Source organism: Pinus tabuliformis, chromosome J (assembly GCF_031772625.1).
Source record: "Pinus tabuliformis cultivar Carrire ecotype Pingquan chromosome J, CPIR1, whole genome shotgun sequence".
Classification (NCBI taxonomy): Eukaryota; Viridiplantae; Streptophyta; class Pinopsida; order Pinales; family Pinaceae; genus Pinus; species Pinus tabuliformis.
The window spans coordinates 1,502,590,517-1,502,662,605 of record NC_142295.1 but is presented as its reverse complement, the minus strand read 5'-3'; the positions used below and the strand labels follow the sequence as shown (position 1 = coordinate 1,502,662,605).

Genomic DNA, 72,089 nt, shown 5'->3' with positions numbered 1-72,089 from the left:
TTTTAGGGACATATCTTGACACTCTTCTTCTTTTGAATTAGTACTTCTGAAGGCTTCTGTGTTGTTCGATGTTATGATCTTCTTTGTGAAGAATCCATCACTTCTATAACTCTAACCTCAACACTGGTAGCCCACTTGGCTCACACCATTCATTCTCCGAATCTGCGCTTCACTCTCTCTCAGTTGAGCACCACACACAACATCACACAGGAAAAAGAGAATTCAACAACAATCTCCACACTCACAACCCTTATCTCCGATATGAGTTGTTAGAGACAGATCACACATATCAGTTGAGGACACATGACACAATGGTTGAAGACATATAAATACATTATCAGTGGAGAACAGATTACATTATATATGAGAATGAAATCACACTTCCTCCACCTCACATTCTCTATGGGAGAAAATCGGCCTAAGCTCGGTCTTCATAATCTGTGGTTCTGCCAGTTCTGCATTTTTTTTATTTTTCTTTTTATTTTTCTCCGCAACAATGGCGCTTCTAGCCGAGAAAGCTCGGTTTTTAGGGACATATCTTGACACTCTTCTTCTTTTGAATTAGTCCTTCTGAAGGCTTCTGTGTTGTTCGATGTTATGATCTTTGCGAAGAATCCATCACTTCTATAACTCTATGCTCAACACTGGTAGCCCACTTGGCTCACACCATTCATTCTCCGAATCTGCGCTTCACTCTCTCTCAGTTGAGCACCACACACAAAAGAATTCAAGAACAATCTCCACACTCACAACCCTTATCTCCGATATGAGTTGTTAGAGACAGATCACAGGACACAGAACACAATGGTTGAAGACATATAAATCCATTATCAATGGAGAACATATTACATTATATATGAGAATGAAATCACACTTCTAATTATGTAGAGGCCTTGGCCCTTGGCTTGCATTCCTCATGTAGATAAAATACAAATTTATAAAACAAGATGAAACATCTAGAATTCTGCATGTGAAATTCATGTGGGCGGTGTGGTAGGTTCGGTTGCATTGGTCGTGGATGGCGATACCTTTTGGCGTAGGTGACGGTTGGTGACGGTGCCAGCGTTGGAGCAATATGCGTCGGTTTGGCTTCAAATTTAACACAAAAAAAAATCCATGACACACATACATGGATTAGAAAATACTTTATCTGTGAATTTTTGCCAAATATAGGTAAATGTATAATTCACATTCAAGTACAATTTTATAAGTGTAAGTCCCTTCCCCTTTCCATTAGCATTTTTTTTTCTTGAATGAATTATTTGGAAGAACATTCTCTTCTCTTACATCCACTTCATTTAAATTTCCTTTTTCTTAAGTACAGGTCATCTTACTTGAGATAGAAGCTACTATAGGGTTGTTTGTTGCAGTTTTCTTTGCCTATGAAACTATGGATAAGTCGAATAATATAATACTATTGAGGTAATCAATGAGAAGTAAGGTAGTTTGATTTCCCTGCTATGAAAACGTTTTTCTCTTATTTTTCCCCTGCTACTTGATAAAAAATAGCTTTTAATATACCAGGTTTTTCTCATATATTTTCCCCTACTAGTTATAAAAAAAAACTCCCTCACTCATTTTCCAGACTATAGGTTAGCAGGTACTCTAGTATCTAATAAACCAGAAGCAAAGGTAGCAGCCACTGCTCTAGCAGATCTGTATGCAAAACTACGTAAAGCTCTTCCAATGAAAACCTAGGCAAGAAAACTAATCGAAGAAAAGAATAAAAAATAAAACATTTAGTTTGCATTACACCTTTTAAAATAATTAAAAGTTTTCCATAAAATTGTGACCAGAAAAATGCTTCGTAGAACCAATTTTTTCATAATTACATGTAAAACCTATAATTTAATTCAATGTTTTTAGCATGTATTTATTTTATAAACAAATTTAAACAAGTTTAAACTTAAATTGCAATTTTAACATGCATGCCTGATTAGGAAGAAGGGAGGAGCATACCTGCCTCGCTACAATGTACGCTTATACTAAGGCTCCTCCTGTGCAAAGTGATTTGAGTGATTCTTCCGTTTAAATGAAGATTGTCCAAGGGGGCTCTAAAAAAATATTATGGCGACCAATCGTTTAGTGATGAGTTTCCCAACTTGACCAGTGATAGAATGTCCATCTTCCCTAGTTAAATGACAAGTTTCGTCTGGACCTTTTCTCCTTCCCAAAAACCTTCTTGCGTGATGAATTTTACGGAATATCTATGGGAAGCAGAAAACAACCCAAATTTAGTGAAGCCATCAAAAAATGCCCAATGTGCATCGAGGGCTTTGCGAGTTCATGACAATACTGCTACCCCACAAATTAATGCATTTTTTAATATGTCCACTTGAGCACCTATATTTCCAACTCACTCCATACTTAGGCTAAATTTCTAGCTAATATTTTTATTATGCATCACTTTATATTATTGTTGACTATTAATAAAGTGTGAAATGATGTATACTTTGCTCAGTTTAGCTATTCTTGATTTTCTTGAAATTCTGTACACGTCTTTGTATTTTAAGCATTGAAATCTGAGGAATAAAAGTCTAGCATTTTATGTCTTGCCACTTGACACTGTACTAATCAAAATGAGTTTCAAATTTTTACACGTCTTTGTATTTTAAGCATTGCAATCTAAGGAATAAAAGTCTGGTATTTTATGGCTTGCAACTTGATACAAAATGAGTTTCAATTTTTTACAGTCTTGTGCTTTGACTAAAATAATGCCGACTTTGATTTCTTGTTTTCTGTCACATTTGTGTTAGAAAAAATAAAATTTCATAGGGGCAGTGGAGAGGAGTCTCGCTCAGAATTCGACAAGGTAAGTCTTATGTTCCGGAAAGGATATCACAACTACACATAGGCTTTAATAATAACCACGAAATAACTCACGATAGAACATAGTAAAATTAAAAAGGTTATGGTAAATTTACTCATGAAGGTTTAATACCACATCGCAACATAACATACATTGTATTATAAGTCAAAACATATGAAAATACATTCACATGATAGAGCTGTCATTTATGCATCACTTGGGTTGTGGAGTAAATGTCTGTAAAACTCCATAAAACTGGTTTTCACGTGCCCATCAATAGTTCCTCCACGATTTTCTCTTCAGTACCTCAATTTCACCCTCTCTCACTCTCATTCACATGAAAATGACTTTACATTCATAGTTATCTCAACATACAAATTTGACATTAATACATGACAAAAAATAATTAATACACAGGATGGGCGATTATACAAAATAATTAGTTTTCTGAAATTGTAGATGTTGTGGAGTGTGGGAAACCATCACAGACTAAATGTTTGCCCATATCTATTTACCAAAATTTATTAAATGCCTTAAACTCTCTGTTGTGCTGCGGAATGGTCATCGTTGTACTTCTTCTATGACTTCAATCCTTTCACATGCAAACAAAATCGCAACCGTGCAGTAGTTGATTGGGCAAGCATGGTGTTTGTCAGTGTGTTTAAGGCGATGGTTGTGATTAATATTTCCAACACTCCCCCTTAATAACAACTGTTGCCATTGAGAATTCCCAAACAATCTCTGAGATAAACAAAATTTTCACGTGCCAATGGCTTTGTAAAAATGTTAGCAAATTGTTCTTGTGACCTACAGTGCTACAACACAATCTCACTGTTGTTGGTCCTCTTGTGAAAGACATAATTCTTTGACAATGCAATTGCGGAAGTGTTGTCGCAGAAAATAGTTGTCATTCCACTTTGAAAATCCCTCAACATCCTTCTCATCCAAACTACGTGACATGCTATAGTTGTTGCGGCGACATATTCAGCTTCTGCTGTTGACAATGAAACTATTAGCTGCTTCTTGGAGGCCCATGAAATGGCTCCAAAACCCAAATGAAAGACATATCCTCACATGCGTTTTCTATCATCGACACTTCCTCCCCAATCACTGTCAGTGTAACCAACCAGCTTGAAATCATATGTTGTGACATACTGAATATCATACTCCTTTGTCTGATTGACATACCTTAGAACCCTTTTCACTACTTGCCAATGTGTTTCTTTGCATGTCTCCATGAGACTCACTGCATACATTATATCTGGTCTAGTGACGGTAAAATACACCAAGCTACCTATCATACTTTTGTATAATGTCAGATTGACATTGCCACTGCAATATTCTTTGCTCAACTTCAAACCCCATGATAGTTGGAGTTGATGCGGCCTTACTGTTTTGCATATTAAACCATTCCAAAATGTCTGCCACATACTTTGCTTGAGAGATAAAAATACTATTTTTTGTTTGCTTCACTTTTATCCACAAAAAATACCTTAACAAAGCCAAGTGAGTCATTTCAAATTCACTCTTCATGACTTCTTTGAAATTAGCGATGAGGAAATCAACACTGCCTGTAAAAATCAAATCATTTACATATACGATGACAATAAGAATCTTACCATCACTTTCTTTGATGTAGAGAGTAGGCTCACCATCACATTTGTTGAAAACATTGTCCAACAAGTAGGCAAATATCGTGTTGTACCATGCACACAATGCTTGCTTAAGCCCATAAAGAGTTTTCCTGAACTGATACATTTTGTCTTCTTTTCCTTCTACCTCATAACCAGGTGGTTGCACAACATACACTTTCTCTTTCAACACTCCTTCAACAACGTTGATTTTACGTCCATTTGATACACTTTCCATTTCTGTTGCATGGAAACCACCACAATTGTACGCATTGTCTCCATCCTCGTGACTAGCATGAACGTCTCTGCATAATCTTTTCCATGTCTCTGCTTGTATCCTTTGACAACTAGCATTTATTTATGCCTTTCAAGCTTACCATCGACATTGCTCTTGATCTGCTCTTGGTCTTATAGTCCCACTTCACTCCAATGACTTACTTTCCTTGCGGAAGGTTCACTAACTCCCATGTGTCATTCTTTTCTATTTCTTCTATTCTTCCTCCATTGCCGCAACCCATTTTTCTTCTTCGAATGCATCCTCAAAATGGATTGGGTCATCTACATGGAAAAATAATGCAAATAAGGAATTTAGATCAAAGCTACTGTCAACTTCATCTTGCTCATAAATCTCATTTAAATTTCTGAATTTTGGTCTTCATGTGTGCCTTAATGAAGTTGGACTTAACATGTCACTTGGTATTACACTTTGCGGCATGCTTGGAGAAACACTTGCTTGACTGCACGACGTTGTCCTATTATTTGTTGATGGTGCTACTTTTTGCCTGCTTTGTTGTGCTTGAATAGGTGTAGAGGGAGTCACTATTGAGGAATTACTTGTCGTTGTCAATTCCTCTTTGACCTAATGTGGTATACATGCTTTAACATTGACTGTCTTCTCTAAACTTCCATCCCATGCTTCCTCTTCTATGAAATGCACATCTCTGTCGATTATGACCTTCTTGGTTAATGGATTGTAGAGTTTGTATGCCTTGGATTCATCACTGTATCCAACAAATATACATTCCCCCCCTTGCTGTCCAACTTCTTCCTGAACTCATCTGGGACATGTGCATATGTCACATAACCAAAGACTCTCATGTGAGTGACACTATGCTTTCTTCCACTCCATGCCTCTTCAGGAACTACGTTCTGGATGCTTTTGGTTGGACATCTATTCATGATATATGCTGCACAAGTGATAGCTCCATCCCAATAATCATTTGGAAAATTCTTTGCCTTCAATATACTCCTTGCCATTTCCATAATGGTCATATTCTTCGTTTCCGCTACACCAGTTTGCTAAGGTGTATACCTTGTTGTAAATTGCTTATGAATTCCATGTTTGCTACAAAATAGAAGGAAATCATTTGAGATGTATTCACCACCTCTGTCAGTCATAAGGATTTTGATGTAGTTTCCACTTTACTTCTCAACAAGAGCTTTGTATTGGCGAAAGCGGTCAAACATTTCACTTTTCTATTTTAGGAGATAGACCCATGTCTTCCTTGTGTAGTCATTTATGAAAGTAAATAAATAGTGGCTGCCACCAATTGATGGTGTCTGCATTGGTCCACATAAATCTGAGTGGACAATCTCCAAATGTGTCTTTTCCCTTATTGAATTTCGTGCTGGAAATGTCTCTCTACGTTGCTTGCCCAAGATACATCCTTCACATAGGCTGTCTGGTTTGCTATAAGTAGCAACCCCTTCACCATGTCTTTTCTATGTAGCAAATTCAAACCTCCAAAGTTGAGATGTCCAAATCTCAAATGCCATAACCAATTTTCATCTTTCACCTCTGCTTGATAGTTCACTTGTGTGACAACTTCCTCTTTCCTTCCATCTTCTTGTGAGTTCATTGATAGTTATGCATGTGCACCTTTTTCTTTCAAATATGATCTTATCTTTAGGGGAAAAATTCTATTGTTTATCATTTGAACCTTTGCAATCAGCAGTTTGCTTGGAGGCTTATCCAAAATTGTGCACACAACATCCTTGAAAAAGACATTGTGGCCCTTTTGCATGAGTTTGTTATGAAACCAACTCAAGAAAAAGATAGAAAAGATAGATCAACGCCTACAAATTCAGCCTCTTTGAGGGGGCAACCTCCTTTACAGTACATAAATGAAAAATTCTTGGATGATGCAAATGACAAAACCTCCTTTCTATATATAGGAGTCTAAAGAGTCACAATGTAACCCAGATGACCTAACAATAATAATATAAAGCCACAAAAAAAACAATAAAGGGATTCTATGGGGCACAGTAATAACAATATGGGGACAACATGGGCATAACAATATTAATAAGGGATACAACTACAACAGTAATGGGGTAATCATTAGTATTATAGGGACCCAACATGCCCCTCTCCATCAAAAAAGTGTTGTCCTCAATGCTTGAGTAGTTCTGGATGCTTTTGTATAAAATTTTCATCCTCCCATGTGGAATCTTCAGAGGATAAGTTCTTCCACTTGATAAGATACTCCAAAATTGATCGATTTCATAGCTGTCGAGTTCTTGTTTCTGTGACTGCTTCTGGTTCCAATATAATTTTTCCTTCCTTGTCAAGTTTTGGCAATATTGTTTGAACTGAGAGCTTGTCACCTATAACCTTCTTTAAACATGAAACATGGAACACTGGGTGCAATCGAGAAGCTGCAGGAAGCTCCAATTTGTATGCCATAGTATCAATCTTTTGCAACACCTTGTACAGACCATAATACTTTGGTGATAATTTATTATCCTTCTTAGCTTGCTTGAGGGACATTTGCTTATATGGTTGTAGCCATTGGAATACCCAATCACCTACATCAAAACTTCTTTCGCTGTGATGCTGATATGCCTGTTGTTTCATTCTATTTTGTGCCAACACGAGTTTATCCTTTAAGAGTTGGAGGACTTGTTGTTGATGTTCGATGTGATGTTCCACTGTTTGAACCTTAGAATTTTCTCTTAAATATGATTTGATGGATGGTGGCTGATATCCATAAAGTGCCATAAATGGGGTCATTTTTGTTGCTGTATGGAAGGAAGTGTTATAGCACCATTTAGCCAGAGGCAACTATTTGACCCATTGTGTTTGTTTATCAGATACAAAGAAACGAAGATATCCTTCCAAACATTTATTTACTATCTCAGTTTGCCCATCAAATTGAGGATGATAAGATGAACTATGAGCTAACTGAGTACCAAGACAAGAAAATAATTTTGTCCAAAAATTTCCAGTGAAAATTGGATCTCTGTCACTTACAATAATCTTTGGGTTTCCATGTAGCTTTTGAATTGTTTCCATAAATGCAGAAGAAACTGTACTGGCTTTAAATGGATGTGATAATGCACAAAAGTGTGGATACTTGGTAAGTCTGTCAACTACCACCATGATGACACTCCTTCCCTTAGACTTGGGTAAACATGTGATAAAATCCATTGAAACCTCCTCCTAACATTGGCTTGGAATGGATAAAGGTTGTAATAGATCTGGTGTCTTAATTGTTTCAACTTTATTTTGTTGGCAAACCAAACTTTTCGCCACAAACTTTTGAGTATCTGATTTAAGGCCATCCCCAAAAAATTCCTTCTTAACCCTGTGGTAAGTTTTTAAAAATCCTGAGTGCCCTCCTAAGGGAGAAGTGTGTAATTCCATAAGAATCTTTTGTTTTAGCTGGGAATTCTTACAGAGGTATAAGCGATCTTTGTACCATAACGAATCATTTTTCCAGCTAAATGTATCAGACGTACTGGAATCTTGTTGTAACTTTCGAATAAGTGCCCACACTTCTTCGTCATTCTTCCATTCCTCCCTTGCTTCATTTATCCAATCTGGTTGGTTAATAGAAATGGCGCACAACAATGCTTCCACATCCTCATCCTTTCTTGAGAGTGCATCTGCCACCACATTTTGCTTCCCTTTTTTGTAGATGATTTCAAAGTCATAACCCAACATCTTTGTGACCCACTTTTGTTGCTCTTCAGAGGATAATCTTTGTTCTAAAAAGTATTTAAGGCTATCATGATCCGTTTTTACCTTGAAGTGTCTTCCCATTAGGTAGGGTCACCATTTCTTAAGTGCATGGAGTATTGCCAACATTTCCTTCTCATAAATAGCTTTGTGTAAAAACTTTCCCTTGATTGGACGACTTTCAAAAGCAAAGGGTCTTTCATCTTGCATTAAAACAACACCAATTCCATTTCCTGAAGCATCACATTCCACAATAAAGGTTTTTGTGAAGTCCGGTGTAGCTAAGACCAGTGCTTGGCACATTGCCTCTTTAAGATGTTCGAAGGCCTTTGTTGCTGCTGGAGTCCATGAAAATGCATCTTTCTTCAATAATGTTGTTAGAGGCGCTGCTATTCTCCCATAATTCTTAACAAACTTGCAATAATACCCTGTCAACTCAAGAAATCCTTGCAGATGCTTTATGGATGTGGGGATTTTCCATTCCTTAATGGCTTTAATTTTGCTAGGGTCTACCTTAACTCCTTCATGAGATACAATATGACCCAGATATTCCACCTCTTGTACTCCAAAGAAACATTTGGATCTGTTTGCATATAATTGTTTCTCCTCCAATAGTTGTAGCACCCTGTCAACATGTTCAACATGATCCTTCCAAGACTTGTTGTAGATTAGTATATCATCAAAAAATACTAACACAAATTTTCTAAGGAATGGTTTGAAAATGGAATTCATCAAACCTTGAAATGTTGAAGGTGCATTGGTAAGGCCAAAAAGCATGACCAAAAATTCATAATGACCCTCATGAGTTCTAAATGTTGTTTTCAGAATGTCTTCAGTCTTCATTCCGATTTGATGATATCCTGAACGAAGATCCAACTTGGTGAAGTAAATTGATCCATGCAATTCATCCAATAATTCATCAATGATAAGAATGGGAAACTTATCTTTAATAGTGAGCTTGTTGAGCTCCCTATAATCTGGACACATGCGCCATGATCCATCCTTCTTGTGCACCAATACTACTGGAGCAGAGAAAGAACTTTGACTCGGTTGAATTATACCAGCCTCTAGCATTTCTGCAACCATACATTCAATTTCACTCTTTTGGGCATAGGGATATCTATATGGCTTGATGTTTGGAGGAACACTTCCTGGAATCAGATGAATAGCATGATCATGATCATGAATAGGTGGGAGACCTTTGGGAGTCTCAAATAGCTTGGAATGATTGTCCAAGACTTTTTGGAGATCTGGATAAATAGATGATTCCAATGTGGAAACATCTAGCGAACATAATTGTGCAATTACACCTCTTTGTTCCTTTTTTAGAAAGCTTGTCATACCGTTAGAGTTGATTATCTTTCCCGGTTTCCCTGCAATACCCCTTAATTCAACTTCCTTTCCTTCCACATAAAATTTCATGAAAAGTTCTTGAAAATTAAAAGCTATTGTACCCAAGGATTGTAGCCATTGGACTCCTAGTACAACATCAACACCTCCCATTGGAATGGAAAGCATTGGGCTAGTCAATACATATTCTCCCATGGATAGCTTGATATTATGGCACTTTCTCGAGCAATTTATTGTTCCTCCATTTGCAACCATCACTTGACACTCTGGTGCTGGATATAAGAAGCAATTCAATTCTTTTGCTACCTTACAATGAATAAAATTTTGGGTACTTCCTGAATCAATCAACACTATTACCTTTTCTTCTTGATTTGTCCTTCTATCTTGATGGTTTGAGGAGTGGTAATTCCTGCCAATGCATTACAAGATATGGTCGGATTCATTTCTTATTTATCTAGGCTTTGTTCCTGGAGTATATTCTCTTCTTTTGACCTTTCTTGCTCCTTTTCTTCTTCCTCTTCACAATCTATGTAGAATAATTTCTTCTCAACACACTTATGACCTTTAGAGTATTTTTTATCACAACTGTAACAAAGCACTTTTGCTATTTTTTCTTCCAATTGTTGTGGAATCAACCTTATAGGTTGTGGAAGACTAGGGGCAACAACACTTCCATCTTTATAGTGGTGAATGGTATGCTTCCTCGTTGCCATATTTTTGCTTTCCATTTTTCTTGCTAACATGAATGCCTTCTTTAATGAATCAGGTTCCCAAAGGCGAACATCATGTTGGATATTATCCTTTAAAGTCCCTATGAACACATCAATCCTATGCTCCTCTGGAATATTTTTTACCCTTATGTTCAATTTTTGGAACTCCTCAATGTACTCCATTATTGAACCCTTTTGTTTGAGACTTATCAATTGGCTAAAAAAGGTGTTGCTTTTTATATCCTCATAATGTGTTGTTAATTCTTCTGTAAAAATTTCCCAAGTGATAATTTGTTTACGAGAGAAAAGCCATTGATACCATACAAACTGATTTGGTTCCAAATATAAAGTTTCAATACGTACCTTTTGTGTGTTTTTCACATTATTGAGATCGAAAAATTACTCCATCTGTAATATCCATGTTGCGGGATCATTGCCATCAAACTTCCTCATATCGATTTTTCAAATATGGTGGGTCTTCGATCCCGGAATAGAGTCCATGAAATCATGATTAACATTTCTTTTGTTCACATCATGAGTTTCATTTACTACCTTTTCACCATTAGTAAGTATTTTTTGTAGAAAATTTGTCAAATCTGTCTTCAAATCTATCTTCAAATCATCAATCTCAGCTTCTGTTAGCTTTTGTGAGAATGAAATTTGTTGCACTTGGTCTTGTAATTTGATATTCATGTAGGCACAAAAATAACAATAGAGGGACTCTATGGGGCACAGTAATAACATTATGGGGATAACAGGGGCACAACAATATTAATAAGGGATACAACTACAATAGTAATGGGGTAATCACTAGTATTATAGGGACCCAACAGAGTTGTCCAATTCTTATGAGGTTATGCTTCAAACCAGGGACAAAGTGAACATCTGAGATGTATTTCTTCTCTCCCTTCTTTGTTAGGATATTAACTCTTCCTTTTCCCATGACAGAGACTTTGCTATTAGTCCCTAATGTCACTTTAGATTTCACACTTTCATCTAGATTGGAAAACATTTCTATGTTCCCTGACATGTGGTTGCTATACCTTGAATCTAGATACCTTATATCACTTTGTTTTTCTTGTGCTACATTACAAGCTAAAAACATGCTCTCATGGTTATGATTTTATTTTGTGAAATTTACACTTGGTTTGTTACTAATGTCATATTGTTTCTTTCTACATTCATTTGCATAATGACCATACTTCTTACAGTAATGACATTGAACTTAAGATTTATCATACCTCTGACTTTTTGCTTGATTTTGGCTTGGGCCTTGACTTGGATTTTGATTGTTGCCCCTTTCACTTGAGCTTAAAGGGCTGCTTCTTCCACATCTGTGTGGGCTTCTTCCTCTTCCTATAACATATGATCTTCCTCTGCATTGACCTTGACCAAATGAAACTTGTGTCTTGAAGGCATGCTCCAATGAAGAACTTGTTGCTCTATTCAGTCTATGTTCATGAGAAATTAGTGATGCATGAAGCGCATCCACTGAGAACTGTGAGAGATCATTTGTCTCTTCTATGGCCACAACCATGGTATCAAACCTTGCTGGAAAACTTCTCAAAAATTTCTCAACTATTCTCATTCCCTCAAGTGTCTCACCATGAGACCTGATTTGAGTAACCAACCCAATTACAAGTGTAAAAAATGAATCTACATTCTCAGACTCTTTCATACAAAATGTTTCAAAATCTTTCATGAGAATTTGTAGCTTTGATGTTTTTGCTTTTGCCATGCCTTGGTAGGCTATCTGGAGTGTGTCCCATGCTTGCTTGGACTTCTTGCTGTTGCAACCCTTGAGAAAATACTTTCATGAACTGCTTGAAAAATGTAGAAGAGGCCTTTTGCATCCTTCTTCCTGACGTCCCTCAACTAATCCCTTTCTACTTGACAAGGCATTGTATGTTGTTGTATCTGCTGGTTCTTGAAAAACATTCTCCACCAAATCTCAAATGTCTTGAGAAGAAAATAGGGCCTTCATTGTAATAACTCAATAATCATAATTTTTGTCATTAAACTGAGGTACGAGGATTAGTCGAGCTTGTGCTCGATGTTGCCATTTCTAGGTGAGAGAAAAAAAAACTTTCTACGTAAATATGATAAAAAAAAAATTACAACGAGAGAAGAGAGGAGGAATAGGATATCACAACTACACAGAAGCTTAAATAATACACAGGAAATAACTCACGACAAATTAGAAACAAAAGAGTAAATTTACCCATGAAGGTTTAAGACCACATCGCAACATAACATACTTTGTATTATAGTTCAAAACATAGGAAAATACATTCCCGTGATAAATGGAGGTTGCAGCTCCAAGTGAAAACAAAAAAGACCTAGTGTGATTTACTCATAGCTATGAAAACGCAAAAGACTTAGTGAGATTTAGGCATCACTGTGAAAACACAAAAGACTTAGTGCGCATCAGTGGGGTCTTTAAAACTCCGTAAAACTAGTTTTCACACCCCACCTATATTTCCTCCACGTTTTTCTCCTCATTACCTCTCAAAGTTTCACCCCCTCTCCCTCTTTCACATGGAAACTACTTTTACATTCATATTTATCTCAACATACAAATTTCACATTAATACATTACAGAGAAAATAATTAATACACAGGATGGGCGTTTATACAAAATAATTGGATTTCTGAACTTAGTGCTTTGGAGTGTGGGAAAAGTGGCGAAGTAAATGTTTGCCCATATCTATTTACCAAAATTTATTAAATGCCTTAAACTCTTTGTTGTGTCGCCAAATGGTCAGTGGAGTAAATGTTTGTCCATATCTATTTACCAAAATTTATTAAATGCCTTAAACTCTCTGTTGTCTCAGGTAATTGGTCAGCGGAGTAAATGTTTGCCAATATCTATATACCAAAATTTATTAAATGACTTAAACTCTGTAAATATTTGCCCATATCTATTTACCGAAATTTATTAAATGCATTAAACTCTATGCTGTGTTGCTTCTGCTCTAACTTCAATCCTTTCGCCTTCAAAGAAAATAGCAAGGGAGCAGTAGTTGACTGAGCAACCATAGTTTGTGAGTGTATTTAAAGCGGTGGTTACGATTAATATTTCCAACAATCAGATGTGGTACAGAAAATCACTCAGAATTTCTTTAGACACGTCTATTACTGTTTATTTACTGCACCTTTTGTCCATTTTACGACTTGCATCTTTATGATGAATATGTCGGACATGGGAACCTATTACATATTTGGCACCTTTGCTCTTTGGTCAAAAGAGCGTTGATATATTTGTTTTGTTGTTTTCTTTTACACTTTACGAGTCAGAATATATCAGAAAAAAAAAAACGACTCGGAATTCATACTTATGCTTTTCCATTTTTTTGGCCTGCAACTTCCAGAAAAACCTCGAGGGTTATCTTCAATTCTACGGTCGGCACTGTCAATTGAAAGCGATGTTGGATATGATGTTTTCTGTTTTATTTCACGGCTTGGATCTGGTAAAGTGAGCTCATTCGCTTTATGAATTTTAGGGCTGCGAAAGTGTAAGAAAATCTTTTACCGTTGCTGAAGAAACAATTACATGAAAAGTCCTTCCAGACAGTTACTTTGGACGTGTGTCGGTAATATGTCATTAGTCTTCGAATATTTGTGATGGATAATGCATATACTATCGGTTTATTCTCCAAATTTGTACACGTATCTCATTTGTTCGATAGCACTGCTATGTTTTGCCATATTACGTGATACTATTACCCACACCCAACATTGTTAGATTTTAGTGGGAAATACTTTTCGAGGTTTTCGCAATGTAATCAGCACATTTTTTTGACGTTCTCGCAATGTAATAAACACTGAAAACGTTGAGATAAGTCGTTATGTCCAACTTTGCTATCATGCATTCACAAGGGTTTAGGGTTTGGGTCACAAGGGGATAGTGGTTGGGTTGCATCGTTTCCAAGACTCCTCGTCGTAAATTATGATGATGAACATTTAAGAGAGAAGGACCTAGGGTACGTTTTCTAGATTTAGGTTTCGTTTGGATATTTTTCATTAGAATTCTGGTCAAAAGTGGTGGGCAAAAAAAATTCAAAAATTCTTGTAGAGGCAGTGTTTGTATAGTATTTTTGATGGTGGAAATAGATTAAGCACTATCAAAAATTTCTAAGACACCTAAAATTTTGAAATTTAACCACTATAACTTAGATTTACAAAAATCTTTGCGAAATTTTCTCTAAATAAACTAAAATTTCAATAATTTCCTGAACAACTTCTCCACCTCGTTAACCTCCTTAAGCTTTTCCCATTTGTTTGAAAATCCGTATTATTGATTATGGACTGGCAGGATGAACCGTCCTTAGGGTGGCCAGGCAACCCTATCCCGATTGCAGATTATGAAAACCTAATTACATGGCGTCTCGGGCCCACCTCTCCGTCTCCGTTTATATAGACGGCGTCGTTTTTAATTACCAAAATTAATTATTAAAAAAATGGGCGTGCATACATGGAACATGAAAACCGGATTGTACATACATGAAATATACATCTGCCACAGTTTTGCCGAATGACCGTTGCATACCATGGTATTACAATGACCATCACATAGTCATCCATCGAGCATTTCACAGTGAATTCAAGACGCAAACCCCGCCATTTGAAATTTAAAATTTGAATTTTGAAAACTATAAACAGGGCCTTCCGTGAATACTGGAGAACCGTCTTTTCTGCACCTTATTTCATCATAGGCATTTTACTAAGTGTTTTTTTGTTGATTTTTTTGGGTGATATTTTTTTTTTCAAAAGGTCAATCTTAAGTTCACTTCTCCACTTAAAAATATAGTATATCAATGTTTAAATTAAGTCAGTCTTGAGAAAGTAAGTGAATGAATACAGTAATTTTAACCCAAATGAATGAATACAATAAATGAATGAATACAATAATTTTGACTATTTAGTAAAGTCACTTTTATAGTTAAGATTAAAATATTTGAAGTATGAAAAGTTAGGATGGTAATGGCCCATATAACCCAATCTATTTTACTTTTGTATAATTCACCATTCAATCAATCATGGAAATACCTTGCTCCATTATTATTTTTTTAAAATTAATAAAGATATTGTATTATTTTTTATGGTATGCAATACTTTTCTAAAAAACATAATTTTATAATACTATTGATCAATATGTATGAAATAATAAGCTTAATAATTTATTATTATTACTACTTTATTGTTTTTGAGAAGATTTCTTTGGCGGAGATCACATTATAATATTTTTGTCCACGCGTTTTGAACCAACAAGTGTGGTTCATCCTCAAGTCAAGTTGAAAATTTTTATATTTTAGAGTTGTATATTAATTTCACATATTTTGCACAACAACCTATTATTTAAGAAAAAAATATTAATACTAACGATAAATAAATAAGTGTGATATGTTACATTTTATTTTAATGTGTTTAAAAATTAAGATTAAAATATATATTTTTAATTTAATTTATGAAGGCTTACTCTAAATTATAAAATAGACTTTTTCACTGTGTAAAATAATTTCAAAAAAGAATGTGATTTTTTGTTGTTGTTTAGAATGTATTTTTCAATGCTTAAATGCATTTAGCACCTTAAAAAACATAGGGACACTCCAATTAGTTTTTTAAAATACCTGTCTGAGTTTGATTAAAATTAACCATAAAACATATCCATTTCCTCTATAAGTTAGACTAAGCCATTTATTAATTTTATTTACCTATTCAATTTATTAATGTTAATTAAAATAAATAATTCAATTTTATATACTCATTTATTAATTTTAACTAAAATACATTATTCGGTGGTTCCAAATTTGTCCTTAGTAACCACAACTACCGCTCATGAGCACCAAATTGAGAAAGCTATCCCTGAGAAAGAAGTAAGTGACAAAGAAATTGTATTTTCCACTCCAAACTCTGGTGGGTTGGTGAAAAGTGGAGAAAAGGAAAGGTAGAGTTTTTCTTTTTAAAATATGAAATATGGTTGGTTTGCTTGCATGCTTACTAACATCTGCAACATGTAATTTTGTTCTTTTAAATAAATTTACCATTTTTCCTTTAGGAAAAATTTGAAATAAATAATTATAAAATAATAGCATAGTTTTGTGTATTTTAATTAAATTTAAAATTTGTATAATACTTTTTTTCTTTCTTCTTTTAATAAAATAAAAATATTTATTTTATTTTATTATTTTATAAATATTGAATTTGTAAATTATACATATATCTATACATTATAATTCACCTAAATCAATTCATATTTATTTCAAATTTTAAATTTTAAAATATTTATTAAAACTAAATAAAGTTTTAAAAATATGACATAAATATTTGATAAATTTGGACTAAATATTTAGATTTATATTTATCAAATTAATTTAGTGTGAATAACATAATTTAAATGATAAAATCAATATATTGTATTATAATTCATTTTAACTTTTAATTATCAAGTATTTATTGAGATGAAATAAATTAGCAATAATGAATCTATATAAATATTTGATAAATTTAAGTTAAATATATTTATGTGAGTTGATATATTTTCGTCAAACTAATTTAATGTAAGTAGTTAATTTTAAATGATAGAATAATTAAAATTAATGTCTTGAATTATTTTCATTTTATCGTTATAAAAATAAATGAAATGAATTATTTTATATTATACCAATTTGTTATTTTTTAGTTTGTGAAGTGAATTCTATTAACTTTGGAAATTAGAGATTACGTCAAGGATTACAATAACTCATATTGATCTATCACAAGGGAGATTAAACCATACCAAAAAAATTAATGTACTCTTCAAAGCGACAAGACACATAACTGGAAACAAAATTTTAAACATCATTAAATAAGCTTAAATAAGGATAGTAGCCTATTTTTCTTTGCAAAAGACCAACTACAAAAGTGGAACTATGAGGAAGAATCATTAAACAAAAATAAATCAAGATAGTAACGTATTTTTCCTTGCAAAAAACCAACTACAAAAGTAGAACCATAAGGTAGAATCATAAAAAAGTCAAGTAAGGGGATCATAACTAGAGCCCACCATCTGGATAGGAGTTATTGGATCTGTAGGAGGTATATCAATTATTGGTCAAATGTGGAGATGGTGTTCTATCCTTGCCAACCTATGGTCCATATTCATCATCCCGCTATCAGAATCTTTCAAGTGCCCATGCTTGTGATCCAAGGATTGTAGCAAATTCTTCTGAGACTCATGGCAATCCTATATAGCTAATACAAGTCTATTGTCTGCATATATTTCTACCAACACTTTAGTATCTGAGAGGGAAGTTTTGTGGGAAGAGGCTTCCCCTCTAGGCCAAGCCATTTCCTCTTACACATGAACATGTATCCACTCCCTATATTTGGTTGTGAAACTATTAGTTTAGTGATGTAGACATAGATTTACTTTACCGGAATGTTCCTCATAATAAGCATCCTATCAGCTTACTTGAGCTCTTTGTCTAGGAATGGCAAGGGAAACACCTGGAGCGTATGCTATGGAAAACAATCTACTATGATAAAAAAGAATCTTAGTTTTGATTATTTGAAAAATTTTATGAGGAAGACATAACATTTCATTCAAACATTCATCACAAGGTTAATGTCTCATAGGTTCTGTTCTTTTTCAGAATATAGAAAAATAGAAAATATATATAGATTTTCATGAAAACGAAACTTTAAGAACTGAAATAAAAAACTATGAGAAATGAAAATAGAACTGTAAGAAAATTGTGTTGTAATTGAAATAACTAACTTGGATATACTGTCAAATGTTATGTGATGGTTTGTCTTCAAGAGTGATGGATAGTTTGAATGCATAACATGCAACTTCAACAGTGTTTGAACTTCTTTTATAGTTTTTTTCACTTGAATTTAATTGGTGGTAAGGATGGACATGGATTGCAATGGCTTCATTTTGAATTTGTGATCTGGATTTACTTGGATGTGATCCAATGGTTGGTAATTTGTTATTTGTTGATCCATGTGCTTTGATCTATTTTAATGAGAAATAGAATGGGTTGGGTGTCATCTATTAAACATGTGCTTTGATATGTTTTAATGAGAAATAGAATGGTTTGGGTGTCATTTGTTGAAGTTATTGGGTTAGGTGTCATTTATTGAAGATAGTGGGTTTAAATGTTATTTGGTTGGGTGTCATTTATTGAACACAATGGGTTTAAATGTTGAACAACATAGCAGTTATGGATGACATACATTCACTTTTGTTATGTGCAGGTATGGATATTTATTTGGACTACATAACTCCATTTCTGATGAGTGGGGGTTCAAGTGATTGCTACTTTGTACTTTTGGAATAGACCATTTTCGAAGGATTTATGGTTTTATATATTTTCTAGTTGGGTCAATATGATTTGTACTCTTAAGTATTAAGATACTATTTCTGGACAATTGTGGGCTCAGTTAATGTACTGGGAAATTTTGGACATAAATTAAAACATATTTGCACTTAATGTTATTTATTTTTGTTTAAATATTTGTTGTATATCAATCTATTTTTGGTAGTTTAGTGGAACCAATACTATATCAATTACTGGTCCTTGCACAAAATTAGACATCTCTGCCCTAAGATTGCAACACAACAAAGCACATGCATGGACTACAGGAGATAATGGAGACTAATGGAGAATAGTGAGTTGGTTCACGAGACCTCAGGATAGGAATTAGTTTCTATTGTTTAGGTTATGTTTCTAACTTCCCTAAATCTGTGACTACTATATAATGTGTGATGTAGATGAACAATGTAGAGCGTTCTGCAGAGCCAGACTCTCCTAGTTCAGACTCTCTTTTGTAGAGCTGAGTAGTGGGTTTCATTTTATTTAATACAGAACATTGCATTTTTAACATGGTATCAGAGCGACAGGGCTAACAAAACATTTTCACTCAGTGAGGAACTTGCCAGTTGCGCCTAACATGAAATTGTCGCGTACCTTTGAGGAAAAGCTCTGAAGATCCCACTGTGAACCTTCTGCAAAGATTCATTTGCCAATTCAGCACAATCACGTGGTGGATAGGTGCAACGATCTCCGCAACTCCATGGTGGATAAGCGCGACGACCATTGTGAGAGATGTTGAGAGAAGGCTGCAGAGTCGAGCAAACAACAAATAACACAAAAAAAGAGGGGTTGTGTTTTGGTGGTGGACGCTGAGAGAAGGTTGTGTGGAGGCTGAGAGAATGCTGCGTGGAGGCCGAGGTCTGCTGAGAGAAGACCGGAAGGATGCCATTGAAAACAATAGAGATCAGACTAAGGGAGATAAACGATTTTTTGTCTTTGACACAGATCTATGGTAGATCTAACATTCAATTTTTTTTCCTGTCAAGGTCTTTTTTTATCGCCAAGATGAATAATCAAATGTTTGAAGCATGCTTGAATGAGCATAACAAGCTCGATGGCTCCAATTATGCAAATTGGAAATTCAAGATGCAGACTCTGCTAGAAGTGCAGAGTGCTTGGACGATTGCAAATGGGGATGAGAAGAAGCCAGCAACTGGATCAACATCAGTCCTAGATTGGGATAAGTGAGAAGGTAAAGGAAGGAAATTGCTGAAGATGTCAGTGAAAGATTGCATCATACCACACATTAGAGAATGTAAAACAACAAATGAAATCTAGGGAATTTTGAAGGATTTGTATGAGATCAAGAATACAAATCGTCTTTTGTTCCTGAGAAGCAAGATCTTGTCCCTGAAGATGGAAGAAAATGAAATAGTTGCTTCCTTCATAACAAGGATCAAAGATCTGAAGAACAAATTAGCAGACATTGGTAATACAGTTGAAGATACAGATCTAGTAGCCATTACCATGAATGGTGTGACTGATGACTACCAAATGTTCATCACTAGGATAAATTCGAGAGAGGAGATCCCAAAATTTGAAGAACTGACATGAATACTGATGCAGGAGGAAGAAAGAAGACTGACTCTGAAGCCCCATAGTGCAGATCTTGCGTTGATGGCAAAGTAGAACTTCTTCAAAGGGAAAGGAAATCCAAAACAGCAAAACGGAGGAAACTCACAGAAAAGACCAAATCAGACTCAAGGTATGCATATGAATATAAAAAACACTGAAATTAAATGTTTTTATTGCGGAAAACTTTGTCATATAGCTAAAGAGTGTAGAAAGAAGAAATATCATGAAGAACAATAGAAGCAGAAAAGACATGCAGGTCATCTCGCAAATAACAATCATGAGCAGAACTTCAAATTGTTTATGGCAGACTTATGAGAATGTTGATGCAAACATCTGGTATGTAGATTCATGAGCATCAACACATATGACAAGGAACAAGCAATGGTTTGAAAATTTTAAAGAAATCAACGACGGAGCACAAATCTACCTAGGTGATGATAGAAGTCATCAGATCAAAGGGTGTGGGAAAATTTCTATCATTTTACCTAATGGTACTGTAAGACAAATTCATAATGTCATGTATGTTCCCGATGTAACAAAGAACTTGATTTCTATATCCATGATTACAGATCAAGATATTAAAGTTGAATTTTTTAATTCTAGCTGTTATATTAAAGATATTCTAGATGACATGAAGACTATTGCTAGAGGAATTCGAACATGAGGTCTGTACAAATTGGATGTAAGAGCAAAACTAGTTTGAGCTTTAACAACAACAGGTTTGACTACAGAAGAGTTGTGGCATCAAATATTTTGTCATCTCAACTACAATGATTTGTTGTTACTTCAGAAAAAGGAAATGGTAAGAGATCTTCCTATGTTAAAACAAGTGCATAATTATTGTGATTCCTGTACATTAGGAAAGATGCATAGAGAATAATTCCATGTTCGAGTAGAGAAGAAACAGAGAGATATACTTGAATTAGTGCACACAGATCTTTGTGGACCCATGCAAACAAAGTCATTAGGAGGTGCACTATATTTTTTACTATTTATTGATGATTGCACAAAGTTTTTTTTGGGTATATTTCTTGAGTAAGAAGAGTCACACATTTGAATACTTTAAGTAGTTCAAAAACATGATTGAAAAACGAACAGGGAAGCATATAAAAATTCTTTGCTCTGATCAAGGGGGAGAATACAGGAAGGATGAGCTTATCAAGTATTGTGAAGACCATGGGATATTACAGCAATTCACAGTACCCCATACTCCTCAGTAGAATGGAGTAATAGAAAGAAAGAAGAAAACATTGGTGGAATGCGCTAGAAGCATGTTGAAAGGTAAGAATATTTCAAATGGTTTTTGGGCTGAAGCATTGAATACTGTAGTTTATTTGAAAAATAGAAGTCCTACAAAGAGTATTGAGTTTAAAACTCCTTATGAAGCATTATATGGATTTAAGCTTGCATTAAAATATTTAAGAGTATTTGTGTCTAAAGCATTTTCCCATATTCCAAAGGCAGACAAAAGAAAACTAGATTCAAAAGCCATCAGATGTACCTTTATAGGGTATTGTTCACAATATAAAGCTTATAGATTATTTAGTCCCTCTACTCACAAGATTTTTGTTAGTAGAGATGTCATATTCGATGAGTAGGATCATGAAGAATCTGATAAGCACAATGAGGAATGAGATATTTCGTTCTTGGTGGAAGAAGAAAGTGAAGAAACAGGAAACAATCAGGATCAGCAGTAGACAAAGGAAGAAGATGAACAACAGCAGATACAATAGTAATAGTAGCAGATACAATGCAACAACAGCATCGACAAGAAAAAGAAAATGATGATCAGACAAGGTTTGAAGCTACCCCACCATTAAGGAGATCAGGTAGGAAAGCTCAATTACCTGCAAGATATAGGGAAAATGCTTTTATAACTAGTATTATGAATGTTGTTGAACCCTCTAGTTATAAGGAAGAAAATGAATGAAGTGAATGGAAAATAGTTATGGAACAGGAATATGAATCTATGATCAGGAAAAACACTTGGGAACTAGTTGAACTTCTGAAAGGGAAACAAACCATAAGTTGCAAATGGTTGTATAAACCCAAGATTAATGCAGATGGAACCATAGATACAATAAAATCTAGATTGGTAGCAAAGGGATATTCACAAAAAGAAGGTATTTACTATGAAGAAACCTTTACCCCTGTAGCTAAACTAAATACCATCAGAATGTTGATTGCTTTAGTTACTAAGAAACATTGGATGATTCACCAACTAGATGTAAAGTCTGCATTTTTAAATGGAGAATTGAAAGAGGAGGTTTATTTAGAGCAACCTGGAGGGTTTGTCCAGAAAGGGAAAGAACATTTAGTCTATAGATTAAAGAAAGCTCTTAGTGGACTAAATCAAGCACCCAAGTCTTTGTATGAAAAGATTGATTCATTTTTTCTAGAATTTGACTACAACAGAAGTAAAAATGACCCTAATCTATATACCATGCAAGATGAAAAATGTTGCGTAGTGTTGATTTCTTTGTATGTAGATGATTTGATTATTATAGGTGATGCTACATATCTAATCAAAGATATCAAGGAATGGATGTCACAGGTGTTTTAAATGAAACACCTTGGTGAATTAAGATACTTTTTGGGTCTTGAGATCAGGAGAGATTCAGGAAAAACATTTTTGTCACAAGGAAAGTATGTCAAAGGACTACTAGAAATATTTAGGATGGACTAGTGTAAACCTACAGCAGTACCATTATAGTAGAACATCAAATTGTAGATTAAGGATGGCTCTAAAGAGGCGGACGCGACACTTTACAAACAGCTGGTTGGGAGCCTAATCTATCTAACCACTAGTAGACCAGATTTGGCATATGCAGTCAGTGTGCTAATTCAATACATGTCCAAGCCACTTGAAAGTCATTGGAATGCAACGAAAAATGTTTTGAGGTATGTACAAGGTACTATAGATTATGGTATTATTTATACTGATTCCTCTGATGTTAGATTGACAGGATTTATAGACTTGGATCCGTGGTGATTACATGGAGAAGTAAGAAACAAAACATAGTTTCCTTGTCTTCAGCGAAAGCAAAGTATCAAGCTATGTTTGCAGCAACATGTGAGGCATTTGGTTGCGAGGACTTCTCCAGGATGTTGGGGAAGAACAAAAAGATGCAACAATAATCAGATGCGATAATCAGAGTTCAATGAAACTTGCTAATAATCCATTTCTTCAGAAAAACACTAAACACAATGATACACAGTTCCACTTTGTCAGGGAGAAAGTGCAATCAAAAGAAATCCATTTGGTATATTGTAATACATGTGATAATGTTGCAGACACTTTCACTAAGCCTCTTGGAAAAATCAAGTTTGAAATTTTTAGGGAGATGTTAGGCATAATTGTGAACCCCTTCTCCATTAAGGGGGAGTGTTATAGATAATGGAGAATATATTAGAATAGTGAGTTAGTTCACGAGACCTTAGGATATGAATTAGTTTCTATTTTTTAGGTTATGGTTCTACCTTCCCTAAATCTATGAATACTATATAATGTGTGATGTACATGAACAATGTAGAGTGTTCTGCATAGCCAAACTCTCATAGTTCAGACTCGCTTTCGTAGAGCTGACCAATGGGTTTAATTTTATTTAATACAGAACATTGCATTTTTAACACTTCTAGAATAGACCATTTTGGAAGGATTTATGGTTTTATATGTTTTCTAGTTGGGTCAATATGATTTATACTCTTAAGTATTAAGATACTATTTATGGACAGCTGTGAGCTCAGTTAATGTACTAGGAAACTTTGGACATAAGTTAAAGCATATTTGCACTTAATGTTATTTATTTTTGTTTAAATATTTGTTGTATATCTCTCTATTTTTGGTAGTTTAGTGGAACGAGTACTATATCAATTACTGGTCCTTGCACAACATTAGACATCTTTTCGATAAGATTGCAACACAATAAAACACATGCATGGACTACAGGTGCCACTTGTCTCATTTTCCTCGTCGTTTTTCTTCCACATTGTTCTGCTCACTCATATTAAATCCCATTCCAGAACTGGTAGTTGGGATTTACGAACCAGGGCTGATGTATTCAGACTAGAAATCCCAAATGAGATTGATGGCGTCCCCTCTGATATTCTTCATCCAAAAAATGTAGTAAGATTCTTACCGACCATTTATGTTCCTAATTGATTGATTTGGTTTTTTCTGGTGTGTTTGTATTTTCACTCTTCATATTGTAATCCTTGGAGATGATTCGGTGTTGTACGGTGTGGTTGTAGTGCCCAGACTAGACCTCATATAGAGAAACGCTACTCAAATTGGTAGGCCTTTTTAGTAACAACTTTGAGAAGTTTGCAAATTATAAAATTAGAAAGGACAGAGACCTTACCGAGGAAATCCAGGCAACAGGTACTCAAATTTAGTCGTGTGGTAGGTTCTCAAGTTTTAGTCTTTAAATTATCCTTCTGTGAACTATGAGGGTTAAGTGGTGGTAATATATGGCTTTAATGCAGTAATAGAGCCACAAAGTTATCTTTTACAAATGATAAACCTTGAATAATACCTTTTACATGTAGAAAATACAATGAATATTGATTTCAAATGATAAGCATAACATTATCCAATACAATTAGGCAATTGCATTTCCTCTCCCCAAAAATCCGTGGTTTGCAAGGTTTCACTTCAATGACAGATTTGGTGCCCTTTGTCTATAGATTCAATATATCCTTTCTATTTGGTCCTTCTTCATTGTTGTTCTCTCAATTTTGGAATGTTAGCTTTGAACCTCTCACCCTCTTTAAAGAAAAAAGCAGTGGATCACACTTGATGTGTATTCTCTTAAAAGAGCCACAACTTTGTCCCTTGGTGGTTTCAATATGACAGTGATACCTACTCTTTCTTCACCCTTTCGATTTCTTGCTTGTAGCTTCTTTATGTGTCCCACAAATCTGCACAACACTCTAAAAATATTTAGATATTAAATACCACAATATAATAATTGAAATACATGCTTTGCACACAGAGTTTTGTTTATGAACAATCCTGAGGCAAGGTGTTGGGGTAAATTTTTATTGAAGGTTTGAGTGAGAGATTTTAGCAATAGGCTTTATGATAAAGTCTCCTTAGTAATTGCACATATATTTACGTAGGTTGGAATGATAGGAATACTTAAAAGAATGGGCAACCATGCCAAGGAGGCTAGCATTACGAGTGAAGGGACAAGAAAGCCCATACCTTCCTTCTATAGCCGTCATACCAGAGCAAAATAGAGATTGAGTTCCCATTCTATAAGCAATGAATTGACCAATTCTGGATTGATAGCTTGTTCAAGCGCTTTTTCATGCATCCTTTCTGGTTTTATAGTGATAACCAAGGTCATCACCCGTAGTTGCATTTGATACGGTGATGTAAAGGGAGCAGGATCGGGTCCAGAGCTACACTGGAATGGATTATTTCCAAGGAAATCACATTTTTGGATTACAAATAAACGGTGTATAACCCAAATTGCATGGAAAATTAAAAACAGAGAATAGATTATGGGAATTTAAAAGCATAGAAATAACACATGATCTTTAACGGAGCAATTAAAAAGAAGTTTAAAAAAGTTCTATCTCTATTTCTAAATATAAAAATTTCGAACAAATTTGATATATATCAATTGAACTGTTATATTATATCAACTAAATTGTTATACTAATCAAATTTGATATATATGAACTAAACTATTATACTAATTCATCTCAACTAGTTTTGATGCAGAGATGCAAGTGATATAATTCAACTAAATTTGCATTAATGCAAAAATGCAAGTGATATAATTCTCTTAGCAATAGTGTTGTTAATAGTTTTTATGAAACAAATCCCTCATCATAATTGATAATTGTTATGTCTCTTTTATTTGCAAGTAGCAGAAGACTTATCATACATGTTATAGCTCTTTTATTTGCAGGTCTGAGATAGCAAAGACTTTTGTCTTAATTCTAACATATTTGTATATGTATGAATTACATCTACAAGAAGCTATCCAATCCCTTGGGAACATGAGACCAAATTTTCCTTTGGTATTTTATAGAAGGTTTTTGATTTCCAGGAGTCATTGCCAAGAGTCTCATCATTAGGAGGCCTAGCCTGCCTCTTCTTGGCACACAAGCAACAACACTCCCTCAGCTCAATAAACTAAGGTGAAGTGGTAAACATTCAACCATATCAGCAAGTAAGACCGACCTTTTACAACATAAAATGCTATTTGAGAATCATGGGCATTCCCTTCTACAGCTGCTATCGGAGAAGGAGGAAATTCATAATGGATTTACTTCAAAAATAGCTTGAGCAACTTCTTATCAACTCCAGGAAATCAAGATAGGCAGTAGCCTAGGAGGCAACCCGTAATGGGGTGAGAAGGATCAGGGAAGGACAGGGACCCTAAATATGTATGAATTACATCTACATGCAGCTCTCCAGTCCCCTGAGAACATGAGACCAAAGTTACCAAAGGAAGACCATTAGAACAGAGAGAGTTAAGCACACAAAGAACAAAACATAGACAAACTACCCATTTTATCAAGGAGGATATGAATTATATCTGCTTCTATCAAGGGAGGATATGAATTTTATCTGTAGAACATAGAGAGTCAAGCACACAAAGAAAAAAAACATAGACATATTACCCATTTTAAGAAGTGAGGATATGAATTATATCTGCTTCTATCAAGGGAGGATATGAATTTTATATGTAGGAAGCAGCTATGTTTTATGTGATGATAAAGCAAAGGTTATCATATTCATATGTCATAAACACAAAGATGGAAAGAATGGAAAATCCATGTAGTTAAACATTATAGTGAAGCAATTCTAGCATTACTTCATTACTTCACTGGGAGAAAAACTAGTTAATAATGTATTATATATACTAGTTTTAGACTAATCTAAACTAAAACTAGTTAATAATGTATTATATATACTAGTTTTAAACTAATCTAAGCTAATATGGTTTGGTGTTGGTTTGGTGTTGCTTAGGTGCCTCAACCTATGGCCAAATAAGACCTCAAACTATGAGACTTTGGTTAGAATTTGGTTAAAACTAGGGGACTTTGGTTAGACTTTGATTAAAATCATCGGATAGTTTTGAGAATTATATGTTTTTTGAAATTTAGGCTTAAAATTTCTGAATTTCTGGAATAATTTTGAAAGATTATATGTTTTTTTGAAACTTTAGCTTAAAATTTCTGAAATAATTTTGATATCCGCATGAACTACATCACAGAAAAATCGAATACTATAGTCCCTTCATGAAGGGAACTAAAAATACAAAAATGTTTACACACTTTGAAACACCTCAATGCTTTATGAAAACTATAACATTTATTTACCTACATTCAATGCTTTACATATACTACATATAAAACAATAGAAAGCTTCTCATTAAAACTATCTTCTAGGTAATGTCCTCCTAATAACATCTACCTTTTTGAAAACTATAACATTTATTTACATACATTCAATGCTTTACATATACAACAATACAAAGTTTCTCATTAAAACTATCTTCTATGTAGTGTCCTCCTATTAACATCTAGAACGACAGGTTTCCCATTTTACTAGAGTTGGAAATCTCATATGCTTTTATTTGCGCTGGCTCTCCATATCTATTCTATTTGTATCCACATCTATCCTATTTGTATTAAAGTAATCAACTAGGAATACAAATATATCTATATTGTTACAATCACGGGAAGGCGAGGAGATGGAACAGCAAACAGTGCATGTGCTCTTGATACTGAAATTCCGTGATTCTTTTCAGACATGTCCAATTTATCTTTATTCATATCATCGGGGAGCCTCCAGTTGAAACAGTGCAACAGTTACGCCACAGCAAACTCTACAACAATCAGTCCCAATTGTTTTCCTGGGCATCATCTCCGGCCTACTCCAAACATAAACCATTCAAAATTTTCTACTTTTGTATCTAGGAAGTCGGATTCAATGAATTTTTCCAGCTCGAAACTTTCAGCATCCTCCCCCCATAACTTCGGGTCCCTTCCAATTGCCCAGATGTTCACCAGAAGGTGAGTCCCATTGGGGATTTCATAGCCCAACAGATTGCGCCTGTCCATTGATATGTGGGGAAGCGATAAAGGCCCCGGCGGGTGAATTCTAAGCGTTTCTTTGACCACAACTTATAAATAAACGAGACAAGGCAGATCAGATTCTTGTACCATGCACCCCATTCCAACTACGCGTTCGAGCTCGTCCTAAAGCTTCTTCATTGTTGAAATTATAATTCCAACTGCTGCATACTTTTCCAAAAAACCGCTAGTCCTCCATCGCACCGCTTTTCACAAGTTGGTGGTATTTTCTCAATCGGCAGTGATAACACCCAGCACTGACACGTGCACAACAGTTTTGCAAAAGTGGTTTTTTCCCGGAGCATAAAGTTCGTGTGGATTGAGCGAGCGATAGCCATCTGATTGAAATCAAGGTTGATGTCCGTCGATTGAAACCAAAGTTGCGTACAGGCCTGCACCACATTGCATGAAGTGAAATGAATTTTGTTTGACCGACAGTTTGGAAGTAAAATAATTAATGAATTTACTATGGTTGTAGATTGTAGGTAAAATTTTAATTTTATTGTTTTTTTTATTATGTAAGGGAGTATGGCAAAATTGAAAACGTATGGTCATTTTTGTTAAAAAATAGAATATGCAATGTAATACGAAATATGCAGTAGTGTAAATTTTTGTTTGTGTTGTTCGCTGAAAACAAAAGGAGAATGCGCAGCAGCGCAAGGGTAATTTTTGTTGAAACAAAAGGAATACACACAAATGTTCACACATCAGTGTGTTGATTTTTTCCAGCAGAGACATAATTTTCTTTTAATGAAATATGTAGTAGCGTGAATGAAATGAGAAGATTTTCTTTTACAGCAGTGAATGTAAAGAAATTTTTTACACACAGTAGTGTAAAATTTTCAGCTGAGACATAGTAAAGTTTGCAAGGAGACAGAGTAATTTTTTTTGTGGAACTGAAGTGTTCCTGGTGTAATCCCTCAGGAAGAGGAAGAAGTTTGGAACAAGCAGTATTTCTTAATGAATATAAAGTTTTTATGTGTGTGAAAGACTCTGTTCTTCTTCAGCGCACAAATTTTTGATCCTGTGGTTAAAACAGAGCATCATTCTCTATTCAGTTCATTTTTGTTCTGGAATTATCATAAATTCCCGACATGGCATCCGAGATTGTCCAGGCTCTTTGAAGGTGTCAAAGAAGCTGAAGGAAGGATTTCTTGTTGCAGCAGCTTCTCCAGCAGAGTGAAGACTCAGTCAAGGTATTTCTCAAGTTAGTTTATTGTGTTACTGTTGAGGACAGTCAGTCATTTTAAAATACACAGTCAAGTACTTTGAAGCATAGTTAAGAGTGAAAGAATGGTTGGAGCCAGAACTAGCATGGGTATCTTTAATACTCAGCTCCCACATTTTAATGGAAAAAACTATGAATATTGGGCAATAACCATGAAAGCTTTGCTTGCTTCCCAAGACTTATAGGAATTTGTTGAAGATGGTTTTGAAGAACCAGCAGATGAAAATGAGTTTAATAGGTTAACTCAGGCAGAGAAAGATCTGTTGAAGAGCTATAAGAAGAAGGATTCTAAAGCCCTCTATTTTTTGTATCAAGCAGTGCATGAGAGTGTGTTTCCAAGGATAGCAGCAACGAAGACATCCAAAGAAGCATGTCAAACTCTCAAGACAGCCTATCAAGGCATGGAAAAAGTGAAGACAACAAAACTACAGTTGCTGAGGAGAGATTTTGAGAATCTTTGCATGAAGGAGTCAGATAATATTGACTCATTCTTCACACATGTGATTGGTCTGGTCACACAGATAAGGTCTCATGGAGAGATTCTTGAAGAAAGGAGGATTGTGGAGAAACTATTGAGGATCCTACCCTCAATGTTTGATGTGATTGTCACCACCATAGAAGAGACAAAGGATCTCACAAACTTTTTAATTGATGAACTACATGCATCACTGATAACACATGAGCTGAGATTGAGTAGGAATGAAAAATCATCTCTAGAGCATGCCTTTAAGACCCAGATGTCCTTTGGAAGAGGAAGAGGTCAAGGCAGAGGAAACAAGAGAGGAAGAGGCAAAAGCCAAAACAGAGGTGGAAGAAACAGTCTAGCAAATGCTCCAGGAAGAGGCAGCAATCCAAATCAGAACCAAGGTCAAGGCAACAACCAACAAAGTGGAAAACATCATGCTCAAGGACAAAGGTATGAAAAACCCAATGTCCAATGTTAATACTGTAAAAAATATGGGCATTATGCAAATGGATGTAGGAAGAAGCAGCATGATATGAGTAATAGAACTAGTGCAAATTTCACTAGAGAAAATATCAGCGAAAATAATTTGTTTTTAGCTTGTAATATGGCTGAAGAAAAGAGTGAAGATGTATGGTTTCTAGACTCTGGTTGCAGCGACCATATGACAGGAAACATAGCCATTTTTTCTATGTTAGATTAGAATGTGAAGTCACAAGTCACACTAGGGACTGATAATAAAGTTTTTGTTATGGGAAAAGGAGAAGTAAAAGTTTTAACAAAGAAAGGTGAAAATAAAACCATAGCAGATGTTTATTATGTCCCTGGAATGAAATGTAACATCTTAAGTGTTGGACAGCTTGTGCAAAAGGGGTACAATGTTTTCTTTGCAAATGATGTATGCACCATCATGGATAAATTACCCAGCAAACAATGTATTGCTGAAGTGAAGATGACAAGGAACAGGATGTTCCCTCTCAGAATAAAGGCAGATTTGAAAAATAAAGAAGTAATAGCAGCAGTGACTCAAGAGGCTTTCCAAAGCGAACCAAATGATGAAAACTAGTTGTGGCACTTGAGATTTGGACATCTATTTTGGAGGTCTTAAATTGTTGAATAGAAAATGAATGGTAAGAGGATTGCCATTGATAGAGAAACCAGACAGCCTTTGTGAAGGTTGTATCCTGGGAAAAAAACACAGAGAAAGTTTTCCATTTGGGAAAAGCATAAGGGAAAAAGCACCCTTAGAGATTGTCCACTCAGATTTATGTGGACTGATGCAAACTCCATCACTTGCAGGCAGCCACTATATAATAACATTTATTGATGATTTTACTAGAAAAACTCGGCTTTATTTCCTGAAGAACAAAAGTGAAGTGTTTGAAAAATTCTGCAATTTCAAAGCACTTGTAGAAAACCAAAGTGGGCTGCATATCAAAGTTCTAAGAACTGATAGAGGAGGTGAGTATATCTCCAAACAATTTCTACATTTTTGTAGAGAAAATGGAATTCATAAGCAGTTTACCACTAGGTACACTCCGCAGCAAAATGGAGTTGCCGAAAGGAAAAATAGGACAATCATGGATATGGCGAGGAGTATGTTAAAGGCAAAGCATTTGCCAAATGATTATTGGGTTGGAGTTGTACACTGTGCAGCGTACATTTTGAATAGATGCCCTACAAAAGTAGTTATGAACAGAGTGTCGGAAGAAGCATGGAGTGGAACAAAGCAAGGAGTCATCCACATGAAAGTTTTTTGGATGTGTGGCTTATGCACACATTCCAGATCAGCTAAGGAAGAAGTTGGACAACAAAGGGGAGAAATGTATTTTCATTGGATACAATGAGGAATCCAAAGCTTATAGGTTGTATAACCCATCCACCAAGAAGCTTATTGTGAGTAGAGATGTTCAGTTCATTGAGGAGGAAGCTTGGGATGGAAGCATAGAGAAAACATTGAATGTTAAAAGCTCTTTGTCACATGATGAAGATGATGAGGAGATGGCTGAAATACATCCACATACAACAACGCCAACACAAAGACAGCAAGAGATACCCTTGAGGAGAAATGAAAGTGCTTCTCCAAGCACACCACAAGGAGGAAATTGAAGTGCTTCTTCAAGCACTTGTACACCAAATAAAAGAGGTAAGAAGTTCAGAAATTTAAGTGACATTTATGAACAAGAGGCAGCAAATGAAGGTATGAACTCTTTGTTTGCTTTATATTGTCCTATTGATGACCCTGTTCATTTCGAAGAAGCAATTAAGAATAGGAAATTGATAGAAGCTATGGATGAGGAGATCAATGTCATAGAAAGAAACAAGACATGGGATTTAGTTGAACTACCAAAAGGAAAGGAAGTCATTGGAGTTAAATGGGTCTACAAGACCAAGAGTAATGATGAAGGAAAAATAGAAAGACACAAGGCAAGACTGGTTGTCAAAGGATATAAGCAGCAGTATGGGAGAGACTATGAGGAAACTTTTGCACCGGTTGCTAGAATGGAAACCATGAGAGCAATGCTGTCCATAGTAGCACAAAACAAGTGGAAAGTTTACCAAATGGACGTGAAGTCAACGTTCCTAAATGGAGTGTTAATGGAACAGGTTTACATTGAACAACCTCTAGGCTATGAAAAGAAAGGCCAACAGCACAAAGTGTGCAGATTGAAGAAAGCTCTTTATGGGCTGAAGCAAGCACCAAAAGCGTGGTACAGTAAGATAGATTCCTATCTACTGGAAAATGGAATTGAAAAGTGTGAGGGAGAACCCACTCTCTACATCAAAGAAAAAGATGGTAAATTACTAATTGTTGTGTTATATATTGATGATGTTATTTTCAGAGGTAATGATGATCACCTTATTGAAAGTTTCAAAACAATCATGAAAGAAGAATTTGAAATGACTCACATGGGTTTGCTGAGATAATTCTTAAGAATAGAAGTAGAACAAAATGGAAATGGGATTTTTATCTCACAAGCAAAATATGTTAATGAAGTGTTGGAAAGATTTAATATGCAATAGAGCAAAGCAGTGATCACTCCCATAGTGATGGGATTAAAACTCAGCAAAGAGGACAGCAGCAAGGATTTTGATCCTAGTTTGTATAAGAGCATAGTTAGCAGCCTCATGTATTTGACTGCAACTAGGCCAGAAATAATGCACGCTGTTAGTTTAATTTCCATATTCATGGAGAGGCAAAAAGAAGCACATTGGCAGGCAGCAAAAAGGATTCTGAGGTATGTTAAAGGTACTAAAAGGTTTGACATTTTATATATTGTTTTAGAATGTTCAAATTTATTTGGATACACTAATAGTGATTGTGCTGGCAGTGTAGATGATCGGAAAAGCACATTCGGTTATGTTTTTCACATGGGTTCAGGAGCCATTTCATGGACTTCTAAAAAACAGCCTATTGTAGCATTGTCTACAGCAGAGGCAGAATATGTGGCAGCTACAGCAGCAACATGTCAATAAATTTGGATGAGAAGGATGTTAAGTAGCTTAGTCCAAGAACAAGCAAAAGGAACTGTGATTTTTTGTGACAATAGCTCAGCTATTGCATTAGCCAAGAATTCCGTGTTTCATAAGAGAACGAAACACTTTGACACAAAGTTTCATTACATCAGGGAATTGGTAAACAGTGGAGAAATTGTTTTACAACATTGCAGGACTCAGGAGCAGGTTGCAGAAATTCTAACCAAGCCTTTGGGGCATAAAAGTTTTGAATTTTTGAGGAATTGTTTGGGTATGACTGATAACCCATCAGTTGAAATTAAAGGGGAGTGTTGAAATTATAATTCCAGCTGCCGCGTACTTTTTCGGAAAACCGCCAGTCTTCCATCACACAACTTTTCACAAGTTGGTTGTATTTTCTCAATTGGCAGTGATAACACCCAGAGCTGACACGTGCGCAACAGTTTTGCAAAAGTGGTTTTTTCCCAGAGCATGAAGTTCATGTGGATTGAGCGAGCAATCACCATCCGATTGAAATCAAGGTTGATGTCCGTCGATTGAAACCAAAGTTGCATATAGGCCTGCACCACATTGCGTGAAGTGAAATGAATTTTGTTTGAACGACAGTTTGCCAGTAAAATAATTAATGAATTTACTATGGTCGTAGATTGTAGGTAAAATTTTAATTTTATTGTTTTTTTTATTATGTACGGGAGTATGGCAAAAATTAAAAACGTATGGTCATTTTTGTTAAAAAATAGAATATGCAATGTAATATGATATATGCAGCAGTGTGAATTTTTGTTTGTGTTGTTCATTGAAAACAAAAGGAGAATGCGCAGCAGCGTGAGGGTAATTTTTGTTGAAACAAAAGGAATACACATAGCAGTGCGAATGTAATGTGTAATGTTCACACAATAGTGTGTTGATTTTTTCCAGCAGAGACAAAAGTTTTTTTTTAATGAAATATGCAACAGTGTAAATGAAACGAGAAGATTTTCTTTTACAGTAGTGAATGTAAAGAAAATTTGTACACACAGCAGTGTAAAATTTTCAGCTGTGGCAGAGTAAATTTTGCAAGGAGACAAAGTAATTTCTTTTTGTGGAACATAAATGTTCCTAGTGTAATCCCTCAGGAAGAGGAAGAAGATTGTAACAGGCAGTATTTATTAATGAATATAAAGTTTTTATGTGTGTGAAAGACTCTGTTCTTCTTTAGCAAACAAATTTTTTATCCTGTGGTTAAAATAGAGCATCATTCTCTGTTCAGTTCATTTTTGTTCTGGAATTATCAGAAATTCCCAACATTCATCACTGATGGGTTTCTTAGCAATTCGGACATTGCCCACTCTATGCTTATAGACGAAGTATCCGAGCCAGCGAACAATATATCCTGCCAATCAAAGACACCCAAATAAATATCACGATTATCATATTTTATACAAAGCCCTTGAAATCTAAATAGGAAGAGAATCGATAAACGCTTGTGTGCGCCAATAAATAATATACATAGAGTACGGATTTTGTATTGTTTTTCCTTATTTGGAACCCTAATTTTTTTTTTTTTTTTCTGCTGAGGCTTCCAACAAAACATCCACAAGATCTGGCATGGCGTTGGGCTTATTCTGCGAAAAGTGATCCTCTAGTATCTTCTCTAACAAGTTGTCTTGTGCCTTGTGTATGTTCTTCAAATGACGGTTGAGACCTTGAAGATCCATCCACGCCAGGTATGGTATGTAATCTCCGATGTTGAAAGACCTTGCTAACATGAACATTTCCTTTATCATTGACTGGATCCCTCTACTACCCATTAACTGCTGGTCAGTATACTTTCTACTAAAGGCAATCCTGCAGATTATATCAATCCCAAGCGCTGACACAACCTTGCTAATGTTCACTCGCGAAAACCCTTCATGATATGAAATATTAATAGAGCGAATCATAGCATTGACTTCATCTTCTCTTATGAAGCGAAAGGAATCTATTCATCTTGAGCTGAGCAACTGTGAGACACAGAGTTTACGCATTTGCCTCCAGTAGCGGCCATACAGAGAAAATGTGATGTTAGAGGAATTGTACCACAAGTACTTAGTGGCGGTGGATGTAGGTCCGCTGGCGAAAAATAGATCATGAGTCTTGAGGAATTCCTTGGCCATATCTGGAGAGGAGACGACTAAGGTGAGGGTGGAACTGAGGCATAAAGACTTGAGTGGCCCGTATTTGAGACAAAGCTCTGCTAATGCTCTGTGTGGAAGCTGTCCCATCAAGTGAAGGTTTCCAATAATTGGAAATGGAAACGGTCCCGGAGGCAACGTCAATTTTCTCCTCCTAAAGAAGAAGGTCCATGTCGTCACCAATGCAAGGAGAAGAGCAGTACTGAAGAAGGTCCATGTCATCACCAATGCAAGGAGAAGAGCAGTATTGTTTCTCCTCCTGAAAAAGAAGGTCCATGTCGTCACCAACGCAAGGAGAAGAGCAGTATTGAAGAAGGTCCATGTCGTCACCAATGCAAGGAGAAGAGCAGTACTGAAGAAGGTCCATGTCGTCACCAATGCAAGGACAAGAACAGTACTGGGGAGTTTAACGAAGAACTCAAAGCATCTCTGAACTGCGGAGTCAGAACCCAACTGGATCGCCATTTTCACACTCCACAGGATTTCCTGGTATCTTGAATTTAGTGTCCGTGAGGGTACATGTTTGTGCAGAGAGGAGCTTCTTGAAGTTTTATAAAAATATATATAGAATTAGGGGGTAACTCCAGGGATGTAATTTGTCGGGTGATTTTTTAAGCTGATCTTATTAGAATTTCAGAAACAGGCAGGATGTTTCAAGGACGTGAAATAGAAAGGCCGTAGTCTAATTAGTTGGAGGAATTGCCTGGAAAGTTATGGAAATTCTGGTCATATTTAAAGAAAATCTGGTAAAGATTTTTGTAAATCTAAATTATAGTTGTTAAACTTCAAAATTTTAGGTGTCATAGACGTTTTTTGATGGTGCTCAATTCATTTCCATCATCAAAAACACTATTCAAACACTGTCTGTACAAGATTTTTTGAAATTTTTTTACCCGAATTCAGGCCACTTTTAGCCATCGTGCAAAAGACTCCAATAAGATATTGAGTATATCATTGTCCACCATATGCATATGTGTTGTCATGTAATTATTACAGAATAACAAACCACATGCATATGTGTTGTCATATGTGTTGTCATGTAATTATTACAAAATAACAAACCACCCTACCACGTCGTGTAATTATTACCAAATGACAAACCACCCCAACATTTCAAATAAACCACCAGGCCCACCACCAAAACAAGACTTCAAACGGAAACATTTTCTGTACAAGACTCAAACAAATACATTCGCTGTGAATCGGTGGATTGGTATCCGTGATAAAATAATATAGAATTAATACAGAAGTCAATTATATCTGAGTCGGTGGATTGGTATGCGTGATAAAATAATATAGAATTAATACAAAACTCAATTATTTGGCAAAGGTACAATTATGGACATTAAATTTTATTATATTATGTCTTTTTAGTAGCGGTGGCTACCAACAACGTCCCTTAATGCGATAATTTAATTTTATATCACGTCATAACTTCTATCGTGATATTTTAATTTCAAATAATATGTTTTGGAATATTTTTTATTTAATTTTATATTATTTAATTAAAATTGAATATATTTTTTTGTTTGGAAATAGTTTTTATGATATATATATGTGTATATTTTAGCAATTATGAAATTTTGAAATTAAAAATAATAAATATATTAAATTAATTTTAATAATATTTTTTTAGTAAAAATTACATAAGAGATATTTTCGTCTACAAGTTTTGAATTAGTTAGTGTGTTTCATTTTTAGGATAAGATGAGTAACAAGAGGCTAGTTCATTTTCAGAATAAGATGAGGAATGCGAGGTTGGTTCATCTTCAGGACAAGATGAGGAACCAGATCCAAGTGTTGTAATAAATTGATGTAGAGAGTTACTAACTAACCGTTAGGGAGTAACAACTAGTTTGACTAAAAGTAGAAATTAGAGCTTAGGTTCAAAAAGGTCCTAAGAATAAGATTGATCCAAGGATTGGTCTTCTGGAGTTCATCTTCCTTTTATTGAAGGGACCATAGATAAAATCACTAGGATCTTGAAGAAGCATAACATTCATTCTTCTTTTAGACCCCTTAACATTATTTTATCTTCGGTCTGTTAAGGACTCCGTTAACCCCAAAGATGGGAAAGGTGTTTTCATCATTCTCTGTTCATGTGGAATTCCTTATATGGAAGCTCTTGCTCCTCGGCTTTGGCAGAACATGCAGAAAAAACCAATCATCACATCTGCATTGAAGAGGCTAGGGTCATCGCTAGAATTGACCATTTTCATTATCGTAAATTTAGGGAGGCTTTAAAAATTGAAAATATACCTGTTAATTTGAATAGGGATCGCGGATGTTAATTTGAATAGAGATGATGGCTGGAGTATCAACAGATGCTGCTCTTTCTTCCTAATCAAATAATTTTTTTATATAATTTTTATTTAATTTATAATATTCTAATTATTTAATATTTAGGCCTGAACTTATTAATATTAATAGTCATGAAGATATTATAATATATAATAATAAGGTTATAAAGGGATATTTTTTTTACTAATTATTTTAAAATAATATTTATTTAATTTATAATATTCTAAATTTAGTTATTAGTTAATATTTAGGCTTAAACCTATTAATATTAATAATTATGAAGATATTATAATATATAATCATAAGGTTATAAGTGGATAATTATTATTATTATTATTATTTTAAAATTTCTTGGTTTATAATAATATTTTATTTGAATCCCAATTAATATTATTTCATAAAAAAAATTAACAAAAATTTAATTAAATAAAATTTCCTTACCCTTCCTTTTCAACCTTTAGGCAAACTAGCTGTTACTCCCTAAAGGCTAGTTAGCATCTCTCTACATATATTTATTACAAATCCTTGATCTGATCCTCATCTTGTCCTGAAGATGAACCACACTCGCTGGTTCGAAAAGCATCAACCAAAATATCTCTTATGTGATTTTTACCGAAAAATGCTGTTAAAATTATTATGGATCACAAAAGTCTAAATTCTGAAATATTAAATTAATTTATTATTAATTTGAAATAGTTTTTTAAAAGTGCATTTTAATTATTTTATACTTTGTTTTTAAATAACTTTTATTATTAATAAAAAAATATTAAAATTATAAATTTAAATGGTTTACAAAATATTTAATTAAAAAACACAATTTATAAAATATCTAATAAAAAATTAACATATAAAACAATTAAATTAGATGCCCTAGAAGTTATCAAAATTAAACATCTAAGTTATCAAAATCAAAGGGATTGCATTTGATGTGGGCATGACTAGACTTTTACTCACACAATTTCAAACCAAAGACTTTTACACATAAATTACTTTAACATAATTCCAAACCAAAGACTTTTACACATAAAATCAAAGGGATTGCATTTGATGTGGGCATGATTAGACTTTTTCACATAAAGTTTTAAATAAAATTTATTTCTATTTATCTCAAATATGATTGGTTGAAATGTCTCCCCTCTTATTGTGTAATGACTTTTGTGTACTCTATTATTAATTACTATGAACTATATCACTAATTACTATGTACAATAAATATAAATAATTTGAAAAATAACATTATATATTAATTACAATGTACCATAAACACAAATAGTTTGTAATTAAATTCAAAATTTTCATTTTCTCATTTTTATTGGTGTAAAGTATTGAATAGACAATTTTTATAAGTTTTATTTTGTAATTTACAAAAAAATAATTTAAAAAATATAAATTTGAAAAAAATATGTAAAACATGTGTACAATTTGTACAACTCTTATTATATCAATCTATACTTTAATGACATAACATGTATACTATAATATGAACATTATATAAAAAATGCCATTATTTAATATTAAATAAATTATATATATATATATAGATAGATATAACTTTTATCTATAAAAAAAAAAATATTTAATTATATTAAAAATTAATAAATAATATTAAAATAACTTATTTTACAATTTTATGAATAACAATTTTTTTATAAATTATACCTAAGTTTCTGCCCTAACTGCAAGGCAGCTTGGTCACCAAACAATAATAATAATTTCTCTAAAGCTTTTTGGTTAATCTAAAACAAAACTATGATTATGACATCCTTAATAATTTATTTAATTATATCTATAATAACGATGAGGTATTTAATTGTGATGTCACCATATTCATAATTATATTTAAAAAAAATTGTGTGATGCGATATGTAATTGTGTTGTTATAAAATTAATTAAAAAGGTTTGAAAAACTAATTAAGAAATTTGAAGGATAGGATTGGAGTTCATTCAATGAATAAGAAGAGATATTAGAGATATTTGCATATGCAATATATGGTTGAAGGGGGGCGTTTTCGTTATTCAAGTGATAAAAAAAATATTAATAATTATAATATTAAAAATTAGTTTTCACAAATATCTTTTTTATATTTGTTGTTTGTTTTATATTTTTATAAGGAGTTGTTTTTTGAAAAATTTTAAAAGTTTTTCTATGAAATTTTTTGGTTTAATTTTTTTAAAATCTGACAGAAATTTATTGAAATCACAAGTTTGATGGGTAACCCACAATAAATAACACAAATCAAGATTTCACTTCAATTTTTTCCACTAAATTCTGACATAGGAAGTCTAAAAAATCACACTAAAAACAACTCCTTTATAAAAAATAACTTTAACACATTAAAATTATAATATCTATATATTTAAATTATTAAATCCTTAAAAATAATTATTTAAGTATTATAAAATCATAATTATTTAAGTATTATAAAATCATGATATATTATTTTCACGTATATATTGAAGATGGTACAATTAATATGTAATGTTTAACTCTATGCCTTATTAGAGTGTGACTTATATTATGTTTGTTTGTGAGGAGTGTTTATTTAGAATTTGTAAAAAAATAGTTTAAATTTATTTAATAAATAAAAAATTGTTTTTTAATGAAGTATAGAATGTCGTGTGAAATAGTGTATTATTAAGACATTCTTTTTTATGTGAAAGTTGTCGTGGTGTTTTATTTAATAAAGAAGTATAAGTACAAATAGTAAATTTATTCAAAATGTATAGGGGATGGTATTAACTGGATAAGTTAATGTCATCAATGGTACATGAAGTAAATTGAAATCGTAATCGTTAGAAAGATAATTTATAATATTGATTATGTAAATCCTAATTGTTAGAGGATAATCTATAATATTGACATATTAGTTTTAGATTTAGATAATCCACATGGTTTTCATTTGTTAAAATGGCATAAAAAAACCTTAACATTAAAATTGTTGAGCACCGATCAATACATCATTGTTAAAAATTAACCATTAACCATTAACCAAGAAATTATGTTATTGAGAAACCATGTCACAGTCTCTATAACCCTTGTACACAAAAAAAAATGATATCATAAATTTAGCAATACATTTTAGTCTCAACAAGTTTGTATATAAACAATTTCTAAGAGTCCTTGCCAAGAGATTTAAGGTCCAAAAGTTATTATATTGTTTAGGAATCATTTCTTTCCTTTTCTTAGAATACTATTGATCCATTTTCATGTATGACCTTTCACTTGTGGTCATTCACACCAACCATTTTCTTTTCTCTCTTCCTCTTTTCACAATGTGCCATAACTTCCATTAAGTATCAAGTGAAGTTTTAGAACACCTAGTCATATCTATAACTTATGTTGAAATCCATGTTATGTGGTGGTCCTTCACTTTTAAAAATTTCCCCACATTTTGCACAAACTCATCCTCCACACATACTCTTCCCCCCCTCGCCAAATTGACTTTCTCTACACTTCACACTTCTGCATTCTACACTCCCACACTCTACACATAACATTCTCCCCAGTTAGATTTGTTACACACTTCATTTTTTTATTATGATTATGGTGTGGAAAGACTTCAATACCTATGCCTCGCATATTTCCTACCTCTGCACTCTCATATATTTCTTGTATACTTGGTGAAATTTCAAGTTTTTTAATTATGCATCCTATGCATTTCTTGAGGGTAACTTAGGGGTCATTAATAAAATTTCAATTTACAAAGTGAACAACATTGACTTGGGGTTAATTTGGGTTTATTATCTCATTTTCCCATGAACCACTAACATTTTCGATTAACTTTCATTTATGATATGCACATGTGCCGAAAAAAATGACATGTGATACAAAGATGTTTTGTTAAATGATATTCATGAATCAAAATCCCAAGAAATTGAAGTTCCATAACTCATGAAGTGATAGTCCAATATATGTCAAAATTTATTGGAAGAATAAGGAAAATGGAAACAACAAGATAAAAAATCCTTCTGTAGAGATATTATCAATACCCTCTCATGTCAATATCAAGACTTCCATTGGTTTATTACATATTAATGGTTGTTGAATTACCTCTAAATTAGAAACACTAGGGCAAAGTTTGCATGACTTGTTTGGTAGAAGTTTGGTGCATACCTTTTTTTTTTTTTCATGGCTCATTTCCATGGCTGCTTGATGATTTAATGACAAGGGTAAAATGTTCTATGTAGGAATTGAAGGAAAGAATCTAGATTTGTGAATTATTAAATTTTTTAGAACAATGTGCTAACTCGATGACCCCAATAGAAGTATGAAGTTTATTCATGTAGACTCTCTTTTAGACTCTCAGGGTAGGGGTGAAATTTAATACAATATTTCTTAGCTCCATCAACTCAAATTTTGGTTGACCTTTTAGCTATTGATATATCTCAATTGGTGTAATCATATTGAGATTTTTTGTGTTCATTTTCATATTTAATGGAACAATAGTCCACAACTCACATTACTAGGAATATTCTACATTGCTTTTGTTTTTATTTGAAAATGGAAGCTATATTTTATTGGGTTGAGAGAATATGTTGGGTATCTGTAATATTATTTGCATGCTTAGCCATGTTTGGACCCCAGTTCCTAATGGGGGGTCTTGCACTCCCTTGGCGAGGGAATTTGGGGCCAACAATGTCCCCCTAAACATATGCTACTTCTATTAATCGTTCATTTCTCTTCTTGCAGATCCCCCTGAGCTCACTCTATTTTATCCTCTCTAACTTCCTGGCATACTACCCATTGACATGAAGTGATTATGCATATTTTATTATATGTACTCCCCCTAAATTGGTGCTTTATAACCAATGAGTAATCTGAGAATAATGACTAACTTTGATTACTTATTTCTTTATATCCAATTAAACTTTTCCATTCACTTCACTTACTGTTAGTAATACATATCCAATAAAAATTTTGAACCATCATTCTTCTCTTGTAGCTCACCCTAAAAGGTTTTTTTTTCTTTTTTTGTGACTTAACTTGCTACAATATCTCACTTTTGTTTTACTAAAAATATGATAGAGATAACACTCTCATAAAATAATCTTTTATTTTACCTTTATTAAGGATCTATACATTATTTGAGGTCCTAGTTGCTTTTGCAACTAATCTTCCATACCCTTCCTTCCTTATTTTACAACCTTCAAAAGAAAATGTGACCTCGTATCTGTTATCAACCACTTGAATTACACTTTGAATATTATGCTTTAAACCCTCAACAAACATGACATATTTAGTATTTTATTTTACCACATGGATATGTAATCATTCTCCTATTATTCTAGTTGATGTATTGTCTCCAAGAATGACATTGCCACATTTGACTTCCTTTAGAGAGAGAAATTTTCTTTTGTCTCTCGTCATGTGACTTGAACATCCACTATATACATACCACTGATCTTCTTTATCTTAAACACATAGAGCTAAACTACATTCCCGCTTCATCTCTTCTTTCCTTTTCCATATCCTTGGCCTTCGCCATGCTTGTTTCACTTAGGAGAACTTATTGAGTTACTTCTATAATCACTTGCTTGGTGTACATAATTTTCATATTTAAAGAGTTTATAATGATCAATTAAGTGAGAAACAAATATGTATCCATTAACACCACCTCCATGGGGATTAATTTGTTTGATGCTTACATAACTATATGAGAAGATACAGTTGGCATTATGATGTATGTGTTGTACTTGATGGCAACCCACTTGTAGCAGAACAACTCACTTGTATATGGTAACTAGATGAATCTACAGAAGAGATATCAGATGTGACAGAATGCATGATAGTAGTGTTTACAGATGTGATGAAATATAGGGCAGCTTCAAGGAATCAGTTCAGAAGGCAACTCACTCAGATGAAAGATCACAGTATAGCAGGTAAACAGAAAAGAATTACAGACCAACCTTCATAGAATGAAGAAATAGAGGCATACGCAGGTTCACCATTGACCAAGCTACGTATACACGCAGTTTCACTATATACAAGTCACGTATACGTACACACGCACTTTCACAGAAGGAAAAGCGCGTATACCTTGGAAAACTAAATTTCCAAAGTATTTGGTCCATGATCCGTGGTATTGGTCCTAGGTATCTGGTCCGAGGTATTGACCCTAGGTATTTGGTCTAAGGTATTGGTCCTAAGTGGTTTTAGTCCAACTATAAAAGGAGGAGAACTATAAAAGGAGGAGAAGATCATTAGGCCAAAGCGTGTAAGTATCGAATATCTGATGAAGTGTGAGATCTAGTATGCAAGTTATTGGGTTATGGTGCATTGTTGGATCTAAACCAAGGATGAACCTTAGCTAATGATGAGGGATCAGATCTAATGATAGATTGGGATCTTGAGGTGTAAAATGAATTATCATTAGCTGTTTTTGCTCATGTATATTCTAGATTTGAATTCCAATGCATATGTTATTCTAAAAATGATATGATCTAGGTATAACTAAAGTGTGGAACAACTGCAGAATTCTGAATTTATATTTGCAGATATATACGTTGGTTGGCTTTGAGGAAAGCACGTATACACATAGGTTCAACACAGGGAAGTAGTGTATACCTTATAAAATATGTTTTAGTTTCTTTTGTTTGTTGTTGCAGTGTTCTAGGTTCTCGCTTGGGTTCTGGGGACTGTATTCTGGTGACATCATTCTGAAAGATCAGATTAATGGTTTTTCAAAGTGATTGTTGACTCCATTGTGGTTGGTTCAAAAGGAGATTGGTTGATGCAGATATATTTGATGATTGAATGATGTTGTTGATGGATCCAGTCTGAAAATTTATGAAACAAGGTCCCTAAAGGAAGAAAGAAGGTCATAGCCTTTTGTAGGTTGGCGCCTACGTACTAGAAAACATATTGGCTGGTACAAGAGCTAGGGGGTTGTAGCTCCCTTCTAGTAGAAGATGGAGAATGAGAGAAGGTTGTAGCCTTCTGCAGGTAGAAGCCTACGTACAGGTATAAGACTGCACCAGTACAAAAATTATAAACAAAATTTTCTTATTATTAAAAGAAGACAGAGACGACAGTAGCAGGTCTTTTTCACCCACATTGGGTTTCCACCTTATATCTTGGTGTTCATGTGTGTTTCTTATATGTGATGATTTATTATACTTTTACTGCACTATCTAATGAATTCTTGATATACTAATTAAAGTTCAATACATGATAATTTGGGTAAATCAAAAGATCTCTGCATATATGTTGGTTTCATTAAGTACAGTTATGTATACACGCTAGTTAACTGAGCTGAAGTAGCGTATACAAAGCAGTTTTGAAATTAAATTATTGATTTGATAATACTGATTCAACCCCCCTCTCAGTATTATTTCCAACAATTGGTATCAGAGTAGGTCCTTCAGAAGAAGCTTGATCGCTTGAAGGAAGATCCAACATCATGAGTAATCAAGAAAGTGAGGTATCCATCAGACCGCCAATCTTTGATCGAAGAAACTTTGTTTATTGGAAGGTAAGAACCACAACCTATCTTCAATCTCTTGGAACATATGTCTAGGAAATCGTGGAAGAAGGATATACATTTCCATAAGCAATTCCTACACATACAACAGGTAAAAAGTAATATAAAACCAATGCCAAGGCTGTCAATATATTATTGGGAAGTCTGTCAGAATCAGAGTTTGTCAAAGTTATGTAGCTCAAATCAGCCAAAGAATATGGGACAAAATCGTTCTAAGCTACGAAGGTGAATCTCAGGTAAAACATGCTAAACTGCAAACTCTCAGAATTCAATATGAAGCTCTCAAGATGCACAATGATGAAAGTATAGCTAGTTACTTCTTACGTATAGATGAGGTTGTTAATTGCATGAAGAATCTGGGTGAAGAGATAACGGAAGTTACCTTAGTTGAAAAAGTTTTAAGATCCTTATCTGCTAAATTTGAATCAAAAGTATCTGCCATAGAAGAAAAGCAAGATCTACAAACTATTACTATGACACAGTTTCACGAAATATTAATTGCCTTTGAGATGAGAAAAGGAGGTCCATCAGATATGAGAGAAGCCGCATTTAAAGCTTCAGCAAAAGGAAAAGAAGAACTCAATGAATCAAGACATATTTTAGAAGAAGAAAAGGAAGTAAACTTTGTTAAGAAGCTTCAACGGGGTTCCGGAAGATTCAAAGGTAAACTACCTTTCAAATGTTTTTCCTATGGTAGAGTTGGTCATTATGCTTCCAAATGTCCTCATAATGATAAATATGATAAAGGAAAGGAATCTGCAAAATGGAATAGAAAACAAAATGTAATTTAAAAGAGCTACTATACTCATGAAGATAGCGATGGTTTATCAAATAGTGATGAAGATGAAAATAGTAGTGACTATAGAATTCTGATGGCTTATGAAGATGATGATTTTTTGGATGCTTCAGACGAATATGACCTTTATGAAGAAATATCTAAACTCAAATCTATTTAGAAGAAAAGAATATGATTATAGATACCTTGACATACCAACTTGCTGAAAGAGAAAAACACAATGAAAAACTACAATGTGAAATTGTGGGTCTAAGAAAGGATCTTGAGAAAACAAAAGCTCTCAATCTTAAATTTGGTAAAGGATCAGAAACCTTAAATGAAATTATCAAAGTGAATTGTTCTCCTTTGATAAAGACAAGTCTTGGATATACTGAAGAAGCATCTTAATCATAGAAGCCGTCAACCTCCACTAAAAGCTATCTTGATGCAACAAAGAGTAGTGAATAGTTTGACAATCGTCAGCAAAGGCATAAAGTAGATCACCAAGTAAATCAAGCTCAATTTAATTCAAGGATGAAAAAAAGCCACAATCAACCTCAGGTAAATCGTACTCAATTTTCTTCAAAGATAAATATCAATAGAAACTACAATCACGAGGTCAGTAGATTTGATAATCGTAGGAACTTATTTAATGGTAAATGTTTCTCATGTCATAATTTTGGACACAAAGCTACTCAATGTGATGCTTACAAAACCATCATTACTAGAGAAGCACGAAATCAAAGGAAAGTGACAGGGATCAAGAAAAGTTCCTATAATAACTTTTCTCTTGTTGAAAATGAAATAGAATGCTCAATTTGTAACAACTTTTGCCATGAAGAATATAAATGCAGGAGTAAATTTCGGCAAATATCTCAAAAGGATCAAACTCCATTAAATCCCAAAATATGGAGAAAGAAAGAACTGCAAACAGAAAGATGTGGTATAGCCCTGTATGCTTAAGGACAAGAAAACCAGTGGTACATCGACAGTGGATGCTCAAAACACATGATAGGTGACAAAGAAAAACTACACTCATATAATGCCTTAGAAAAGGAAAAGAGTGTCTCATTTGGAAATGACACTCCTGTTGTCATAAAAGGTAAAGGCTTTGTTTTCTTGAAAGAAAAAGTTAAAGTTGGGAATGTTATGTATGTTAATTGCTTAAAGCATAACCTGTTGAGTGTGAGTCAAATGTGTGATCAAGGATGTGTTTCGATCAAATGGATGTGTTGTTCGTGAGCTTGATGTAGGAGAAATTTTGATCAAAGGTACAAGAACTCCAAACAACTTATACATACTCAAGGGAGGACAACAACAATGCTATCTAAGAAAAAATTATGAAAACTGGCCATGGAACAGAAGAATGGGTCATCTAAGCTTTTCTCAAATAAGAAAATCATGCAGATTCCAGGTTGTTCGTGATCTTCCAGATATCAACATTCCTGAAAATACTATATGCAAATCATGTCAATTCGGTAAGCAAACCAGATCTCACTTTATCGAAAAGGAAGGGTCAGCTAGTAAGCCTGTTGAACTTGTTCATACTGATTTATGCGGACCATCAAGGAAAAAGTCACTTCGTGGAGAAGCAGAATTTAATTGTTCATTGATGATTTTTCTAGAATGTGTTTGATAGGTAATCTAAAGCATAAAGAAGAAGCATTTGAAAAGTTCAAATCCTTCAAAGCTTTGGTTGAAAATGAATCAGATCGCAAAATCAAATGCCTCAGATCTGATCGAGGAGGGGAATTTACCTCGGATGAATTCTTTGACTTTTGTGAACAACATGGAATAAAAAGGCAGTTCTCCACTGCAAGGACTCCTCAGCAAAATGGAGTGGTAGAAAGGATGAACAGAACTATTCAACAAATGGCTCGTGCTATGCTAGATGAATCTGGAACTCCTGCAACCTTCTGGGGTGAAGCTGCATTCGCCGCCATCACTATTCTCAACCAAGCAAATGTTCAGGTAAACAACACTCAAACTCCACATGAACTTTGGTATGGTAAGACTCCTACTATAAAATACTTCAAAGTTTTTGGAAGCAAATGTTACATCAAAAGGACTGATGAAAAACTTGGTAAGTTTGAACCCAGAGCAGATGAAGGTATTCTTCTTAGCTACTCTTCCCGAAGTAAAGGATATAAATGTTATAATAAAATACTTGGGAAAATTATTGAAAGTATTGATGTTTTGGTTGATGAAGCATGCAAAAATCCAAAACAGATAAAAACCGAAGATTATGATTATATTATGGGTCATAATATAATACGAGCCGACATAACAATAATAATGTGAGGGCACAACAATAACAATAGTGGGCTTCTATGGGGCACAATAATAACAATATGAGGACAACATGGGCACAACAATAACAATAAGAGCTACAATGATAATAATAATGGGGGAATACACTAGTATTATAGGTACCTAATGTGCCCCTCTCCTTAAAAAGAATTGTTGTCCTCAACGCTTTAGTAGTTTTGGATGCTTCTGTATAAAATTCTCATCCTCCCATGTGGAATATTCAGTGGGTAAGTTCTTCAACTTGATGAGATACTCTAATATTAATCGATTTTGAAGATGATGAGTTCTTGTTTCTGTGAGTGCTTCAGGTTCTAATATGATTTTTCCTTCTTCACCAAGTTCTAAAAATATTGTATGAACTAGGAGCTTGTCACCTCTAAGCATGACACATGGAAAACTAGGTGCACTTGGAAAGAAGCTTGAAGCTCCAATTTGTATTCCATAGTACCAATCTTTCGCAACGCTTTGTACGAACCATAATACTTTGGTGATAATTTATTATCCTTCTTATATTGCTTAAGGGACATTTGTTTGTATGGCTGTAGTCGTAGAAATACCCAGTCACATACATGAAAATTACTTTCGCTGCAATGTTGATCTACCTCTTGTTTCATTTCATTATGGGCCAAAGTGAGCTTATCCTTTAAGAGTTGAAGAACTTGTTGTTGATTCTCTATGTGATCGTCCACTACTTGGACCTTAGAATTTTCTCATAAAGATGATGTGATGTCGGTGGTTAATATCCATAAACTGTCATAAATGGGGTCATTTTTGTTGCAATATTGAAGGAAGTGTTATACCACCATTCAGTCAGAGGAAACCACTTGACCCATTGTGTCTATTTATCAGATACACATCAATGAAGATATCCTTCCAAACATTTGTTCAGTGCCTCAGTTTTTCCATCAGACTGAGGATGATAAGGTGAGCTATGAGCTAGCAGAGTACCCATACAAGAAAATAATTTTGTCCAAAAATTTTCAGTGAAAATGGGATCTCTGTAACTTAAAATAATCTTTTTGTTTCCATGTAGGTTTTTTATTGTTTCCATAAATGAAGAAGCAACTATACTGGATTTAAGTGGATGAGATAATTCACAAAAGCATGCATACTTGGTAAGTCTATCAACTACCACCATGATGAAACTCTCTCCTTTGGGCTTGGGTAAATGTATGATAAAATCCATTGAAGCCTCCTCCCAACTTTTACTTGGAATGGATAAAGGTTGTAATAGATCTGAGGTCTTAATTTTTTCAACTTTATTTTATTGGCAAACCAAAAATTCCACCACAAAATTTTTAATATAAGATTTAAGGTCATCGAAAAACAATTCCTTATTAACCCTATGGTATGTTTTTAAAAATCCTGAGTGCCCTCCTAATGGAGAGGTGTGCAATTTGAGAAGAATATTTTGTTTGAGTTGGGAATTATTTCAGAGGTATAAGTGATCTTTGTACTGTAATGAATCTTTTTCCCAGCTAAATGTGTCAGATGTACTGGGATCTTGTTGCACCTTTTGAATGAGTTCTCACACTTCTTCATCATTATTCTATTCATCCCTTGCTTCATTTATCCAATCTTGTTGGATAACATAAATGGCACAAAGAAATGCTTCCACATCCTCATCCTTTCTTTAGAGTGTATTTGCAACGACATTTTGCTTCCCTTTTTTGTAGTTGATTTCAAATTCATAACCCAACATCTTAGTGACCCATTTTTGCTTCTCTTCTAAAGATAATCTTCGTTCTAAAAATTATTTAAGACTACCATGATCCCTTTTTACCTTGAAGTGTCTTCCCATTAGGTAAGGTCACCATTTCTTAAGTGCATGTAGTATTGCTAGAATTTCCTTCCCATAAATAGCTTTGTGTAAATACTTTCCTTTGATTGGATTACTTTCAAAATAAATCGGTCTTCCTTCTTGCATCAAAACAACACCAATTCCATTTCCTGAGGAATTACATTCCACAATAAAGGTTTTTTTGAAGTTTGGCATAGCTAGTATCGGTGCTTGACACATTGCCTCTTTAAGATGTTTAAAGGCTTGCGTTGCTTCTCGAGTCCAAGAAAATACATCTTTATTCAATAACATTATTAAAGGTGCTTTTATTCTCCCATAATTTTTAACAAACTTGCGATAATACCCTCTCAACCCAAGAAATCCTCACAAATGCTTTATGGATGTGGGAATTTTCCATTCCTTAATGGCTTTAATTTTTCTAGGGTCTACCTTAACACCTTCATGAGATACAATATGACCCAGATATTCCACCTCCTATACTCCCAAAGAAATATTTGGAAGTTTTTGCATATAATTGTTTCTCCTCCAATAGTTTGAGTACCCTGTAAACATGTTGAACATGATCCTTCTAAGACTTGTTGTAGATTAGTATATCATAAAAAATACTAACACAAATTTCTAAGGAAGGGTTTGAAAATGGAATTCATCAAACCTTGAAATGTAGAAGGTGCATTGGTAAGGCCAAAAGGCATGACCAAGAATTCATAATGACCCTCATGAGTTCTAAATGTTGCTTTTGGAATGTCTTCAGTCTTCATTCTGATTTTGTGATATCCTGATCGAAGATCCAACTTAGTGAAGTAAATTGCCCCATGTAATTCATCCAATAATTCATCAATGACAAGAATGGGAAATTTATCTTTAATAGTGAGCTTGTTGAGCTCCCTATAATCCAGACGCATGAGCCATGATCCATCCTTCTTGTGCACCAATACTATTAGAGGAGATAAATAACTTTGATTAGGTTGAATTATACCAGCCTTTAGCATTTCTGGGGCTAAATGTTCAATTTCACTCTTTTGGGCATAAGGATATCTTTAAGCCATGATGTTTGGGGGAACATTTCCTAGAATCAAATGAATAGCATGGCCATGATCACGAATAGGTGGGAGGCCTTTGGGAGTCTCAAATACCTTGGAATGATTATCCAAGACCTTTTGGAGATATGGAAAAATAGATGGTTTCTATGTGGGAACCTCTAGTTAACATAATTGTGCAATGACACCCCATTGTTATTTCTTTCGAAAATTTGTCATGTTGTTAGAGTTGATTATCTTTCCCAGTTTCCATGTGATACCCCTTCACTCCACTTCTTTCCTTCCAAAAAAACTATTCAAGAAAAATTCTTGAAAATTAAAAGTTATTGTACCCAAAGATTGTAGCCATTGGACTCCTAGTACAACATCAACATCACCCATTGGAATCGAAATAACTGGAATATTCAATACATATTCTCCTATGGATAGCTTGATATTATGGCACTTTCCAAAGCAATTTATGGTTCCTCCATTTGCAACCATCACTTGACACTCTGGTGTTGGAATGGGAAGCAATACAATTCCTTGGGTATCTTACAATGTATTTAACTATGGGTACTACTCGAATAAATCAAAATTATTACCTTTTTCTTCTTGATATGTCCTTCTATCTTGAGAGTTTGGGGAGTGGTAATTCCTGCCAATTCATTACAAGATATGGCCAGATTCATTTCTTCTTTCTCTAGGGTTGGTTCCTAGTGTATATCCTATTCTTTTGATGTTTCTTGTTCTTTTTGTTCCTCCTCTTCACAATATTTATAAAATAATTTCTTCTCATCACACTTATAACATTTAGTGTATTTATTATTACAACTATAACAAAGCCCTTTTGCTCTTTTTTCTTCCAATTGTTTTGTTTTAAACCTTGTAGGTTGTGGAAGGCTAGAGGCAACAACACTTCCATCTTTATAGTTGTGAGTGGTAGGCTTCCTTGTGGCCATAATTTTTCTTTCAATTTTTCTTGCCAACCTGAATTCCCTCTCCAATGAATCAGGTTCCCAAAGACGAACCTCATCTTTAATTTTAACCTTTAAAGTACCTATAAACACATCAATCATATGCTCCTATAGAATATCATTTACCATTATATTCAATTTTTTGAAGTCCTCAATGTGCTCCACCATTGAACACTTTTTTTTGAGATTCATCAATTGACTAAAGAAGGTGCTTCTCTTCGTATCCTCATAATGTGCTATCACTTCCTATGTAAAAATTGACCAGGTGACAAATTTTTTATGAGAGAAAAGCCATCAATACCATGCAAACTAATTGGGTTTGAAATATAAAGTTATGATGCGTACCATTTGTGTATTTTTCACATTATGGAGATCGAAATATTACCCTATCTGTAGTATCCATGTTATGAGATCCTTTCCATCAAACTTCCTCATATTGATATTTGGAACGTGTTGGGTCTTCAATCCAACGTTAGAGTCTATGAAATTATGATTAATATTTCTCTTATTGTCATCAGGAGTTTCCTTTACTACCCTTTCACCATTAAGAATCATTTCTTGTAGCAACTTTGTCAAATATATCTTCAAATCTTCCATGTCGCCTTTAATCTTTTCTTCCATGCCATCCATATTAGCTTCCATGCCATCTAACTTAGTGTTCATGCCATCCATATTAGATTCCATTCGATTCTTTAAACCATCCATATTAGCTTTAGTTACTTTTTTGTGAGAGAGAAACTTGTTGCACTTGGTCTCATAATTTTAATATATCATATTGCATTTCTTCCTCTTCTTCATGTGTCATAGTAGAGATTTCAAGTTTCTTATTAGGTGTTTCCATTTTCTTTCTTTGGGTCATCAATTAATGATAATGATAATTATGCTTCAAAATTCCTTTTGAACTACTTCAAACTACTTCTTTAAACAAAACTTATGCAAATTTAAAAAACTACACATTTGTCTTTCGCTTTGTAGGATCCCGCTATTGAATCTGATTTGTCTCTATAATTGCAGATCTCCAAGATCTAAACTTGTGCCTTGTGGTAGCCCTATGAGTCTTATTTCCAAAACCACAAGTCTAATTACGATAGAATTCTCCAAGAAATATTTATGCTCAATCTCCCACGATGACCTGATTATAGACTTATTCAGTAGAGCGAATTTGTACAAAGCGCCATGTATCCCTCTTTCAACCTTCATCCCTGCAAACAATACCCAACAAACTACAATCCTTCCTCTTTTTTTCACTTTTTATGAAATTCAAATCCAATTCTAAGAGAGAAAGTTATGACCATTTTTCCAAGGTCGTTGGTTTGAGATGGAATTATGAAACCTGCAAAATCCCTAACTTCCTCAGCTCGTATCTCTGCAAATATAGAAAGAAAAGGTCTAAAGCGTGGTCTCAACATTCACCGCGATTTTTCCTAAAATGGGTTTTTTTTGCACTTCTGAAGCTTTGTAGAAAAAAATTTATAGCGAAAATTCCACAATGACCTATTTGAAGCAATGAAACCCTAGAATCGAAAGCTCTCATACCAAATGTTATGCAACCAACTCACAAAATAGAAGAAAAGATAGATCAACGACTTCAAAAGTAGCCACTTCGAGGGGGAAACCTCCTTTACATTACACAAATCAATAATTAGTTGATGATTTAAATGAAAAAACCTCCTTTCTATATATAGGAGTCTAAGGGGTCACAATATAATTAGAGCGGACATAACAATAATAATGTGAGGGCACAACAATAACAACAGTGAGCTTCTATGCAGCATAATAATAACAATATGAGGACAACATGGGCACAACAATAAAAATAAGGGCTACAATGAAAATAATAATGGGGGAATACACTAGTATTATAGTGACATAACATAAACCATGACGAATCTAATTCACCTCACTAGCGAGCACGATGCTTTATAAGTGGCACTTGTGCAACTAGTAGAAGAACGAAAATAAGCCAAAGAGATAGAGGGAACATTGAGATGTGAAATGGAGGAAATATAAAATAAACTACTAGGTGTCCTAGTGGAGATCAACACTCCCACAAAAGGAAAACTATCAAAAATTGAGGAGCTCATTCAAGAGCTGAAAATGCAAGTGGAAGAATCGCAACTAAAGGTAAAACTAGCTACCTAACGAGAAGAGCTACAAAGGACAGAAAAGGAGAATGAAGTCTTTGCATTGCTCGATATTATCTAAGGATTTAACACAAAATTCAGTTGATTATGTGAGTTAGGCTTAGAAATTGGAATATGATTTAGGACAATGCCAAGCTAAAGGACCTTGAAAATCAAATCCATATTGTGTAATAGATGAGTAAAGTAATTTGTCGTAGTCTAACCACTTTATGACTACCCAAATTCCCACTAGCTATGGAAGCGAGTGCAACTTTAAGTAAATAGATTAATCAATTAAGGGTACATAATTAAAGCTACCATAAATACCGGATTAGTTGTAGGATGAATCATTTCAAATCAGTGATAACAATTTTGCAGTGCAAAACTCAAAAAAGGAGATAATTGAACATAATTAAATATTTTTCTTAACACTATTGCTCGTCAAAGTAGTGGAGTAGATACTTAGTGAGAAAGAGGAAGAAATATAGAAGGTTGCAACAAAAAAGAAAACCTTTGAACGTTTTTTGTCAAAAACCAAGCAAGTACTCCCTTCGCCTGGCATGCCAATAGAGTGGAGTGGATCACTGTTGGGCCACAAATAGTGTTGGGGGCTTGTTTGTTCCAAGTGGAAAATAGTGAAAATTTTGAATTTTTGACTAAGTATAGAGAAATTGTGTGGTAAGGAGGAAATCATACATAATAGGGGTTGGTGGACACCACACACAACAAAGAAACAAGAATTCATAATGGCAATATGTCCAATAAATGATACAAATGCACAACAAAAGTGAAAAATACCATGACTTAATAGAAAGATTCGGTGGTCAATATTGCACTCTCCATCTAAGTGGGTTATTTAGTTGGGGGGAAGCTCTTGGTTATAATTCAACATGTCATGGTCAAGCGATCAATTATGGCTTAGCACATACATGAATAACTCATTAGGGTGAGTTGGATATGTGAGTTGGCCTAAGATTCCCAGTAGCGGAATGTTGAATATGGAAGTTATATAAAGGTTTACTACCGATTATGGGTTGTTCTAGTCTATTTTTGTTTTGATGTAGTCTTTAGTTAATCTATTTTTATTTTGTTGATGGTTCTCTGTATAGTGTGTCCAGTCAAATGTTCATTCTCTTAATCATATTTCTCTCTGATACTTTCTTGAACAATTATTCTACGAATTCTACTTAGATTGATTGGCTAATACAACATGGACATTGATGGTCTTATTTCTCTAATGCAGATGTATGATACCATGTTGTGATATGTTTTACTACTATTTTCTCTTAATATGAAGTATCTAGATGTTGTGTGTTACTTTTTATGGTTTTTTTGTATTTGTGGTTTTGTGCCAATGATTGGATAAATGAATGAATGATGGAGTCTTGGAAGAGAGTTATGGGGAAACTTCTTATGTCAATATGATGTAGCTGAAACATAACGTCCATGACAGTTCTTATATATGAATGAAGCTCTATTTTCACATTTTGTGTCACAGTTAAATTTGCACTCATATAATGAATTCATGTTAAATAATTACTTTGTTGGCTAGACAATATATGTTCAATTGACTGATGTATGTCGTCATTTATGGGAAATGTTATAATACATGTTGTAGGTTATATGAACGTGATCATTTTCAATTGGATGCATCTATGACATACAACAAATACAATAGCTCAAGTTGGGTTATTTTGAGCAAATGTTGTCTCTTTTCCCCGTTTTCCTTTTCATAAAATTTAAATGTTCTTGCAAGATTATTAGCATACATGAGGTGTGATCTCCCCTACTCACATGTGTTGAAGGAGAAAGTGTTGGTGTTTGAGGGTCTGAGGCTGCCTCCTAGGGTACTCTATCTAAAAACTAAATTTCTCGAACTTTAAACACAATAAGAAGAGAAATAACTTAATTATATCTAAACATTTATTTGATAATAATATATCATTAATTTTTTTTACCACAAATTAAATAAGTAAGAATTTCATTGTAATCATTTACATGAGTAATCAATCAATGGAGGAATACATGTTCCAATAGCTTAGTTGAGATTCTCCGAAGCTCGTGACTCTGTTGGGATGCTCCTCTTGACTACCCGACTAGATTTCCCTCCTAACCAACTAGGAAGTATTTCCTAGTCCAAGGAACTTCCACAGGTTCCCTCGCCCTCCAAGCCCAAGTCTAACTAGATGTAGTGTGTCCAGGTTTACCAACACTCTCGAGATCGAAGTTTGATCTCCCTCCTCTTTCCCCACATCTCTCCTCTAAAATAAAATCCTCCAAAACAGAACCAAATCAAAACCATGACCAAGGATCTCCCTCTCCTCTCATCATCCTTCCCCTTTTATGTCTTTTCCTCCCATCCACCTCAACCACCTATCATTAATGTCATGACTACCCCCTCATCCTTTCATCTAGTATCCTTGATTTTTCTTACCATATCTTCTCCCAAGTAGATTTGAGAAGACATTTTGGTGATAAGATGTGAATATTCAATTTGGAAATTAATTGAAGAAGATCATATCTTCACGCAAGTAAATTTTGAGAAGACATTTTGGGGATGAATATTTAATTTGGAAATTAATTGGAGAAGACTATATCTTCTCCCAAGTAGATTTTGAGATGACACCTTGGGATAGGGATATTTAAATTGGAATAAATTGAAGGAGACCATATCTTATCCAAAATTAAATTTGAGAAGACAAGTTAGGAATTGAATAATAACAATAATAAAATTTATATCAGTAAATAAAAATTACAATTTCACAAATGTAGGTATATACCAGTATTTCTTGGTAATTATAAGTCAATATTTTTCGGTAATTTAAACATTAAAAATATTTGTATGATAAAATTAAGTAGGACCTTACAGAAGGGAATTAACTCTGAACCTTGGATCACCTCAGTGCCAACATCACTGAATGAACAAAATATTAATACCAATGAGCAATTAAAAGGTGCTAAATTTATTTATAGTATCTATAAAGTATATTTTTAAGTTTCAATTTAATAATTAGATATTTTTGTCTTTTTAAATTTGATCTTTACCATTTTAAATAATTTTAAATAAAAATGATACTTTCTTATTTTCTAAAATAGATTTTTAAATGTAACGATTGATTTAGAATCTAGGAAACCAAAATTAAAATACACTATCTTTTAATATTTACATTCTTTTACTATTTTACATGTATATAAACCATATTGAACATTTTCCATCTTATTAAAATTATTCTTAAATTTCTTTTAAAGTCTTCTTAGATAAGTATCTCATATATATATGAGAGTTATATTAGTAGTTGGTGGTATCAATAAGGTATGACAGAAATACTAAATTAGTTAAGCCTAGATTAGAAGGAAATGTGTAAGTATGTCTTTTTCTCTTCAAATAAAAACTAAAATATTCTTTCAATGGAAACACAATGTTGGCTATGATAGAAAAGAAAAAAATATGCTATGCATATTTAATTAGTAGTCCATATCGCCTAATATAATTTCATTTAAAATAATTAGGAGTAAAAAAATATGTTCTAACCTTATACTTTTCAAAATATGTTATGCATATTTAATTAGTAATCTATATGACCTAATATAATTTTAGGTAAAGTAATTAGAAGTAAAAAAGAATGTGAATAAGATGTTTTAACTTTATACTTTTCGAAAATATTTGAACACATGATATCAACTTCATATATATCTATATATAGAAAAAATTTATCAAAAAATATATTTTATTGTTGTATAAAATAAAATAAGGAATGTAAATTATAAATAAAATATTTTAATATGAATTAATATGAATCTATACTTAAAAATATATTTAATATGTGATAAAATGTTTCAATGTACATATTATGTCATCTTTATAACATTCAAAAATATAATTTAAACAATAAGAAATTACAAACTGTATTTTACAGTCACAAATAATTTTACACCTAAAAAATTTGATCTCTCTGCTCACTCTCTTTAGATCCATAATTAAGATAATTCTATTATACTTTAATTATAATTTGCAAACTTCATTTTATTTTTAAATTTTGATACTTTAATTTGCAAAGAACATTTTAGTTTCAATTTTTTTTGGTGATGCATGCTGTCGGCCGCCTCATTACCGCCCTGGTCTTTGAGGATAGATATCAGTTATTCTCCTACTGAATAACTACGGTTTAATGGCAAAAGATCTGTAACGTGACAGCGAACTCGGTGTATCAAGCATTCAATTTCTCACAAAACTGGAATACCCACTGCAGTGACGCCAGAGAAAGCTCGCAATCTACAATGCGAACACGTGTGTCGTGGTAAAATGTAAAAGGCATGTACAGTACCGATCATGGTTAGTTGAATAGGATTATTGTTATGGAGAACATGCGGAGAAACTTAGAGATGAGATTAAAGTGATGCTTAGAGATGAGATTAAAGTGAAGGAGATGACACAGCATGGGTGGGCCTTCGATTGATGGCTCTCCTCACACGCAATTCCCTCAAACAATCGATTGGATTTTGAAAACTAGTTAAAAGATGGTTCATGGGTTACTGAGTCGCATTTTGTATTTTCTGACCGCCTGCTTGCCACTCTTTGTTCTTGCACTTTTTCAATGGAAAGTTGAGATGTGAATTAGAATCGTTAAGAGTTACACACAAAAATTCAATTTTATAGTGTAGAAGATATAATCAATATAAAAGTAAATCTCATTATAAATTTAATTTTTTTTAGTATTTGGAATCGATAATAATTTGATAATAATTTTAATTGCGTAACATTTTATAATAATTTTTATTACCTATTTATCAATCCTATCGTATACGTACAATGTCAGATCAGGTTAATTTTTCTGTGGGAATTCATACAAACTCGATCATGTAATTGTATTTGCAATTTTATTTTCAATTAAAGTTGAAATGGATAGCCAAACTAGTGTTAATTCATATTTTCGCCATATGAATTTCGAAAACTATCATCATCTTTGTAACATGGCATCATGAAGATCAAAGAAGTAGACTTTCGTATCAGCCGAGAATGCAGCATTATTCAGTCAAGTTTTTTCTGCTGGTGAGGTAACGGTACTCTGGATGTGCATGGAGATAATTTGTAAAGAAAATTATTGTCAATTGGGTCGATGGAATCATGTTCTTAATAAACGCTCCATGAGAAATCCCGAAGCTTGAACGGGAAGTTTGTGAGCTCTGACTTCATCTTTTGACTTCCGTAACTTCCATTTAGAAAGGCAAAGATATTTAAATTATAAGTCAGATATACGGCTAACCTGATATAATAAATGCGTTAGTCTTACCTATGTTTGTAAGTATGGAAGAAGTAGAACATGAAATGTATTGTGTATTTTTTCCATAAATCTTGATATGAGTCGCTACAGAATTAAGATTTAAAAATTCCTCTGTGATGTCAATTTTTTTTACATCTTTATTGTCAAAATTCTTGCTTTTAATATTTTTAACTTTTATAATTATAGCATCAGTTGTGTATTTTATATTTAATTTTAGTTGGCAGTGTTTTAATATTTGAATTTTTTTTAGATTAATTTATTTGGAAAGTTTGTTACATGTAAAGTAAATATCAGAGGTGAAGTTTTTATTTTCAGTATTTACAAATTTATATATTGTTTTAGGAGTATGTGGGTATATTTAGAAGTTATAGTGATAATAATTAGAATTAATATAAGATTAATTTATTAGCTAAAAAATTCAAAATTTTTAATTAGTAATTATTTTAATATAAAACTTTATTGAAGCAATGATCACCATATTATAAAGTATTATATAAATTGTGATTTTCAAAATTCAATTCCTAATAGATATTTACTCTACAAAAAATTATTTTAATATAAACAATTTATATATAAAATAATATAAAATAATTGTAATTTTAAATATTTAATAGATTCAAATTTAAAATAAATTTAAGTTAATTATTCTTAAATCAAACTAATATGTTAAAAAATATATATATATAATAATATTTATGATTTTGTAATAATTTAGGGTGATGTATTTACGATCTCTCTGTGGTAATAATTTAGGGTGATGTATTCTCTCTGCGGTAATAATTTAGAGTGATGTATTTACTATCTCTTTGTGGTAATAATTTAGGGTGATGTATTTACCATCTCTTTGCATTAATAATTTACGATCTCTCTGCAATAATAATATACGATCTCTATGGTCATAATTTACGATCTCTCTGTGGTAATAATTCACGATCTCTCTACGGTAATAGGAAAACAATCTGGGACACGTGCATCTGTGGTCCGACTTGTTGATATCAGGTGCACACATTCCTTATATTTTCCTAATACATATATGTTCATATATTTTCAAGTATGAATAAATAACCGCAATTACCAAAGATTGTCGAAGGTAGACCTAGTACAGTTACTCTACAGAGCCTCTATGAGTACATAGAGTCTTTAAAGAAACGTAGAGAAGAAAGAGAGGTCAAGCTACAAATAGAGTTAGGAACCATGCTGGAGAATAAATTCAAATCTCTTGAAAACAAGATCCAAAAACAAATAGAAAATAAAATAGAACTATTGGAGAATAAGATGGAGGCAATGGAGACTAGGTTGCAGGTTGTAAAAAAACAAAACCGAGATATGAACCAAACATCTCAGAAGTAGATGCTAATACTTTAGAGAGTCTTAAAATGAAGGACATGATTAAAGAGCTAGAAGAAAAAGCTAATAGTTTCCTCACCCTAAATAGTGTGGAAGGTAAATTAGATATCAAACCAATTAAAGATGAAATGAAAAAATTGATGGAATTAGACCATGAGCGTAACAAAAAGGCCTTGAACCTTATAATCTTCAGTTTGAAAGAGGAGGTAGATAAGGATACTTTAGCCATAGCCCAGACAAAATTACATAACAGACTACAAATTGAAACAATGTGTCTCACAGAAGCAACAAGGTTGGGGAAACTAACTTAGAATAAAGGAAGGCTGATCCAAATAAAGGTGAGTTCTACTAACCATAAGTATGACATACTTAGTAAAATCTCAAGTCTAAAAGGAACGGGAATATTTATAAATGAAGATCTCATTCCAGAAGATCAAGCAGAATTGAGAAAGGAGGTTCAAAAAGTAAAAGAAGCTAGGAAGGAAGGAAAATGGGCAATAATCAGAAATAGAAAAGATGTTATTCGAGATAGAAACCAAAAAGATAATAATAAATAGCAATTCAACATGCTCCGGATTCTTTCTTGGAACCGTCGAGGCTTTCCATGGAACAAAGGCCCCAAGCTAAGTTGGATCTCGAATAATGTTAATATTATTTTGCTTGTTTAAACTTGGGAGCACGACGAATCTAAAGTCCCTAACATAGATGGCTTTACATTATGTTCTACCTGGAATAAGTGATCCTCTCGTAGAGGCATTGGGGTTATAACTTGTTACATTAAGAAGAACATCTCTCCCCATGCTAGGATTTATAAAAATGACTCCTACAACCAATATGGTTGGATAGAAATTACTCAAATTTATGATAAAAAACCTACATAGCAATCTGTTATGCCTCCTCCGCCCGCCCCATCAATTATAATTTCTATAAGGAAAATAATCTAGATAAAAATAGTCCTTAGAATGGTTTAGAGAATGATATTTATAGCCTAAGGAATGAAGGAAATATCCTTTGAATGGGTGACTTTAATGCTCGAACTTCAAGCAACCAAGCTATTCTTTTAAGAGATCATTCCAACCCTAATCCTATTTGGTTAGATGAAGACCTTCATCTGGCTAGCCGGTACAAAAGGAGCTCTGAAGACCTTAAGGAGAATTTGTTTGGGTTGGGGCTAGTCAAGCTCTGTAGTGCTCAGGATCTCATAATTTCCAATGGTCTAAAGAAGTGGCTCAATTCTAGCCAGATGACCTGCATCCATGGGCTTGGTAGTAGCGTGGTAGACTATGTTATCTCCGATCTCCCTCTATACAACGAAATAACAAGTTTTAACATCTTAAACGACCACAAGCCTGACTCTGATCATAGGCCTTTACTTATAACTCTCAATTTTATCATGCATAGAGATGCCATAGAAGATAATCCTTAGAGCCAAAAGAAGTTAATATTTGATAGAAATAAAAAAGATCTCTTTCTAAATGAATTAAAAACTAATTTTCTTCCTTTATCTATAATAGACAACATAGAAGATCTCTATCATAATTTTACTACAACCCTCTCATATTTTACTAACAAGTTCTCAATTGAAGTTTCAAGTAATAAAAGAAATAGCAAAACCAACCCATGGTATGACAAAGATTGTAAAATTTTGAGGAGAGCAATTAAGGAATTTGTTGATGAATCTCTTAAAATTGGCAAGATAAAAATATACAAATCCCTAACTAAAAGGAAAAAAAGATAGTATATTCGTAAAAGACAAGAGAATCTCTTACACCTCTCTAAGGTAGCTCCTAAGAAATTATGGAGGCAGATTCTAACTAGGAAAACTAAAGATAATAATAAAATTGCTTTACATGACTGGAATTCCTATCTTAAAAAGCTTTATGAATCACCAAATGTCATGGATAACATTAAAACCCTGCTCACAACGAAAGAAGTTTTCTCATTAGAAGACATTGATTTTGTGGTTAATCGCTTGGCTAATGGGAAAGCTAAGGACATTGAAGGTTACCAGGTGGAAATCTTAAAAATTGGAGGTCCTGTCCTCATCCCCCACATTTACAAGCTTTTCAATCAAGTGGTAAAGCAAGGGTTCCCTAAACCATAGACTCAAAGCCTCATTATCCCTATTTTTAAAAGTGGGGATACAAATAACCCCTCTAATTATCAGACAATTATGATCAGCCCTCTCCTCGCCAAGTTATATGGTATTATTTTGGAAAGGAAGTTGAGCATATGGCTCGAAAGTGAAGGTAAGCAGGCTAAAGGCCAAGTGGGTTTTAGAAAGCAACACTCAACAATAGACCACCTCGTTACACTTAGGATCATTGTGGAGGAATGTCGTAATGATAAATCCCATCTCTTTTGTTTCTTTATGGACTTTAGAAAGGCTTTCGATACGGTTCATAGAAACAACCCTTGGAACATATTAGAAGAGCTAAAGGTTCCTTTTGAGTTGAGAGTTGCTGCTATAAGGTTATACGAGAATGTAATTCCCAAGTTAAAGAGCAATGATGGGTGGTCGAAAGATATTAAGTGTAAGATCAAACTTAAACAAGGTTTCCCCTCTCCCCTACCCTATTTAGTATTTCCATTGACAAGCTAGAAGGTTGTTTAGAGGAAGAAGGATGTGCTGGCATGATCGTAGCTCGTATAGTCATCATCCTTCTTCTCTACACTGACGATATTATTCTTCTTGCAAGGTTCCCATATGATCTTGATAAGCAACTTATACTTCTTAAGGCTTTCTGCTCTACCATGGGTATGACTATTAACACTGACAAAACAAAAGTTATGATTATCAAATCCAGGAAGGACACTTACACTAATTTTATGTATGACAATAGTAACTTGGAGGAAGTGTCTTCCTACAAGTACCTAGGAATTGATATTCATCACAAGATCAATTGGAACTATAGCATTGAGAAAAGGATTAATGGGGGATGGAAAGCTTATTTTGGTCTTGAAAATAATTGTAAAATGGAAAACCTCGTAATGTGGGATAGAAAGAATTTCCTCTTTGAAACTTTAGTCACTCCGGTTATCTTATATGGATGTGAGGTTTGGGATTGTAGCATCTCTAGAGACTCATGGAGAAAGATTGAGCGAATCCAGAAGCATTTTATAATGTATAACCTAAAAATTAAAAGCAACACACTCTATCTTATTCTCCTTATGGAAGTGGGTCTTTCCCCTATCGAGAGCCTAGCTATGACTAGGATTCTGTTGTACAAGCACAAACTCAATAACATAGGAGACCATAGACTTCCTAAGGTAGATTTAAATTCTAGCCAAAACCACCTAAGGCTCAAACGAGGTTGGTATAAAGACACCAGGGCCTGGTTAAACCATTGGGAGATCGATGAGAATGTTGCATTGCAAAACATTAATAACATTAAAATATATTGTTACTTCTAAGTTCAAAGAAAAAATGCGGTGTGAGAAAGATTTAGCAGCTAAAATAAAATTAAGATATTATAAGGAGGTCATCAACCCCACCCTAGAAAATCAAAAGTATCTCTCTATTTTAACTAGCTCAAAGAAGAAAATTAATATAGCCAAGATTAGAACGAACTCTCATGAGCTCCATGGTGAAACGGGTCGTTGGGTAGTTCCTAAAACACCATGGATGGAAAGGTTCTGCCATCTCTGTGAGAATACAAACATCAACGATGAAAATCACTTCCTCTTAGAGTGCCCCGAGTATAACCACATTATATCTCTGTTTCAAAATCTTTGTTGCAATACTGAGCTTCCTAGCCTTTTATGTTGTCAAAATTATAGTGAGCTCGTGATGCTTCTCTCCAACCTTTTTGAGCATAGGAATAAAATCTTAAATCAAACTAAATAATTCATTTCTTTAGCTCTGATATACCAAAGTTTGGTCTTAGTGAACGTTAACCACCATCATCATCATCAATATATTATTTAATTAATTAATTTTTCTAAATATTTATAAAATTCAATTAACAATATTATAGTGATTTAGTATATATAGGTTGGTTAAAGTGAAAATATATTGGTAATAAGTTTATATCCTTTTTTTTAATATTTTTATAAAGGAGTTGTCTTTAGTGCCATTTTTTGGACTTTCCGATACCAAAATCCGGTGGAAACATTTGAGGTGAAATCTTGGTTTGTGTTATTTAAACTAGTTTTTTTTACTCTAAATATGGATTCAACACTCTCGAAAACCCATAGGGCACTTCGATTGCATAGGATTACCCATCAAGCTTGTGATTTCAAAAAATCCTTGTCAGATTTTAGTGAAATTAGATGGGAAAAACCATCGTAAAAGCTTCCAAAAAATCGCACTAAAGACAACTCCTTCTATAAATTATACAATATTTCTAATTTTCTAATTTTTTGAATAATAATACTTGTTCTACTCATATTTATAAACAAAAGTTATTTGATGGCAATGCCATTGCTTTTTCATTTTTAATAGATGTATCACATGCCGAAAAATGCAAAAGCAATGACATTGCCACTTCAAATTTATGTTAATATAGTCAACTAGAAATATAAATATATTTCTAACTTTTTGATACACTAAAGTGAGGAGCTAGAATATATATATGTTTTTTTATTTTCATAAGTTTTATTTGTTTATTTATTTTTAATTTTAGAAGTTCTCAGTGTATATTTATATTAAATTCACATTAAAATTCTTAATTATCAACAAAAATATATTTTTAATTCCATGATGTTGAAATTTGTTTTATATATATATATATATAATGGTGGAAAAATTGTTACACCTCCAATTCAGTATGGAAGAGATGTTGTCTTGTCCTATTATGTAAATATTTTGAACTTTGGCCAAGTTATATAAAATAAATAAAAATTCAAAGAAAATTAAAAAAATTAATAATTAAACTAAAGTTGAAGTAAAATAGTCATTTTATGGTTACAGTTGGTGGTTTCTTCACTCTAAGTTTTGATAACCCATGGTTTTTCCCATGGTATATATGTATATATCCGTCTTGATGTTTAAGATGGATATAGGCTTGTTATATTTGAATTGATACAAATCAATTATATATATATATATATATATATATATGATCCATAAACTGTTGTGATATTCCAATTGATAGTTGGTTACAACAAATTTGATAATATTATATTAATAATCTAAGATTCTACACTATTACAGTTTTATTAAACTTTAAAATGTACAAATTTAGTTGTAATTAGTGCATGCATGCAAATGAAATTTATATTAAAAATATGAGATTCTACACTATTATAGTTTTATTAAACTTTAAGATGTTCAAATTTAGTTGTAATTACTGCATGCATGCAAATGAAATTTATGTAGAAAAATATAGAATGCTAAAATAAGCTCAAACACATAAGACACAAACTCACCTTGAAGGTGAGGCCATTTTGCTCTTTGGCTTTATGGAAATATGGTTGCAGATACAAAGAAGTAAAGTGTTTGGCCCATTGGCTACTACACTGCACAGACCTATGTCTCCTGACAATCTTTGCTAAGATATGGAATAAACTGCTCTAGAAATAATGGAATGTCTTTTTGTCTTAGTGGCCTAGTTATAACATGACTAGATAGACTACTAGTGATTGATTTTGACTACATCAACTCTTAGCTATTATAGTATAGACTCTTCTATAGTCTTTTACATCATAAACATGTGGTTAGCACATTTTTCATGAATAATGGGGCCTTACATGACATCCTTCCCAATTATAGGTTTGAAAATAGGAAGGTCAACTTCTAAGTGGCATAACTTTTGCATACAAACTCTGATTGACACAAGATTTCTATGTGTGGAATAGCATGAAATGATGTAGAGCGGCAAAGTGTTACCCCCAAAAAATGTCGTTTGATGTGTCCAAATGCTCCCAAAACGTTCTAGACCCAGTTTGGCCAAACTTGTCATGCCCCCAATTCTTTTTTCCTTAAATTGGCCAGGTGCGGCACCGCCTAAGTAGTTAAGCTCTTCCATTGTTAGTCTACTTTATGAACTACGCCTTCAACATTCATTATAAACATGAATTATATTATTAATGTGTGGAATCCATTAATAACATGATAGAACAACAATAAGAACACAATTCATATGCAAGAGAACTTCTTTTATTATGTATATGAGAATTTTGTACAATGACCGGGAGCTGGGCTCAACCGGCGTTCATAACCAAGGTTGGCCGCCCACCCGTGCAAGAGCGCACGGCGGGCACAGCTCGCCTTACCCAAATATAGAACAACATAATATACAAGACTTTGCCAGAATGGGCGGGCGTGCACACGACCCACAAACGAACTTGCGTTCACAACCGAACTCACACCCACAACTGGCGGGTAGGCGCCTCACTACGCGCTCCACCCACACCTCCAACTGCCTACACGAAGAGCACCCATGTCACCTTGCCTGGCTTGGCGGGTGCATCACCTATGCACCTCAAGCTGCGGCTTTATGCGACTTCGCACTTCACCTTACAGCAGTGGATGATCAGCGAAGTTCGATGATCAAATGACCGTCTCTTCCCATGTTTTTATATGCATTCAAGTGTGACGACCTCACCCATGACCGACCCACCAAACACTCCAACAAACGCAAGCCGACGCGCTCCCAAACGATGTGCGACGCCCCTTCATAAGTCGGCTCGCCCTCCGTTTTCCACGCCCAGCTTGCCATATAAGAGGAGCGCCAATCTGCCCGCACGCTCATTATAACCGCGCCTCATCTTTGGTCGCTCCTCACGCTGTGCCTTAGTCGCATTTCGGTAGGAGAGCGTGCGCCCGATTGCCCGATGACCACAGGACGTTACATCCTCCCCCACTGGAAATCATTGTTTCCCTCGACAATCCCGACTGCCTCAGCAACTTCCTGTCATACTTCTAAATCTTCTTCTTCCATCTCCAAAATGAGTCCTCTGATTCCCAACTTTCTTCCTCCGGTTCATTCTTCCATCTGACAAGAATTTCCCTTTTCATGTGGCAACCAATCCCTGTAGTCTTGAAGCTCAAAATCTTCTCCAACTCCAATCCTGGCTTGTCCATAATTCCGGTTGGTCCTCTCAGCGGTTCAGCTCTCTCTAGATGATTAGCATCAAGTCTGTATCTCTTCAACTGAATCATGTGAAAAACTGGATGCTTCATGTGCATATGGTGCGGAAGCTCCAGCTCATAAGCAACTTCCCCCACTCTCTTCTTCACTCGGAATGGTCCCTCATACTTCCATGTCAGTTTACTCACAGTCCCCTTGGCTGGCTGATACTGCTCCCCGATAATCCTGAGAAACACCATATCACCCACATTGAAGTGCGCATCCTGTCTTCCTCGATCAGCATATTTCTTCATCCTCCTTGCAACTTCGTGCAAGCACAACCATGCCAACTCCAAGGTCTCATCCCAAGCCTTCATGAACTTTTTTGCATGAGGACTCCTCGAAAAACCTCCTGTCACTACGGTATGCGGTGCAACCGGCATCTGTCCATTCACCAACTCAAATGGACTATACCCCGTCGCAGAACTCTTTTGGATATTGTAGCTAAACTGAGCGATATCCAAGAGTTTAGTCCAATTCTTCTGATTAGCCGTCACATAATGTCCCAAGTAGTCCTCTAGCAATGCATTGACCCTCTTGGTCTGCCCATCTGTCTACGGATGGTAACTCAAACTCATCAACAACTCTGTCCCGACTAACTTGAACAATGTGGTCCAAAATCTGCCTATAAAACGCGGATTTCTATCCGACATGATGCTTAATGGCATCCCCCAATACTTCACTATGTTCTTAAAGAACAACTCCACATTCTGCTTGGCTCCACAAGGCATCTTTGTAGGAATAAAGACAACATACTTGGAAAAACGATCAACCACGACCATTATCCCATTATACCCCTGAACCTGTGGCAACTGAGTGATGAAGTCCATCGAGACACTCATCCATGGTTTCTCAGGAATCATTAAAGGCCGCAATAGTCCTCCTTGCCTCTGAGTATCCGATTTGTCCTTCTGACAAATGATGCACGTATGTACATACTCCTCTAAATTCTCTCGCATCTTCTCCCAAAAGAATCCTCTCTCCAACAATGCCAAAGAACGACGCATCCCTGGGTGGCCAGCCCATGGCAAGTCATGGTACTCCTTCAAAAGGTGCCTCCTGAGTCCAGATGACTTTGGAACATAGAGTCGGTTTCCAAAGAACAAGAACCCATCTCGTAGAAAGAACTTTCGTGTCTTCCCCTCCTTTATCTGCTTCACTATATTATGTGCCAATGTATCAGTTTCAACACTTTCCTTAATCTTATTCTGCATCTCTTCTGACATCTGAACTCGACTCCTACTCCTTGCTGCCCGATATTCTCCTTCCAATGCTGCAAGTTGTCCCTTCCTGCTAAGGGCATCTGCTACCGCATTGTGCCTTCCTGGTCTATACTCGATAGTCATGTCGAATTCTGCCAAGAAGTCCTGCCAACGAGCTTGCTTTGTAGAAAGCTTCAGTTGTGATGCAAAATAACTTGCTACAACGTTGTCCTTCTTGACAACAAACAACTTCGCAATCAAGTAATGCCTCCACACATGAAGACAGTGAATGATCGCAGTCATCTCCTTCTCATGGACCAGATACCTCTGTTTTCTATCCTGCAACTTCCGACTCTCATACGCCACTGCATGCCCATCCTGCATAAGAACCCCTCATATGGCAAAATCAGAAGCATCAGTGTTTACCTCAAACAGTCTCTCGAAGTCATGCAACTTTAGTATCGGTGTTGTAACCATCCTCTTCTTCAAGTCATCAAATGCCTCTTGACATTTGCTCGTCCAACTCCACCTCTTGTCTTTCTTCAATAGGTCCGTCAGTGCCGATGTCACTTTGGCGTACCCCTCTACAAACTTCCGTTGGTAGTTGGTCATGCCCAAAAACACCCTCATCTCATGGACATTCTTCGGTTCAACCCAGTCCTCAATCGCCTTCACCCTACTCGGCCCCATCCGTATGTACCCTTGACCAACAATATGCCCAAGGAACGGAATCTCGGTCTGAGCGAACACACACTTAGACTTCTTCAAGAACAACAGATTTGTCCTTAGTGCCTCAAACACCATCACCAAGTGCTTCTTATGATCCTCCATGTTTTCACTGAACACCACTATATCGTCCAAGTATACTACTACGAACGAATCCAAGTATGGTCGTAGGACATCATTCATCAAAGTGCAGAACGTAGCAAGAGCGTTACACAAGCTGAATGGCATAACAAGGAACTCAAAGCTACCATACCTTGTTACTATCGCGGTCTTCTTCTCGTCTCCTTCAGCTATCCGCACCTGATAATACCCATGCCTCAAGTCCGGCTTGGAAAACACTCGGGCTTTTGCAAGCTTGTCAAAGAAATCAGCAGCCAATGGCAAAGGATACTTGTTCCTTACCATCTGCTTGTTCAATGCACGGTAATCACAGCACATCCGTAGCTCATTCGAATTCTTCTTCCGCTAGAATAATACCGGAGCTCCATAAGGGGACCTTGAAGGTCTGATGAAGCCTTCATCAGTTAACTCCTTTAACTTTCGTTTCAATTCCTCCAACTCAGGTCCTGACAATCGATAAGGTGCTTTAGTCGGGGGTTGCTTCCCTGGGTCAAGCTCAATGCTATGGTCCACTACACGCCTTGGTGGAAGCTTCTTTCGTAACTCATCAGGCATCAAATCCGCATATTTTGTCAGTACCTTAGAAATCTCGGTTGGAACAGGCGTGCCCACTCCATCACCTTCGACTCCCTTGAACATCACCGCATATCTCTCCATATCTGATTCCTTCATAACCTTCTCCAAACTCAGTGCAGAAACATGCTGCACCCTGACTTCCTCCCTTTGCATATGAGTGGGAAAAGTCCAAGTTTGTGTCTGTCCAACCAGCACCACCTCATCACAGAAGGGGACAACAATAGCCCTGTTGCCCTTCAAGAAACCATGTCCGAGTATCATATCAAAGTCGTTCATCCCCATCACTGTGAAGTCCAACTGACCCTTCCGGTCTTTTATCTGCACAGGTACTTCGTGTACCAAACCCGCCACTTTAGCTCTAGAGTTCACTGCCTTTACTTCCACATTCGATGGGAAGATCATCAGTCCAACCTCTTTTTCCAACCGTGTCGTCATGAAGTTATGAGTGGCCCCCGTGTCCACTAGAGCTTGAATGGTCTTGCCATGAACCATCAAGTCCACGAAACCCACACTGTTAATCAATGATTTCTCCATAACCTTTCCCTACATACATGTCTGTTCTCTGTGTTCATCATCAAGCAACGACTTCACTCCCTGTGAACCTGCTCCGTCAAGCTTCATCAATCCTCAATCAGCTCTGATACCACCTGTCACTCCCCCAATTCTTTTTTCCTTAAATTGGCTAGGTGCGGCACCGCCTAAGTAGTTAACCTCTTCCATTATTAGTCTACTTTACGAACTACGCCTTCAACATTCATTATAAGCATGAATTATATTATTAATGTGCGGAATCCATTAATAACATGATAGCACATCAATAAGAACACAATTCATATGCAAGAGAACTTCTTTTATTATGTATATGAGAATTTTGTACAATGACCAGGAGCTGGGCTCAACCTGTTGGCATTATGATTCAAGTGTTGTCCTTGATGGCAACTCACTCAGAGGATGGTACAGGTGCTCAGAGGTTGGTACAGGTGATGGCAACTTAATCAGAAGACAGATCTTAGTACAGCATGCCAAGGAAGTTCATATACGCATGTTCGTTAAGCCCAAGTCGCGTGTACACGCAAGTTGGTTTCAGAAAAAGCGCGTGTATGTGGAAAAGTATCTTTGGTCCATGGTGGTTAGTCCTTGGAAGTTGTGCCTATGATTTCGGACC

The 72,089-nt window shown here is 34.5% G+C and overlaps 1 pseudogene; it reads right to left on the bottom strand.

Moving 5' to 3' along the window:
* Positions 1 to 28,079: 28,079 nt before the first annotated feature.
* LOC149233129 (cytochrome P450 71AU50-like) lies at positions 28,080 to 36,279 on the bottom strand (annotated as a pseudogene).
* Positions 36,280 to 72,089: the final 35,810 nt, after the last annotated feature.